This window comes from Salvelinus namaycush, chromosome 20, assembly GCF_016432855.1.
Source record: "Salvelinus namaycush isolate Seneca chromosome 20, SaNama_1.0, whole genome shotgun sequence".
Classification (NCBI taxonomy): Eukaryota; Metazoa; Chordata; class Actinopteri; order Salmoniformes; family Salmonidae; genus Salvelinus; species Salvelinus namaycush.
Window position 1 is genome coordinate 13,712,162 of NC_052326.1, and position 72,089 is coordinate 13,784,250.

The following is a 72,089-nucleotide window of genomic DNA, read 5'->3' on the forward strand; positions in this document are numbered from 1 at the left end:
GCAACATTTCCTTATTGCCGCTGGGGAATACTATATGAAGGCAGGGCTTACAATACCATCAATATGCCTAGGACGACAATTGGACGTTTCATAGATATTAATGGAAGTGCAAATTAAATCAAAGTTGGAGTGGAGCTATCGGGGTTATGATCAATGCCTTTTGTGCAGTCAGATTCAATAGAGCGTTTGTAATTTGAGTATCCAAACAAAATGTGCATCTTAAACGGGGAAGATGAAAGTAATCCCACATGGGGAGGAAATTATACATTAGCAGCATTGTAATTAGAGAACTCACAGTACAATGTTTCCCTCGCACAGTATTCATGTTGAATAAAAGCCTTATACATCTGTAATGCAGATACAGGATACGGATATTGGAATTGGTTTTTAGACACGTTTTAAGATGTCATACTGTCTAAAGCAAAAGTGTCGATGGAGTATTGAATTAGATGCATGACATAGTCTGCCCATATCATTTAGCTAATTCAATGGGAAGCTGAATCAAAACAGCTTTGGCAATGGACCCACTCATTCTACTGTTATGGTAGGGACACATATACTGTAATCATCTTAGCTACAGTCATTAAAATAATGATAGAAAACAATAAAGGCACAGTAGTTGAATTATTCAAAAGTTTGAATCATTTTATAGAGTAAATTTCAAACGGACATGACAGCAATTTGCCTGGTCAGCAAAGCATTGGTTCAGTTGATGCACCATTGGTAATGAAAATCATGAATTCATGAGTTTTACTGTAGATTAAAAAAAGAACTCAAAGACAGAAGCAATTCACGAGAGAAACGAGCAGAAAGGTGCCTCTCCAGATTTTTTTTTTATTAATAATGCATGTGTATGCATCTATTTTGCTACCTCCGTTCAAATATAATACAATATCATAACATAGGTTGACAAAATGTTCACCTTTTTATTACTTATTGAAAATCCACCTCACAGTACATATACACAGCAGCCACCTAAAATGTAATTATGGAAGTCAGCAAGTGAGCATGATACCAGCAAACAGCACAACTAGGCCCCAATGAATAACACATGAGTTGACAAACAAGGCTAGGTCTACATACCACCACCTATCTATACAGCTAGTGACCACACACACACACACACACACACACACACACACACACACACACACACACACACACACACACACACACACACACACACACACACACACACACACACACACACACACACACACACACACACACACACACTAGAGCACGAGACCTGATGCAACCCTCACCATCAGAGAAAACACAACTCTGTACTGATATAGGGGCAGCATTTCTCAATTGAAAATGTAATGAAATGTACTGGAAAGAGCTTTAAAAAATGAATTAAACCGTCTTGATGGCCATTTCCATCCCCTGGGTTTGAGCAGCTAGGGTTTATCAATAATTGCTCATTTAAACATGCATATAATTAAAACCACTTTTATTCCCAAGTTTGAATCAAGGTCCCTAAAATGTCAACCACTCTGCAGTTTGTAAAGGTTACTTGGCATCTGTGTGTCTATTATTTTCCTGCATTTGTTCCGATTGTTTTATCTCGCTGGAGTTGGTTGCTATTTGCTCAACTTTGAAGGACAAGGATTAACTAATGCCAACCCCTAACAGAGGCATGGCAGAAAAAGAGGGTTGTGTCCATTTTCTATTATCACTAGGTTCTTGTTCTCCCATTTTCTGATTTCCACCCCTTCCTAACTTTGACACATATCTGACCTCAAATAAGGTGGAGATGAGGGGTTCTTAAAAAGCAAATGAATTTCTGGTTGAAAACAGCCTTATGTGGCATCGATATTAGCCAGAAACATTTATTCCAGTGCCAAAATGTACTAAAAAGTGTAAATATGATCATTTTGGTCATAGTCAGTATATTCCAAAACTGATTTGTGGGATTTGTGTAACTGAGGTCGTCACGACTTACATGAGGGTTGGGTTTGGCCATGCCCACTTGCCCACTAACACGAGATGGTAATGCCTACCTATGCTGCGCTGATTGCGCTCTATCCAATCGTAGCAGCAGAACCTTCAGACAGTGAGACTGTCCTGCCCATTGCGCAGCGCCTCGGACTCGGACTTGTTTACATAAGACAACACGTTGCCAATGTTCTGTTGAAAGAACACTTGGCCCCTAAGCCCTTGATGGAGTGGCCACTTGTTGATGTGTTTGATAGGGATCACTCCACAGTCTGCCACTGTTTTGGGAAACTGCCACTGTCAATATTCCAAAATGCTAAACCCATTTGCGAGCATCTTGTGTTCCGCCACAACCTGCTTTGTAACATGATTCGCTATGAAACACTGCCAGTCAGATGCACACTGGTAAAAGTTGCACACGGCGTCACTCGCCATTGACTTATAAGCTGATATAGCTAACGTGGCCTGCCTGCTCAATGTGCCTGCTAGCTACTACTGTGACTAGTGATTTTGAGAACTGATAAACAGTGTGTAGCATGTGCTTATTTACAACAGTTTGACAGTTTGCTGATGAGGAAGTTGTAGACATGTTCTCAGAAGTCTGTTCTGATCGCAGCCAACAACAGCTGACTCAATAATGTCACTGTCTGCAGTGCACTGACTACAATCTTTGAAAAAAAGGTGCTATCTAGCACCTAAAAGGATTCTTCAGCTGTCCCCATAGGAGAACCCTTTGAATAATCATTTTTGGTTCCAAGTAGAACACTTTTGGGTTCAATGTAAAACCCTCTCCACAGAGTGCTCTACATGGAACCAAAGATGGTTCTACCTGGACCCAAAATGGGTTCTCCTAGGGGACAGCCCCAAAAAACTTTTGGGATCCTTTTTTCTAAGTGTAGTTTTTCCATGCACATTTTTTTACTTGAGAAATACTGCACCAAACACCTTAGCTATTGTAGATGTAAAATTGCGTGAGTAAGACCTTGGCAAAAAACATCTAAATGTTGAATTACTCTTGACTATTTTGAGGAAGTGGTAGTGGCTATGTCAAGAGGGACAAACAACAGTAACTGCCAGGGTACGATATGTGAAAATAACACACCCAAGCAAGACCCACATGAGCAGCAGAAAAACACAGAATCGGTGCGTTCGTACCCACTAACTGAAATAAAGTAGGTTTTACTGACCTGTTGGAAGTTAAAGCATTCAAAACATATTAAAAGCATGACTTTGTTAACAATAACATATTTCCTGTGTTGTATACAGTGAGATATGTGATGACAGGCAGGCCACAGGTCTACTGCATTGGGAGCCTTTACAAGGCTATACATTTCATTTTCAAATATCTCACTCACTAGACTAGGCCTAAGGAACGATAAAATACATCAATAAAAGGGTATTGATGTTGTCAAATGTTAATATGTCATCTATAAACCCTGACATACTCTGTCACCCAGATACAGGCTGCGCTCAGTCCTGTGTTGTCTCCTCCTGTTGTCGCATCGACCCAGGGCTACTCATGAATCGCTTCTGCTGTAAAACGTTGCATGCCAGGACAGGCATGGACATTAATCAAAGTTGATTTGAAGTGTGAGGGCACAAGTGCTTTTGTGCTGAAGAACTGTTTAGCACAACACCGGCATGTTCGTGGGCCCCGCTCCTGAGTGTAATTGCAGCACAAGGAGGTCATAAATAATGTATCCAAGATCACTTACACCTCATGAAGCAAGCCATAGGTTTAGAGAGAGACCCCATTTTCAGCTCAAAATACTAGATTTGGCTCTTGTGGCTGCACTTTCCAGGGAAAACAAGACCTCTAAAAAGGGCTTTGAAACAGTTTAGAGCAATACGAAACATAATAACACCAAAACAGTTTAGACGGTGCCACAGAATTATGCTGTGAATAAACACCTGACTAAAGTGTTGGAGGTAGCAGTACAGAGGATGGAGATTGTACCATGTTGCTGTGGACACTACAATAGTTATGCCTTATAACTACATGCATTCATTTATTGGCAAAAATAAACTGTATGTCTGATGTGTCCCCAGTCAACCTGCGTTTAGATACAACAAAATTGGAATGATCGACTGAGGTGAACTTCTTGAGCCTATGGGGGCGCCATTTCGACTTTGTTAAAATGAGTTCCCAAATTAAACTGCCTCGTACTCAATTCTTGCTCGTACAATATGCATATTATTATTACTATTGGATAGAAAACACTCTCTAGTTTCTAAAACCGTTTGAATTATTTCTCTGAGTGAAACAGAACTCATTCTGCAGCACATTTCCTGTCAGGGAGTGAGATTTCAGAAATCGAGGTCCCTGTTCTGAGGCCAGTTTATAAGTCCCCATGTAAGCCATCGGGCTACATGCACTGCATACGTCTTCCTCTAGATGTCAGTAAGCGGGGAGAATTTGAATGGAGTGGATTGCGCAATCTGGGGCCCTTTATAAGACCGTGGAACGGAAGTACCGTCCTTTTCAACGGTGCGCCTGAAGCATGAAGACATCACAATGGCGTCCTGCAAACGCTTTCGTTTTAGTAGTTCTATATCTCCGGTCATGTTTTTATTCGTTATAGGTGTTAAAGACATCATAAGGTAGTTAATTTAAACCGACTTAGCAGTTTATAGCAGTTTATTGCGATTTTCTGGGATTTCTTTGTCATGCGCTTTCACGAGTTGGACACCTCTCCAGTTGGCGGCTAACATTAGCGGCTATTTCGACCGGACAAGAGGACATCTTTCAACCCAAAGACGATTGTTCTGGAGAAAGGACACCTTGCCCAAGATTCTGATGGAAGCTCAGCTAATAGTAAGCAGTCTTTATGCTGTTAATTCGTACTTATGTTGACAAATGTCAGATAATAATTCCGCCATGAATTATGGTGCGGTCTCGCTTTAGCGCACGCTGTATGCTTGAAGTAATGTTAATTTTAAAAATGTAACCCAGCGATTGCATTAAGAACTAATTTGTCTTTCAATTGCTGTCCAACCTGTATTTTTTAGTCAAGTTTTGGAATAGTTACTGATTAGAATAGGTGCCTCTTCAAAGATTTCTCCTGCCATTTTCTGGGCAGCTTTGCTACTTTTCTCATTGTATAACCACGATTTGTGCCGCTAAATATGCACATTTTCGAACAAACTCTATATGCATTGTGTAATATGATGTTATAGGACTGTCATCTGAAGAATTCTGAGAAGGTTAGTGAAAAAATTAATATCTTTTGGTGGTTTATACGTAATCGCTATGTTTGGCTTGAATCAATGCGGTTGTGATGTTTGCTATTGTGGTATGCTAATATAACGCTATATTGTGTTTTCGCTGTAAAACACTTAGAAAATCTGAAATATTGTCTGGATTCACAAGATCTGTGTCTTTCAATTGCTGTACGCTGTGTATTTTTAAGAAATGTTTTATGATGAGTAATTAGGTAATACACATTGCTCTCTGTAGTTATTCTAGTCGCTTTGGTGAGAGTTGTGATGGTGGCTGCAATGGTAAACTATGATTTATACCTGAAATATGCACATTTTTCTAACAAAACATATGCTATACAATAAATATGTTATCAGACTGTCATCTGATGAAGTTGTTTCTTGGTTAGTGGCTATTTATATCTTTATTTGGTCGAATTTGTGATAGCTACTGATGGAGTAAAAAACTGGTGGAGTAAAAAAAGTGGTGTCTTTTGCTAACGTGGTTAGCTAATAGATTTACATATTGTGTCTTCCCTGTAAAACATTTTAAAAATCAGAAATGATGGCTGGATTCACAAGATGTGTATCTTTCATCTGGTGTCTTGGACTTGTGATTTAATGATATTTAGATGCTAGTATTTACTTGTGACGCTATGCTAGGCTATGCTAGTAGCTTTTCTACTGATGGGGGTGCTCCCGGATCCGGGTTTGGGAGGTGTTAGAGGTTAACTGAAGTCGTGTTTGTCTTTAGTTACGATTCTGACTGCAGATTTGTATTTATATGTATTATGGATCCTGGGGAACAGGAAAATTAAAGCAGGTATACATATTTATTTTTTTACATTACAATACATTCAAAACAGATTTCACAACACATTAAGTGTGTGCCCTCAGGCCCCTACTCTACTACAACATATCTACAGTGCATTCTGAAAGTATTCTGACCCTTTGACTTTTTCTTCATTTTGTTACGTTACAGCCTTATTCTAAAATGCATTAAATCGTTTTTCCCCCTTATCAATCTACACACAATACCCCATAATGACAAAGCAAAAACAGGTTTTTAGAATTTTTTTCACATTAAAAATAAGAAACGGAAATAACACATCTATATAAGTATTCAGACCCTTACTCAGTACTTTGTTGAAGCACCTTTGGCAGCGATTATAGCCTCAATTCTTCTAGGGTATGATGCTACAAGCTTGGTACAACTGTATTTGGGGAGTTTCTCCCATTCTTCTCTGCAGATCCTATCAAGCTCTGTCAGGTTGGATGGGGAGGGTTGCAGCACAGCTATTTTCAGGTCTCTCCAGACATGTTCGATCTGGTTTAAGTTCGGGCTCTGACTGGGCCACTCAAGGACATTCAGAGACTTGTCCCGAAGCCACTCCTGTGTTGTCTTGGCTGTGTGCTTAGCCATGTAGTCATGGCTCTATGTAGTACTGTGCGCCTCCAAGCAGTTTAGTCACCTTAAGTTGCTCAATTTCCACAATATTCATTACATAATTTAGTTGAGGTTTAAGGTTTAGTGAATGATTTGTCCCAAATACAATGCTTTTAGTTTTTAAAAATATATTTAGGACTAACTTATTCTTTGGCACCCATTTTGAAACTAACTGCAGCTCTTTGTTAAGTATTGCAGTCATTTCAGTCGCTGTAGTAGCTGACGTGTATAGTGTTGAGTACTCAAAGCCAGTGGCATGTCGTTAGTAAAAATTGAAAAAAGCAAGGGGCCTAAACAGCTACCCTGGGGAATTCCTGATTCTAACTGGATTATATTTGATATGCTTCCATTAAAGAACACCCTCTGTGTTCTGTTAGACAAGTAACTCTTTAACCACATTATAGCATTATAGCAGGGGGTGCAAAGCCATAACACATACGTTTTTCCAGCAGCAGACTATGATCTATCTTGTCAAAAGCCGCACTGAAGTCAAACAAAACAGCCCCAAAATCTTTTAATCATCAATTTCTCTCAGCTAATCATCAGTCAGTTGTGTAAGTGCTGTGCATGTTGAATGTCCTTCCCTATAAGCGTGCTGAAAGTCTGTTGTCAATTTGTTTACTCTAAAATAGCATTGTATCTGGTCAAACACCATTTTTTTCAATAGTTTACTAAGGGTTGGTAACAGGCTGATTGGTCGGCTATTTGAGCCAGTAAAGGGGACTTTACTATTCTTAAGTAGCAGAATGACTTCTGCTTCGCTCCAGGGTTGAGGGCACACACTTTCTAGTAAGCTTAAATTGAAGATATGGCAAATAGGAGTGACAATATCGTCCGCTATTATCCTCAGTAATTTTCCATCCAAGTTGTCAGACCCTGGTGGCTTGTCATTGTTGATAGACAACATTAATTCCAACAATAGATAAAAACAGTTATTCCAATACTCAATATTAACTGGTTAGGTAGCATTTCAATTGCTCTGAACCTTGACAATTACTCTCTCATCTCTTATATATATATAAGAGATGAGAGAGTAATTGTATATATATATATATATATATATATATATATATATATATATATATATAGCAGACCAGTTGTTATTGCTCTCAGATAATGGCATACAATGTCCTTTATAGCCCAACATTCAAACAGCTAGTATCCTGACTCTAGACTGCCACTTTGTGGCCATCTGATGAAATGCCTAACAAAGAACCTGCTCTAGGCACATTTACATGTTTATTAGCTCATTCGCAATACATTCTCACATTCACTGATTACAGGAATCTCATTTTTGATATTTTCCTGTGAGGAAAATAAAATAATTCAAAGTTCAGAGTTGTGTATCTACCAAGCAGGTTTGGGATGTCTTCTACATCAAATCCAACGGAAATGCAGAGATCATCAGATCTTTCCATATCTAAATGGGATCCTCTCACTCACTAGCTCAGTTAATGACCAGACCCCATTATGTAAATCTGAGTACAGCCACTAATAGTGAGAAGTTGCTCACACAAACACGAGCACTGTCTCATTGCATAGATGGTGCTAATTGGACACTCCTTTGGTATAATTGCAGTGACTGAGGCCGTGCCCTCAGCTAACCTCTCCTTTAAGTATTGTTTTGCAGCACATAAACAGTACAGGGAGCAATTAAGATGCGGCTCGTAAGCACCACTTGGGGGACCAATCAGCAAAACCATGAGAGAGAAGAGCTGAACAGGGGAGGGACAGGGGTATGCTATGGTACCCAGAGAAACACACAACCACAGCCCAGGAGCCTGTCAAACAGGTAGATATTACACATTTCTATGCAACAATGTCTAACTAGTTTAGAAACCTTACTTAAGTGTACAGTCCCCATAAGGGTTACGTTATAGTAAGAAGAAACCATTTTCTTTTGATCAAAAAGACCTTTTACAGGTTTGATCGTGTTAATTTGAGGGACAGACTGTCTTGTGTACAGTATCTTGCCATACACATCTCGGTACAGTGGAGCAACTTTATAGGATCCCCTTTCTCCATCTACTTTGCTCAATCCAGTACGTACTGTACTTGCTTGCACAGTCGAAAAGAGCATGAGTTTAGAGTATTAATATCTTGAACTACTGTATGAATCATTTTCAACTACTTGGCACTGACGAAACAAAATACCTCTGATGAGGCCAATGGTTTGAATACTTGTTTAAAAGAGTCACTCACAGAGGCAAGCAAGTAAAGGGTTTCTGTGTGAAAAAACAGATTTGCACCATGTAGAGGGGATACGATCAGCGTATTAAGGATGTGCAACAAGGTGTGCATTACTGTCAAGACAATGATCAGAGATAAAATATAAAAGCACAATTGTGTCTAAATAAATATAACCAATTCATTGGAAGAGTACAGTATGAAACTTAACAAAATAATCTCCAATCTGACATAATGGTAAACCAGTGACGTAATCACCCTGACCTAATCTCTCGATGTTATTCTATTCTCCCTGTGGAGATCATTCACAGTAGGTGCCTATTCCCAAGAGTGATCCAAGAGTGGAACAAAGAAAGTATCTCCCTCTCTGTGTGATCCAAGGGTGGAACAAAGAAAGTATCTCCCTCTCTCTACCACAGACTTTGCCCACCCTCTATGACTAAGTTATGCCCTGTCATGTAGTCGGAGGCGTCAGATGCCAAGTAGACCACTGCAGCTTGCAGGTCTGTCACTAGAGCCAGTCGTCCAGCAGGGATATCTGACAGCCAGCGCTGCACCAGAGGCCTCAGACTCTCTGAGTGGATGAGAGGGGTGTCAACAATCCCCCTGAAATGAGAGAGGGAGAGACAAGGATGGAGGGAGAAAAAAAAATCAACAAGAGGAATCAGAGACATCAGACTTCAGAGCCAGGAGTGACAGCGGCATCGTGTTTCAGAGCCACCACTTTGGTGACAAAAATAAACCCAATTATCCTCAGAGAAAGGGCACGACGCAGCATCTCTGATGGTATTTACAGTGGGACTCGTGCCGTTTAATGACTGGCACGTTGCAGGAAGCGCCACCGGGTACGATGGGACCCTGGGTGTAATTTGCCTTCAGGAGCCTGTAGATAAGCACTTTCTCTGCGTCTTGCTCACAATCTCGCTTTGATTCCTGCCTGATATGTGCTTGAGCTGGTTTGATTCTCAGGCAGAGTGCTTGAGTGGCATTTAAAGGAAACAGGTGTGTTGGTACTGTAGGCATTTCCTCGTCTGATTTCCTCCTCTGAGACATAGGTACTTTCAAGTCTAGACGATGCCTCTTCCAGTCTAATGTCAGCATTAGTGTATCATGACCAATGATGTTCTCTCCACCTAATTAAATATATAACTTGGATAAACATGTCAACACATCTGTGTCTAATGTGAGACGACTTCAGGCTTTTCACACAATCAATATGACAGTAGCTAAAAGCTTCATGGTCGACTCATCTTTAGCTAACATGTTAGGCCTACAGTATTCCAGGCTGTGCCTTGATACAAATTCCAACATTTGGATAAATTAGCGCCTCCAAGGAGCATATGACACCATAGTTAACATATTCCACCTCAATTATATTTCTCTTCAGCACCCTGTTATCTGGAACCTTTCCTGGCAATCAGAGGTGCTGTTTTCCCTCAACCAATTTTGTAGATAATGCAGCTTATCACCGGTGCGGCTAAAGTTGCCAATGAAATCAGGCTGCATTCAACCTCGCACTCGCTAATTGTGTCCCTTTTTTATGCATATTTACCGACTGTCACTTCAAAGAAATCAGCGGCCCATTGAGACAGCCAGTTAGCAGGGGGAAAGAATTGCTTCTTTGCAAATTAAAATGAGCAAACAAGCTGGCAATAAATAAAGCAAAGCGGCGACTGGCGCATGAACGGGCGCTTTGTTCTGGGGCTGTGACGGGGCCGCACGCCGAGCCGAGTCACTGGACGGATTTGCTCAGGGATGGCTGTGGCTAAGGGATGCACCACCGAACACACAGGCAGAACTCTTTCTCAGTTCTCGTCTTCCCGCCGCACGGCTTCACAGACAAACATACACAAACAACAAGCTATTGTTGTGGAGCCACTTGTAGTGATGATGCTAATTTGATTCCCTAATTGAATATAACAATTAGAGCAAGTGTTTGGTTGATTCATCCCTCAAGACATCATCCAATTAAGCTTGAGCACATTGTTTGAGGACTTAAATTGGAGCCTCATTCTCAAATGGAGCTATTCCAGTGGAGAAAAACACTCAATCACTGCTCAGCACAGTTCTGTAATGATGTGATATACTGCACTTGGCAGCTCAATAAAAAAGCAATACATGGACTTTTTGTATGTGTACATTCTTAATCCAAGTGAGGATTGAAATCTTCTCCTTTTTATCTGTGCGTATAAGTGATGTGTAAACTGTTTTGGCATGGGGATACAGTACCTGACATTGATACTATACTGTAGGTCTATTCTGTTTATAACAAACATGGGAGACAAACGCTTACGGCGAGATGCAGTTGACTCGGACCCCTCTGTCTATCCACTCTGTGCCAAGTGTCTGTGTCAGTTTGAGCACTCCTGCCTTTGAGGTGTTGTAGGCAAGCTGCTTCTGTGGATGGGGCACTGCAGAGGAGGGGGACAGGCAAAAGAACAAAGATACCACTGTCAACCAATGTGAACATGTCACCTGTTTTATCTCTGACCATGTAAGTTGCACTCAATGTCTAAAAACCAAACCTTACCCCTTTAACAACCATGAAACACATTCAATACACACTTTCTCCGAGAGTACCCCTGTGTGTAATTCATTTGGAGCGTTGCTTCATTTCAATCATAACTCAGCTCCCTGCTTTCATACTGGATGCTACATGAAAACACCTCCATTAGCTGCTGGGGACCCCGTGGATGAAGCCATGTCAAATTAATTGCTTGTAATGTCCGGTTCTGCACCGTGTTCAGCAACAAAGGCAACACACCATTTGTTTGCCTTGACCATCACAGATGCTGCACACTGCATGGGATGCTGGGACAGCGGCTCATTTTCCTCTGGTTGATTAATCATCACAAGGAAGCCTCCAAGTTACATACAACTTTAGTAGTTAACCTCGTCGCCCCGTGATCTCACTGCCAAATTGCTTTGGTCGGGACTGAGATGATAAATATGACACAGCTGCAGAGAGGCAGGGGCCGGTCCTGGGGAGACAGACTGGACTGGAGCTTCTGTTTAGAAAGTAAAATAGCTGATGTGAGAGGAGGATGCTTCCATGATGGAGTGAGGAGGCTGAGGAGGAGGTGCAGGCCCCTTGGTAGGGCCCCAGCCCAGGAGGAGAGGAAGAGCACGTGAGGAGGAGCAGAGCCCAGGGCTTACACCCAGATTGAAGGTGAAAGCCGATTTATCAGGACAGGAAACACAGCTAAAAAAGCCTAACAGTGCTAATCCTCACTGAAGACCTGATGATACGGCTCCAAAATATCATTCAAAACAGGCCTTCATCCTTCAAATACACCTGCATTGATGTTTTCCGTCTTTAAGAGCAGTAATCCTTAGAGAGGTAGAAAAAGAGGCAGAAGGAGAGCACTCTCTAAAACCCTCTAACATTCACCCTGCTACTTATTGCCCATTCTAAGTGGGGGAAAACAAGCCCTTTCATCAGGCAGGCCTACACAGACTCAAGTCCTCAGGACAGAAAGATTGGCTCTTATTAAAGAAAGGATACCTTGTTCTTATGTACGTTAACATGCTGATGGCAACTGCAGGTATATCTAGGGCTGTTGCGGTGACCGTATTACCGCCACACCGGCGGTCACGAGATCCTACCAAACTTGCTAACTGCCTGGTATTCAGCACTCTATTGTCCCTCTAATCACTCTGACAATGCAAATGTCAAATAAATGCAAATGTATTCGAAAATCTAATCAAACACTTCATGAGAGCCCATGAGCTCAGGTTGCGCAACATTTCTATAGGCTATGCAATTGTGTGAGAAAACAGGAGTCATGGCCTTTACTAAAAAGAGGAGGATCCCATCAGCTTTCTATAGGCTAAGCCTACTATATGTATTTCTCAACATTCCTTATATTAAGCACATTGCTTATATTTACAACAGGAGTATAGCCTACCTGGTTGGCATGAAAATGAACCACGGGAAAAGCGTCCTCCATTCGCTATTCCCTAAGTGCATACTGTAGATTTTTAAAAATTCTGCTGCCCCTGTTTCGATACAGGTGTATGATAATGGTCCATTCTAAATCAAAACAAATTTCACTCATATATTATTTAGTATATGTAAAGACAAGATTAAATCAAGAATAGTCTGATGGGTGACAATATTAGCCTATCACTTGTGAATGATATATTATCACTTGTGAATTCTGCTTTTTTTTCGTGACTTTTTCGAATCATAGTCGCACACATCATGTAGCCTAGCCCCTAGGACCTATATGTTTTAATAAGGTTTATATCACAACTAAAGTGGCCAAATAATTTCTTAATATTAAGCACATTAATCCATTTTACAAGGGGTGTAGAACCTAACTAGCATACATAAGCAGCGCATTTCAAGTTTGGTGAAGATAATTTGCACCATCATTTTTTTTACCTTTATAAGAAAACCATTACATGCAAAATAGCATTTGTGGTAACTTTTGATAATGGTGTTTTCCCGCTAATGGAACATGCACGCTTATAGCCTACTGCCATGTGCACATCGCTGAGCTTATAATGTGAAGAAATAGCCTAATAGTTTATCAACATTTTAAGCTAAACATTCTGATCTGTAGCGTCAGCCCCATTGCATACAAAAGGTTTTTGATACTAGTGGTTGTATTCATTTGGGATCTATCGCATCTCACAGCTGTCCCAGACTCTGTTTGGAATATGTATTTCTCGCACAGAATAGAATAGGTCGACTTCTGTACTATGGGGGATAGTATATTGACATAGGCTAGTGCTTTTGCTGTTCATTAAGCCTACTCATCTTGTTGGCTGACGAAAAGTAAATGTGGACAGTTCTTCCAATATCTTCAATGCGCATGTCGGAATTGGATAAGGACGCACGCAGTTGTGTCCCCGGTGTCTGTCTTCACTTGTAGCCTATGAGAAAGACCCGATCATGTGATGGAGAGCCATGTGTGTGAGAGCACTTAGGTCAAAACAAATCAAATCAAATGTTATTGGTCACATACACATGGTTAGCAGATGTTATTACGAGTGTAGCGAAATGTTTGTGCTTTTAGTTCCGACAGTGCAGCAATATCTAACATGTAATCTAACAATTCCACAACAACTACCTAATACACACAAATCTAAGTAAAGGAAAGGGCACAATGGACACTGGCCGCAAAAGGCATGTCTTTTTTTAGGGTGCATTACGGCCACACAAAGGAGATGCTGCCGTGAAATTCGAGACATTATCAAGTGCTTGTCAAATTGTGAATGAGTGACTGATGAAGTGTGTACAGACTGTGCAAAAAAACAAAGCAGAGCTCATGCCTTTCAAGCAACTTTTTTCTAATCATCACTAGAGTCGCATCATGCAGCCTTAAAATGTATTAAAAATCAAAACATATAGCCCAACATTTGTAGAACAACTAAAGTTACATTAATAACTCTAAATTAAGCATATAGGAATACTTATTTCTTTGTTAACCGCTCAACACAGTATGTGCGCACTCCCTCAAATCATTTGGAGAAAATATATTTGCCATTTTATTCAGCTTTGTTCAATTGTATTCTTTTTACTATAAAATAATGCCATGGAATTCTAAGCAAATCTTGTCTGCTAAAGGAACTAGTGTGGCCCACAGCCATTTGGCATAGGCAGATCAGGACATAACATAACGATTTCTTCATTGTCACGCCCTGACCTTAGAGATCCTTATTTATTCTCTATGTTTGGTTAGGTCAGGGTGTGACTCGGGTGGGAAAATCTATGTTTTCTATTTCTTTGTTGTTTTGCCGAGTGTGGTTCCCAATCAGAGGCAGCTGTCTATCGTTGTCTCTGATTGGGGATCATATTTAAGTTGTCATTTTCCGTTTGGGTTTTGTGGGGTGTTGTTTTCTGTTTAGGTTGTTTCCCTGACAGAACTGTGCGCTTTCGTTTTTCTCCTTTTGTCATTTTGTTTGAGTGTTTTTTGTGAACATTAAATCATGAACACTTTCCACGCTGCACTTTGGTCTCATTCCGACGACGAACGTTACATTCATATCATGCTTCTTTATACCTGTCTAAAATAAGTAGTGGATTTATTGTGAAGGAGAAGGCTATATTACATGGATTTATTAGACTTTTTTAAATGTAGATGTTTTAAATGTAGATGTTCCGAAGGTCTGCATCAGTGGCTTGTAGGCTAGGTGTGGAAGCCAGGAGATGCTAAATGTGTTTATGTTAATTAACGGTCAATTACCGTGAGACCGAAAGTTATTTGCTTGACAATCACTGGCTGATGAAATTACGTGACCGCCACAGCCCTAGGTATATTCATTTGAATGACAGTGCCGCTGCAATGACTCCCTCTATTCTGCTCAGTCAGGTCAAACACTGTACATCCTCTTCCCAATACAGTCAACCAGCATGAAGAATATGACCATATATATTGGAATATATATTGTTAGCATGTATAAATACACTATATATACAAAATGATGTGGACACCCCTTCAAAATTAGTGGATTTGGCTATTTCAGCCACACACGTTGCTGACAGGTGTATAAAATCGAGCACACAGCCATGCAATCTCCATAGGAAAATATAGAATGGCCTCAGTGACTTTCAACGTGGCAGCGTCATAGGATGCCACCTTTCCAACAAGTCAGTTTGTCAAATTTCTGCCCTGCTAAAACTGCCCCGGTCAACTGTAAGTGCTGTTATTGTGAAGTGGAAATGTCTAAGAGCAACAACGGCTTAGTCGCAAAGTGGTAGGCCACACCAGCTCACAGGACGGGACCGCCAAGTGCTGTTCGCGTAGCGCGTAAAAATTGTCTGTCCTCAGTTGCAACACTCATTACTGAGTTCCAAACTGCCTCTGGAAGAAACGTCAGCACAAGAACTGTTCATCGGGAGCTTCATGGCATTAGTTTCCATGGCCAAGCAGCCGCACACAAGCCCAAGATCACCATGCGCAATACCAAGCTTTGGCTGGAGTGGTGTAAAGCTCGCCACCATTGGACTCTGTTTAAGCATGACAATGCCCTCGTGCACAAAACGATGTACATACAGGAATAGTTTGTCGAGATCGGTGTGGAAGAACTTGACTGGCCTGCACAGAGCCCTGACCTCAACCTCCATTGAATACCTTTGGGATGAATTGGAACGCCGACTGCGAGCCAGGTCTAATCGCCAAACATCAGTGCCCGACCTCGACCTCACTAATGCTCTTGTGGCATAATGGAAGCAAGTCCCGACAGAAATGTTCCAACATCGAGTGGAAAGCCTTCCCAGAAGAGTGGTGGCTGTTATAGCAGCAAAGGGGGGACCAACTCCATATTAATGCTCATGATTTTGGATTTTGGAATGAGATGTTCGACGAGCAGGTGTCCACATATTTTTGGTAATGTAGTGTACATTTAATGCTCCTCCTCCTGTGTGTCCAACCATCATTCTCTTGAGATGGGAGGGGGGGAAAACACATTTTATTCAGCAGATGGACAAAAAGCTGTCATTGTGCATTTTAATTGGACATTCACGGCTGCTTTTTGGTACCCTACTTGGCTAGAACAAGTCCCATCTGATTATGCATTATGACAATATTATAACAGATGTCCAGACCAATAAAGTAAATTCCTTCAGGACTGCTGGTAATGTGAGTAATTGATCACTTTTTTTATGCCGGCCTCTATTTACCAGCATGGTCCTGTTTTACAGATTGCCCCTGTAGTTGGGACTGAGGCCCATATGGTACAGGAGTTTATTGGCGATTTGACTATACTGCTGGTGAAGTGCTGCTGTTCCTCTGGAGGAACCTGTAGGAGGATTTCAACTGGGCTGTGAATAACTCAGATTTCACAATGCACTCAGTAAAATCTGAAAGCATCTTCCGCTGCTTAAACACGGCCCTTGGCACAGGCAGGCAGGGTTGTTGCACAGGAACACCCTTTACATGTTGGACCTCAGGTTGCCTTTCTTCCACATCCTCCCCACAGCTCAGGAGACGGATGTTTATTATGATGCAAAACTGCCTTTATGAGCAGCAATCACAACTGTGCGTTTGCAGCGGGAGAATAATGGGGGGTGGATAAATCACTATAGCATTGGCCTGAATAAACAGTTATACGATGAAGATTAGCAGTAGTAGCAATTATACTGTTAGACATAGATTGCATTTGAGAAATGGGTCACCAAGTTCTCTTCCTCTAATGTCACTTTAAGCTCACTAAAAGACACTGACATGGCAATATTATAGAAGCCCAGTCAAGTCTGTTTGCAACGGTACAGAAACAAACTGTATACAATTATGTTCTGGTGCAAAACAGCGCTGTGATGTGTATTACATGTACTTCTCAGTGCAGGAGACATCAATGCAGCAACAAAGCTCATCTCATTATTCTTCACTTGACTCACCATTCTTCACTTGGCTCACCATTCTTCACTTGGCTCACAATACATGGAGATGAAAGGAAGACAAATATACAGGACAGATAGAATCATTACTCACCTATTAGACTGGCCATGGATGCTGTGTTAATAATCTTCCCATATCCTTGCTTCAGCATCACATAACCTGCAGCCTGAGGCAAGAATTCAGGGGGAATGGACGCATATTAGGAACATTCTTCACACTTTTAGTATTGACACCCTATTGCTGCATTTCCATTGAAGATTTACCCCCAGTGTTTTACCCAAAAGGCTCAGACTTTTCTCTTTACATCTTTGCAGGCCGGCACACGTGTCTCACTGGACCATGGCTCTGACGGGAACGGATCTAACTTAAAGGCAAGGCCCTTGGTACTTTTCAGCTTGCATTTACATAACAAGGGCTAACTGTGAACTTTGACACCTTCTCACAAAGCAACAGTCTTGAATGATGCAGAGGTTGTTGATTCTGCTCGCCACAAATCTTTAGTGGCCGACCATAAGTCTTTAGTCTTTAGAGCGACAGGTAGACTAGCGGTTAGAGTGTTGGGCTACCTGTCGCTACCTACCCGAGCCGACAAGGTGAAACATCTGTCGATGTGCCCTTCAGCAAGTAAATTAACCCTCATTTACTCCAGCCGAACCTGTATAACAACACATTTGACTGCACCTATCCGGTGTATGTGACAATAAAACGCAATTTTTGTAAGTCCATTTTTTTTGTTTCACAGTCCTGATAGAATCACAATATCACTAGAGCTGACATTAACATAAAACATTAGCGGCCCACTAGTGTGGAGAGCCTAGGCTATTTTTCTATCCAGTTCCAATCCCACAGGAATCTCGCATGAAAATTCCTAACTTTATTCTGTAATCCATAGGTATCATTATCAAAACACGTCTCTCGCCTATGTATGTCAAAATCCTGGTATGGCATTTCCCCCGCTTCTCTGCGCTGTCTCGTACTTGCTGCCCATATGAGAGCTTCGGTAGAGAATGTGTGATCAACAAACTGTATGAGAGTAGACACAGATATTATTAAAACAGATTTGGTCCCCGTTAAATACCTTGATATTTAAACTATTTCCACTTTTCATCTCCCCGTTATTCATGAGCTAATCTGCTATCTGTATAATCATCAACTTGATCTTGCCAAATATAGGAGATATTCTGTCATTAGTTCAAGGAGGTTATCTAGCAAGCTTATTAGCAACTTTGGTCATTTGACTTTAGTTTGACTAACGTTACAAAGTTTGTATGATTCGACAAAGCTATATTTGGGGTGCAATCTGTGTGTCCTGAGTGCGCTCTGTGTGGAGATAGTCTACTGCTGAAATGTGCTGAATTAATTGAGGAACATGATAAATAAGAATTTATGAAAGGCCTGTTTCGCAATTAACAAAAATGTCAATGGCGATGAAAGATAGTTACTTTATCACTACGAAATATACATTTTATTTGCTCTGAAATCGTTACATAGTGGTCCAGCCAAGCCAACAAGATGGCACAGCACCTCTCTTATTTTGGGAGAACCCTGCCATATTGACCATATCTTGGTTTTTAACACTTTAAATGGGCACTTATTTGTTTCCCTGGGAAAATATTAATCAAATCAAAGTTTATTTGTCACGTGCGCCGAATACAATGCTTACTTACAGGCTCTAACCAATAGTGCAAAAAAGGTATTAGGTGAACAATAGGTAAGTAAAGAAATAAAACAACAGTAAAAAGACAGGCTATATACAGTAGTGAGGCTATAAAAGTAACGAGGCTACATACAGACACCGGTTAGTCAGGCTGATTGAGGTAGTATGTACATTTAGATATGGTTAGTGACTATGCATATATGAATCCCTAGTCTAGACTGATAATATTGAAAACATTTATATAATTCTTTGTCTCCATATGTAAAATATGGTGCACATTAAAGTTTATTTGACATATAATATAGTCAGTTGGCCCTGGAATTTTACAATACTGTATACAGTATTTCCTCTACTTGTCCGTGACAGTAGAGCACCATCTGCTGGCAAATACATGGAAGTGTAATATGAAATGCCAACATTGTAACATACAATCATAGTGTTGTGTTCAATTGACAAGCCCTTACCTTTCAGTGTGAGCTCCTCAGCCACGCCCTCAGCATTCCCTTGGTCCAGGTCCACGACAGCCACCTTGGCTCCAGCCTCTCCCAGAGCATGCGCCCTGCCTATACCCTGGCCTGCCCCTGTCACATAGGCCACCCTGTCGTCCAGACGCATCCGGTCCAGGATCGACCTCCCGTTCACACCACGGTATATCGCATCGTATGTTACCTTGCTCTGAGACACAGGTTGTGAGTAGTAAACGATCAGGGAAAAAGTCTGTATGAGCTGTTAAGTACTGTAAAGGCACCATTTGACTTATGCTAGTAGTAACCACCGTTGCCAATGAACAATGGTAGTACCAATGCTAAAAGTAAACTTGGACAAAAAATTAACTAAATGTGGTTCTGTGAATGTGTCTTACATTACCCGTGTACCTGCACATGCTGGTGCCATGGGTACTCTGCAGATGATGATGATCCCATCTCTGAGAGGAAGAATGACCTTGAAAACCAAACGCTTCTTCATTAACACAAGAGAAAATACCCTGTAATAATCAGGCACTACAAGCCATGTCTCTCCATTGACCTGCTCCATCACTTGTGACAAACTGGTTAAAATCTCGAAGCGCCAGTCCGTTTTCATCAGAGGTGTCCTTTAGGTAGACCTTAGCCTTGAACAGAGAGTTATCCACACATATCACACCACTCAGCCGTAGTAGGTTGTGGTCCAGGATGAACTTGTAGTAGTTGATGTAGTTGTTCTTGTCTGCGTCGACGAAGACCATGTCAAACTGCTTGGCTGCTGCAGCCAATTCCTTTAAAAGAGACAATATTATCAGAGCACTGAACCATTCACTGTCATTGAGCTAAATGTACGGATACAGTGTATTTTCATTTACCCCTACCAGTCACTCAAATAACAGGGGTAATGGTTATGTTATATAGCATAGCCTACTTACTACACTCATCATACGTATTACACTTTTAATATAAATAGTTATGTTTCCATAAGTGACTTGGTTTGCATTGTATATCCACATAACTTCATAACCTGGTTATTAAACAAGCAGATCAACATGTGAAATCACTGCAGGCTAATACAACATGCTTTAACTAGTCACCTTCAAGGTATCCATGGCAGAACAAATCTTTACTGTTATCTTCCTGCCATGTGGAGACTTGTCAAATATGGGCTGAGCAAATTCTTTTAGATATGGCTCGAGCTCACAGGCAACCAGTGAACCATCCTCGGGCAGTCCTTCAGCCATTGACAGAGCCCCATAGCCTGTGAACATGCCTATCTCAAGGATGGTCTTGGCTTTACTCATGTGGACCAGCATTTTCAGAGTCTGGCCTGCCAATTATACATAATGAAAGACAAATATTTAGCACATTTAAATATTTATCTCTCTAACCATGCAACCACTCAACTCTACCCAATGCAGGTAATAAAGACAGCTCACCTTCCACATGCCCTGTGATGTGAAGCACTCTTTTGGAAGCCGAAAATGAGTTTAGCTGTCGTCTAAATCTTTCTCCCAGTTGTGTTCCATCGTTGTGTTCCAAGAGGTTCAGTAAGACATGTGCATGAGAAGCCATGCATGTGCACTGTGTTTGTTGGACAGACACAGGAAATACTCACTGATACAGTTCAGCAAGAGGTGCACTTTCCTGGCTGCTCATTTCTCCAGGTAGCCGTCTAGACCACACGCTATGTCCAGGGCCTTCTGTAGGTTGACCCTCAGCTCCTCTGGAATGTTGGCATTGCCATCTGCTATCTCCTTGGCTTTGGTTAAGAAATCCACCATGAATTCCATCAGGGTGTCAGAGACTGCAGAGAATACAAGACAAACAAACTGTACACAAGCCTATATGGCTTAGGCCTAATGAGTACTGTAGACCATTATACTAATACAAAATTAGAGACAGGGGGGCAAAAAAATAAGGTGATGATTAAGGTGAAGGAGTGATTCTAATGATAAAGACATGTTATAATCTGACAATTCGGACTACTCTGTGTCATAACAGAACTACACCACTAGGTGGACACAGAGCTCTATCAAAGACTGATGAGACCTGGAAGGAGGACCAATGAATTACCGCAACAGGTTGGGTTATAACTTTTGCATATTTGTAGCCTATTTAATTTAATTCAAATCAATATTATAATGTTTAATTTTTAAAAGCAAATATAACCCATTGAGTACCGTCCGACACCCACATCCATGGACGTTAAAAAGATATTGAAATTTGGTCCGTCCTCCCTGGTCTCTATTTCAACGTCCACAGATGTCGTTTTTCCCCCTTCTATAATTGATTCAGATTTGGTCCGGTTCTTGATTTCAACATCCACAGACATCTGGTCCGGACTTGACTTGATCTGAACATAGACGAACCAGTCCGGACCAAATCTGAGCCAATCATAGATTTCTATGTTTCACAAGTACAGTAATGTAGAGTATAGTTCAGTACAATACAGTAGACCATAGTACAGTATAGTAAAGTACAGTATAGTGTATTATATTGTACTGTACCCTACTGTACTTTACTGAATGGAATAATAGTGCCGGACGGGATGGCTGCCGTTTTACGGGCTCCTAACCAATTGTGCTATTTTGTGTTTTTATTTCACATTGTTTGTCAATTATTTTGTACTTCATGTTTCTGCTACTGTCTCTTATGATTGAAAAGAGCTTATGGATATCAGAACAGCAATTACTCACCTCGAACTGGACAAAGATTTTTTGTTTAATGAGTCTGATGAAGGATATACTGTTGCTCCCGGACCAGGCCCAAATCCGCGAGTGGGTATCCCGCCTCTACCATCCTTTCTATTGGCCAACGTGCAATCACTGGAGAATAAACTGGATGAGCTCCTTCAAGACTATCCTACCAACGGGACATTAAAAACTGCAATATCTTCTGTTTCACAGAGTCGTGGCTGAACGACGACATGGATAATATACAGTTGGCTGGGTTTTCCGTGCTTCGGAAAGACAGAACAGCAAACTGCGGTAAGACGAGGGGTGGTGGTGTGTGTCTATTTGTCAACAACAGCTGGTGCGCGATGTCTAATATTAAGGAAGTCTCGAGGTATTACTTGCCTGAGTTAGAGTACCTCACGATAAACTGTAGACCACACTACCTATCAAGAGAGTTTTCATCTATATTTTTCGTAGCTGTCTACTTTCAGACAGTAAGCTTCACTACACTGTGAAGCTGTGTACCAAGATGGCGTAGGAGTGTAGACGTGTTTGTTTAGTCCTCTCGTGTACGTTTGTATTTTTCGTATTTCTTGTATATATTTTACATTTTTTTTTTCTATCTCTTTTCGATTTTTAATTCGATTAAACCTTCCGGTAACCTACCTCACCCAATGTGATACGGAATCGCTATTATTTTTTAACTTTGGAACACATTCAAGAACCCCCAGTAGCTAACCAGCTAATCAGCTACAAGCTATTTAGCCATTTTTAGCCGCTGCTAGCAGCTTTTACCTTCTGCACAGACACCAGCCCTGTTATTAGCCTGGATATTACTCACCAATTTACCAGCATCGGACTGTCTCTCGACAACAACGCCGGATTCCTGCCGTAATCCCTGAGCCACTACTTCTGATCCTCACAGCTAGCTTGCAGCTAGCGCAGCTAGCGCCACTGCCACGAAGCTAGCACCAGTTAGCAAACACAATTCTACAATCACAACCTCTCTTTCGCCATCGCCATCCGGCTTGGATTCTCTGTCGACACGACCACGTCTGGTCTGCAGACGAATACCCCATCCGCTGTGCCCTCAACCGGCCTCCGTCTGAGCAGACCCCCTCCGTCTGAGCAGACCACCCCCCGGGCTACTAACTTTAAACGCCGCATGCTAGCTTAGTGGCGGCTTCCCTGCTCCATCTACGGCTGCCCCCTGGACACTATGATCACTTGGCTACATAGCTGATGCCTGCCGGACTGTCCATTAATTCACGGTACTCCATTCTGTTTATTTGTATTTTATCTGTCGGCTCTGTGTTTTAACTCAGGCTCTGTGTGTAGTTAATCCGACCCTCTCTGCCTAGTCGTCGCCATTTTTACCTGCTGTTGCTGTGTTAGCTGACTAGCTGCTGTTATCTCACCTGTTGTTTTAGCTAGCTCTCCCAATCAAGACCTGCAATCACTTTATGCCTTACTGTATGTCTCTCTCAAATATCAATATGCCTTGTATACTGTTGTTCAGGCTAGTTATCATTGTTTTGGTTTGCAATGGACCCCGTAGTTCCACTCTCCGTACCTCTGATACCTCCTTTGTCCCACCTCCCACACATGCGGTGACCTCACCCATTGAGACCAGCATGTCCAGAGATACAACCTCTCTTATCATCACCCAGTGCCTGGGCTTGCCTCCGCTGTACCCGTGCCCCACCATACCCCTGTCTGCACATTATGCCCAGAATCTATTCTACCACGCCCATAAATCTGCTCCTTTTATTCCTTGTCCCCAACGCTCTAGGCGACCAGTTTTGATAGCCTTTAGCCGCACCCTCATCCTACTACTCCTCTGTTCCTCGGGTGATGTGGAGGTAAACCCAGGCCCTGCATGTCCCCAGGCACCCTCATTTGTTGACTTCTGTGATCGAAAAAGCCTTGGCCTCATGCATGTCAACATCAGAAGCCTCCTCCCTAAGTTTGTCTTACTCACCGCTTTAGCACACTCTGCCAACCCTGATGTCCTTGCCGTGTCTGAATCCTGGCTTAGGAAGGCCACCAAAAATTCTGAGATTTCCATACCCAACTATAACACTTTCCGTCAAGATAGAACTGCCAAAGGGGGAGGAGTTGCAATCTACTGCAGAGATAGCCTGCAAAGTTCTGTCATACTTTCCAGGTCTATGCCCAAACAGTTCGAACTTCTAATTTTAAAAATTAATCTCTCCAGAAATAAGTCTCTCACTGTTGCCGCCTGCTACCGTCCCCCCTCAGCCCCCAGCTGTGCCCTGGACACCATCTGTGAATTGATCGCTCCCCATCTAGCTTCAGAGTTTGTTCTGTTAGGTGACCTAAACTGGGATATGCTTAACACCCCGGCAGTCCTACAATCTAAGCTTGATGCCCTCAATCTCACACAAATCATCAAGGAACCCACCAGGTACAACCCTAAATCCGTAAACATGGGCACCCTAATAGACATTATCCTGACCAACTTGCCCTCCAAATACACCTCTGCTGTCTTCAATCAAGATCTCAGCGATCACTGCCTCATTGCCTGTATCCGCTACGGGTCCGCGGTCAAACGACCACCCCTCATCACTGTCAAACGCTCCCTAAAACACTTCTGCGAGCAGGCCTTTCTAATCGACCTGGCCCGGGTACCCTGGAAGGATATTGACCTCATCCCGTCAGTTGAGGATGCCTGGTCATTCTTTAAAAGTTACTTCCTCACCATATTAGACAAGCATGCTCCGTTCAAAAAATGCAGAACTAAGAACAGATATAGCCCTTGGTTCACTCCAGACCTGACTGCCCTCGACCAGCACAAAAACATCCTGTGGCGAACTGCAATAGCATCGAAGAGCCCCCGCGATATGCAACTGTTCAGGGAAGTCAGGAACCAATACACGCAGTCAGTCAGGAAAGCAAAGGCCAGCTTTTTCAAGCAGAAATTTGCATCCTGTAGCTCTAACTCCAAAAGGTTCTGGGATACTGTAAAGTCCATGGAGAACAAGAGCACCTCCTCCCAGCTGCCCACTGCACTGAGGCTAGGTAACACGGTCACCACCGATAAATCCGTGATAATCGAAAACTTCAACAAGCATTTCTCAATGGCTGGCCATGCCTTCCTCCTGGCGACTCCAACCTTGGCCAACAGCCCCGCCCCCCCCCGCTGCTACTCGCCCAAGCCTCCCCAGCTTCTCCTTTACCCATATCCAGATAGCAGATGTTCTGAAAGAGCTGGAAAACCTGGACCCATACAAATCAGCTGGGCTTGACAATCTGGACCCCCTATTTCTGAAACTGTCCGCCGCCATTGTCGCACCCCCTATTACCAGCCTGTTCAACCTCTCCTTCGTATCATCTGAGATCCCCAAGGATTGGAAAGCTGCCGCGGTCATCCCCCTCTTCAAAGGGGGAGACACCCTGGACCCAAACTGTTACAGACATATATCCATCCTGCCCTGCCTATCTAAGGTCTTCGAAAGCCAAGTCAACAAACAGATCACTGACCATCTCGAATCCCACCGTACCTTCTCCGCTGTGCAATCCGGTTTCCGAGCCGGTCACGGGTGCACCTCAGCCACGCTCAAGGTACTAAACGATATCATAACCGCCATCGATAAAAGACATTACTGTGCAGCCGTCTTCATCGACCTGGCCAAGGCTTTCGACTCTGTCAATCACCATATTCTTATCGGCAGACTCAGTAGCCTCGGTTTTTCTAATGACTGCCTTGCCTGGTTCACCAACTACTTTGCAGACAGAGTTCAGTGTGTCAAATCGGAGGGCATGTTGTCCGGTCCTCTGGCAGTCTCTATGGGGGTACCACAGGGTTCAATTCTCAGGCCGACTCTTTTCTCTGTATATATCAATGATGTTGCTCTTGCTGCGGGCAATTCCCTGATCCACCTCTACGCAGACGACACCATTCTGTATACTTCTGGCCCTTCCTTGGACACTGTGCTATCTAACCTCCAAACGAGCTTCAATGCCATACAACACTCCTTCCGTGGCCTCCAACTGCTCTTAAACGCAAGTAAAACCAAATGCATGCTTTTCAACCGTTCGCTGCCTGCACCCGCACGCCCGACTAGCATCACCACCCTGGACGGTTCCGACCTAGAATATGTGGACATCTATAAGTACCTAGGTGTCTGGCTAGACTGCAAACTCTCCTTCCAGACTCATATCAAACATCTCCAATCCAAAATCAAATCTAGAGTCGGCTTTCTATTTCGCAACAAAGCCTCCTTCACTCACGCCGCCAAACTTACCCTAGTAAAACTGACTACCCTACCGATCCTCGACTTCGGCGATGTCATCTACAAAATAGCTTCCAATACTCTACTCAGCAAACTGGATGCAGTTTATCACAGTGCCATCCGTTTTGTTACTAAAGCACCTTATACGACCCACCACTGCGACCTGTATGCCCTAGTCGGCTGGCCCTCGCTACATGTTCGTCGTCAGACCCACTGGCTCCAGGTCATCTACAAGGCTATGCTAGGTAAAGTGCCGCCTTATCTCAGTTCACTGGTCACGATGGCTACACCCACCCGTAGCACACGCTCCAGCAGGTGTATCTCACTGATCATCCCTAAAGCCAAAACCTCATTTGGACGCCTTTCCTTCCAGTTCTCTGCTGCCTGCGACTGGAACGAATTGCAAAAATCTCTGAAGTTGGAGACTTTTATCTCCCTCAACAACTTTAAACATCTGCTATCCGAGCAGCTAACCGATCGCTGCAGCTGTACATAGTCCATCGGTGTATATAGCCCACCCAATTTACCTACCTCACCCCCCATACTGCTTTTATTTATTTACTTTTCTGCTCTTTTGCACACCAGTATCTCTACTTGCACATGATCATCTGATGATTTATCACTCCAGTGTTAATCTGCTAAATTGTAATTATTCGATTTATTGCCTACCTCCTCATGCCTTTTGCACACATTGTATATAGATTCTCTTTTTTTCTACCATGTTATTGACTTGTTTATTGTTTACTCCATGTGTAACTGTGTGTGTCTGTTCACACTGCTATGCTTTATCTTGGCCAGGTCGCAGTTGCAAATAAGAACTTGTTCTCAACTAGCCTACCTGGTTAAATAAAGGTGAAATAAAAAAAATTAAAAAAAATGTAACACCACAAACTGATGCTGGCTCTAAGACCACACTCAACCAGAAGCGGCGCTCCTAGTAGCCGGGGACTTTAATGCAGGCAAACTTAAATCCGTTTTACCTAATTTCTGCCAGCAAGTCACATGTGCAACCAGAGAAAAAATAACTTTAGACCACCTTTACTCCACACACAGAGACGCATACAAAGCTCCCCCTCGCCCTCTATTTGGCAAATCTGACCAGTGACTCGCTCAATACGGAAATGGTCATATGACACGGATGCTACGCTACAGGACTGTTTTGCTAGCACAGACTCAAATATGTTCCCGGGATTCACCCAATGGCATTGAGGATTATAACACCTCAGTTACCGGTTTCATCAATAAATGCATCGACGACGTCGTCCCCACTGTGACCGTATGTACATATCCCAACCAGAAGCCATGGATTACAGGCAACATCCGCACCGAGCTAAAGGTTAGAGCTGCCGCTTTCAAGGAGCGGGACACTAATCCGGTTGCTTATAAGAAATCCTGCTATGCTCTCAGACGAACCATCAAACAGGCAAAGCGTCAATACAGGACTAAGATTGAATCCTACTACATCGGCTCTGACGCTCGTTGGATATGGCAGGGCTTGCAAACTATTACAGACTACAAAGGTAAACCCAGCCGCGAGCTGCCCAGTGACAAAGCCTACCATACGGGCTAAATGCCTTTTATGCTTGCATCGAGGCAAGCAACACTGAAGCATGCATGAGAGCACCAGCTGATCCGGACGACTGTGTGATCGCGCTCTCCGTAGCCGATGGAAGCAAGACCATTAAACAGGTCAACATTCACAAGGCTGCGGGGCCATATGGATTACTAGGACGTGTACTCAGAGCGCCGAACAACTGGCAAGATCTGGGGACCCATGCCAAATCTTTTCAATCTCCTGAGGGGGAATAGGCGTTGTTGTACCTTCTTCACAAATGTCTTTGTGTGTTTGGACCATGATAGTTTGTTGGTAATGTGGACACCAAGGAACTTGAAGTTCTTGACCTTCTTCACTACAGCCCTGTCGATGAGAATTGGGGCGTGCTCGACCCTCCTTTTCCTGTAGTCCACGATCATCTCCTTTTTCTTGATCACGTTGAAGGAGAGGTTGTTATCCTGGCACCACACTGACAGGTCTCTGACCTCCTCCCTATAGGCTGTCTCATCGTTGTCGGTGATCACTGTTGTGTCGTCTGCAAACTTAATGATGGTGTTGCAGTCATGCTTGGCCATGCAGTCATGGGTGAACAGGGTGTACAGGAGGGGACTGAGCACGCACCCCTGAGGGGCCACCGTGTTGAGGATCAGCGTGGCAGATGTGTTGTTACCTACCCTTTCCACATGGGGGCGGCCCAGGGTCCTAACCTTAGTGATGAGCTTTGAGGGAATTATGTTGTTGAACGCTCAACTGTAGTCAATGAATACCATTCTCACGTAGCTGTTCCTTTTGTCTAGGTGGGAAAATGCAGTGTAGAGTGCAATAGAGATTGCACTTGATTTGATCTCTACTGTACTGTACCGTGCTGTCAAACTTGTGAGACTGACTAAATCTTTTTACATTTACATTTGAGGCTTTTAGCAAACGCTCTTATCTAGAGCAACTTACGGTCAGTGCATTCAACTAAGGTAGAACCAAATATCACAGTCATAACAAGAAACACATTTCTGTAACTGTTACTGAGAATGTTATTGTAGTTGAAGGGTTCTGTTGTTTTTTTCTGTTGGTCTGAAAACTTTGAACATGATCATTGCCATTTCTAAAGCTTTTGAAAAAGTTAACATAAGTGCATGTGACAAATGGGAGTAATAATACATATTCCATAATGCAATCTTCAGTTTGCTCCATTTTCCTATTTTAAATTTAAAAAATGCAATGTGATATAATGCTTTCTTCATTTACATGTATATATACGGTTGAAATTTGCCCATAGAAACAATGACCAAAAAATAAGTATTTTCAAGGTCAGTCAAATATGTATTTTCAATGTCCAAAAAAAAGTATTTTTAACATCCGGAAAAGATGTATGTTCAACTTTCATCCAGAGACGAAAATGAACATAATTTCACCGTCTGGAAAATACGCATTTTCAACGTAATTTTGCTAACTGGGAATCGTTTTTGTGTAGACTATGTTCAAGTTTCCTGCCATCTTTCCAGCTGATATTTGCCCTCCTGCGTCCTACAGACAGCAAATATGTAGCCTAGCCTATCAACATCAGCTCATTCATTCCAGCCTGGTCTCATAGGCTAGACAGAACATAGTAAATATAAATCCAGGACACTTAAATTAGCATTATATGTTACGTTTGCTATGGTTACAAAGACAGATGGTTACTTAAGGCAAAAACGAAAGAATGGTGTTTGGTCGGGTGGATGGGTGGACGTATACCCAAAGGTTGCGAGTTCGAATTTCATCTTGGACAACTATAGCGTTGTAGCTAATTAGCAACTATTTACTACTTTTTACCTACTTTGCATGTTAGCTAACCCTAAACTTAACCTTAAGAAACCCTTTAACCTAACTCCTAAACTTAACCCTAACCCATAGCCTAGCTTACATTAGCCAGCTAGTTAATTTGAGCAACCTAGCCAGAATTCGTAACATATCATACATTTGACATATTTGTAACATAGTGTACGTTTTTCTAATTTCTAAATATTGTACATTTAGTAAATTCGTAACATGTATGTTTAGTAAATTCGTAACATATAATACGAATTGTAATTCGTCACATGTTGTACGAAATGAGTGACGGACATCCACAAGTTAATAATTACCATACGAAACGTAACATATAATAAATACTAAGATAATATAAGTATTGCCGAATAACGTACAAAATAATACAAAATGCTCTGAAACCAGGTTGTTCATTCGAGTTTCTACAATCACTGTGTGGGAAAGACCGACAGACAAAAAAAAGACCGACAGAGGCATTTCAAGGGTGCCCGCTCAGCTACGCAACGCTGGGATAATAATAAATTAAAACGTCAACATAATGACATTGTATCTCGACCATATCTTTGGCAGAGTGCATGGCGAATGCCCACGACGTTCGTAAGACAAAATGCTCAATAAGTAGTCAACTCAGTTAGGTCCCACAAAAGGGGCTTGCGAAGCAGCAGGGACTATCTCTAACGTTACCTAAAAACCCGTTTCTGTTTTGTAAATTGATATTGATTGATGGCTTACGAAACACTCCGGGAAAACTATGCATTTTTCCTAGAAAACCGTTCCGCCCACGTGCCCGTTGACCAAGATTCTATCAGTAGTAAACTTTTAGTGTAAACCAACAAAATGTATTCTCCATAGTGAGGGTCTTTTTACTGACATCAAGTGGGCATAAACCATTCTTCTGTTGTAGACTATGTCAACGGAGCTGAATGACTGCATAATTGCATGCCAAGTCATGCGCTACTGTATATGTCCTGGGACATTTGAACCTTACGAACTCAGTCTATCAGGCATCCACAAGTGTGAAAATCCAAGTGTGTAAACTGAATTTGCTTGTAATACAGTGGCTGGTAAGGTTGACCTGTGAACATTAATCTAGTGCCACAAACACACACTTTGTCTTGAAACTGTTGCTATAATTTAACATACATCAACTAAACTAAAATGTTATTACCTTAAAGTAAATTTGGCACACAAAAAAAAATGGTAGACTAACGCTGATAGAAAGATGTCAAATTATCCCCAAAATCTTTCTCTCATGTTCATCAGTTACCCTACTGATATCAGATTTTCTGGATATAGGAAACAAGTCTGACTAGGGTCAGAAGAAGGCTAAATACATGATCCTCATAGGCTGCCTAGCAGTTATTTCAATTTTCTTTAACTTTTACTGTGTAATACATGTTCATTTATTACAAATGTTTGTACTTTGCATTTTGTATAGTTTGAGGGAATTTAAAGACTTGACTTAGATATAGATGTGTGATCACATGCAATTACACATTAAATATGTATTAAAGTATTGATGTGGAGTCAGAAGCTGCTTGCAATTAATTGCAGTGATTATTTTATTAAGCAGCCTAAATATTTTCTATATAAAAAAAATGTAATTCCCTCTTTACATAAATCTCTACCTTCTTTACGTCACTGAACCAAATTGTATAAGAACCGATCACGTGGGGCCACGTGTAAGGTCCGTGTAGGCTACATTTTAACCGTTTCAGGGTTTTGGTAACACTTTCGTAAGCACACTGATCATTATAGCTCCTCCCTTGGTGATCTTCTGTCGAGTGGCGAGTATATATACAGACAGTAATAAGAGATGGACATGATGCTCTATTTCTTGACTCCACATCTGTCACGCATTGTTTTCCAATTCATAAGATGTCGTATGTTGCAATCACCGGGAATACACATGTGGAAGAGCCACTGCAATGCCACAATATTGCAGTGGTAAAGAATAACGAGTTTCATTTAGTTCAAGTCAATGGTACATGGAATCGCAAAACGGTAAAGAATTTTAATAAAAACTTGAAAGGTCGCGTATCAGCTGCCAAAATGTGAGTAGACACTTTTATTAAAATATAATTAAGGTCTGCAATTGATTAAAATTAATTAATACGTTATAAGGTATAAAAGGTATAACAAATCTGGTTTATGGTTTATACATCTAAATTCGTTCTTTCTTAGATCCACTAGACAGTGATATACAGTGAATATTTCTTTCACCATGTGAAGAGTTGACACGATGTTTACCCATCAGACAACACTATCATAGTCATTTGCAAACACATTTCTTCCACATTATTTAGCTACCACCACAGAAAAGTGAAATGGTGTGAAGTTACATTTACCCCCAGGCTTTGTGCTCCAAACATATACTGTACAATACTGTACAATCTGGCAACTCAAACAAATACATCATGTTCCAGTTATGAGAGCACCACGGAGCAAGGCACCTCCTGGACAGTGATCAGTCCCATCGTCTTCACCTACAAGGTGATTGAGTCCCTGGGCCTGCTGGACCCCAGCAACGACACCTTGCTCCTGGGCCACATCAGGGACCCCCTGCAACAGGAGGCCCTGAGGAGCAGCATCAGCACCAAGCCCCTGAGGCGCTTCGTGGTCATGGACCAGACCGTCTACAACCTCTATGGCTGCCAGCTCACAGACTACTTTGAGGCTCGTAATGTTCTCTACAGGATCCTGCCCTTGACCACCACAGAGGAAAACAAGTCCATGGAGCTGGTGATGAAGATCCTGGAGGAGGTCCATAAGTTCTCCCTGGACAGACGCACAGAGCCCATCATTGCTATTGGCGGAGGGGTCTGCCTGGACATCGTGGGCCTGGCGGCTTCCCTGTACAGGAGACGCACCCCCTATATCCGTGTCCCTACCACCCTCCTCTCCTATGTCGATGCCAGCGTGGGGGCAAAGACTGGGGTGAACTTTGCCAACTGTAAAAATAAGCTGGGTGGCTACATCCCCCCCAGTGGCTGCTTTCCTAGACCTGTCCTTCATTCAAACTGTTTCCCGAAGACACATCTCCAATGGGCTGGCCGAAATGTTAAAGGTAGAGTAGCAATGCCTGACAGCAACACATATGGATTGGATATATGACTGTACATGAACTTAAAAATAGAATCCTTAATTTAAACAAAAACAAAGCGGTCACCCCGCCTGTGTTTTGGTAAAAAGCTGAGGGATGTAACCACTCGTAAATTCATAGACCCGGCTATGGATGCAAGGACTGACCATCCATGATATCAAACTTATAGTTTTAACCATTTTTTGAGGCTATACAGTGTTTGTTGATATTTACATTGTTTACAAACATTGGAGCTTGCATTTTGGGCTCTGATGGGTTACGACAGTTTAACTAAGCTCATGAAGCATTTATAAGTTATATTCTTTAAAAAAATCTATGGGTATATATACTTATACAAGTCCAAAAATGTATGTAACAACTACAGATTCTAGCTTTAATATACAATAATGTACTATCTGACTTTATACTGGAGAGAACAATATACTTACATCAGTCTTAGAGAATATGGTAATGCTCATTTGGCTCTGTAGATCTGATTTATGTACTATTTCATGTAAATGTAATGTAAACGTATGCCCTACAGATGGCCTTGATGAAACACAGAGGTCTCTTTGAGCTGTTGGAGACCCACGGTCCGTTCCTGTTGGACTCCAAGTTCCAGTCTGACAGCCGTCTTCAGGGTGACAACAAAGACGCTGCCTCCGTGTCCACACGCGTGGCCATAGAAGCCATGCTAGAGGAGCTGGCCCCCAACCTGTGGGAGGACGATTTGGACAGACTGGTAGACTTTGGTCACATTATCAGCCCAGAGCTGGAAATGGTACAGTAGAATCAATTATGTTCTTCTGCAGCTTAAATAACCACAAAGCCAAATATTTACATGATCTACCGCATGTAACTGGGTTTGAACCATTATGTCACCCTGTCACGTTTGTCACCTCTTGTTCCATTTTGAGTGTAACTATGCCAAATGAGCATGGTGTCAAGTTTACTCACAAGTCCAAAAGGTGACTTGTGACTAGAGAGTGGTTTATGGATATAGTACTAAACGCTGAACACTGACCCTCTTGATTGCAGAAGGTGCTCCCATCCTTGCTGCACGGAGAGGCGGTCAACATCGATATGTCCTACATGGTGTATGTGGCCCGTGAGAGAGGCCTCATGACAGAGGAAGAAAAGCTGCGGATTATAGGCTGCATGGTGGGGCTGGAGCTGCCTGTGTGGCATCAGGACGTTACTTTGACACTGGTGCAGCACTCACTTTGTGAGAGGCTGAAGCACTCTGGTGGACTGGTCAGGATGCCTCTACCCATTGGCCTAGGGCACGCAGGTAAGGAGATAAAAATGAATTTGTCAACCAGAGTTCAGCACACTAACAAAGATAAAAAATGCATATATTTTCAAAGATGGTGTTAACGATCCCGTTCCTCTCTCCATCTGCAGAGATCTTCAATGACACGGGTGATGAAATTCTGTACAGAGCGTTTGAGAAGTGGTGTGATGAGCAGCGACTACAGTGACCTGAACTGGTCCAAAGACTTTGTATTGCTGTAGATGATTTATGTTGAATGATTGAAATGATTGAAACAGGGAGGTGTCATTTCTGCATGATATCTGGAATGCTCAACAACTTTTCATAGTTGTAGATGATATTTGATGGTGCTGTTGATTTTTCAGATTGACTTGATTTGATTGGAAATAGCATGTCCTGTCTTGTCATATTGAACAAAACCAACCTCTCACAGTTTTACTACTACATTACAAAAAGGGATTTTCATCAAAACTGTATGTTTTTTATGACTTTGTATTGCTATTGATGTTTTTAATGTCACTTTTTCTTCTCCATTAAATCATTTTGCAGAACTTAATCACTTTTGTCTTACATACATAATTACAAACACATTTTTAAAGCACAATGCACTTTAATATTGTACAAAATATGTATATTGAGGCTCAGTAAATGCATTCTAAACTACCCCTAACTTTTCTGAAATGAAAGGCACTTGTTCCAGAGCTCCACTGATACTACACTGTATAATGTTTTCAGCTTGCCTGCCACCTAAGATAACACAATGATAGACAGTACAAAAAATCACTTCATACCTCTGACCCTCGTACACGGGTCCAGCAACCACATGATTAGAGCAAGTAGAGAACTGAGTGGCACAACACAATAAATAATAACATTAATATTCAGGTTAGGTCAGATAAGGGACTCAGAAGACATGAAATAGGGAATGTGTTGGTTACATCAACTACATTATTTTATAAATGGGATAGCTCCTACAGTCAACCATATAGTGGTATTATAGAAAGTTATATTAGGAAATAATATTAGTAATTATAAAGTAATATTAGGGATAGTATTTCAGCACTCTGACATACAAGAACAATGCTGGCAGGTGCTCCTTCTGAGCTAAATATCTGTTTGAACTGTTCAAAATATTATCTTCATGTCCATTACAACTTTGTATGGGATAAGAGCACAGATGCAAATTATATGGTAATAGCCAGGGGAATCAAAATAAAATGGATTCACTTAATTTAATACTTAAGTAAAGACCTATTCATTACAAAAATTAAAAATAATCACAACATTTTTATATTTACAGTGTCGTTTTGTACAAATATCTTCACTTTAGCTATCACCATGTAGGAAACAAAAAAAAATGGCATTAAAAGGGCATTCATTGTTCCTGCAAGTTGTTCCTTATTCGCAAAAATAAAATTGTGGCTTTCAAACCATTGCTTCTGAATTTAATTTAAGGGTAACAAGTCTTAGCTCATCTTGAATGCTTAGTACAATGTTATTATCAGTTAATTAACAAAGTATTCAACTAAATATATATTTCTGTATGATATCATATACTGTAATAAACAAATGTTTTAAACTCTAATTTAACAAATAGTCATGATATGAAAAAAATATCAAATCTTGTCATGTTATTGTGCACTTCCTCTCAAATAATTCACCCATGAAAAGTTAATCTTATTTTACAGTAAATCTCAGCAGCCAGTTTAGGAGTAGAGTAGCCTAATCTGAACCGTCAGATTTGGTTCCAGACAGAAACACAATGACATTGTAAAACAAACCAAAGCAAAAGACAGAATGTCTGTAGACAAGGTAAGGAAAGCTGGAGGACATCTTAGGATGCCAGCAGAGAAGTGTCTCATGGAATAGATCATAGCAATAATGATAATAACAATAACAATAACAGTAATAACAATGTGCTAAAATGTGAGTGTGACTTGAGCTCGTGGGCAGTGCTAACAACCATGATTATTCTCCTCCATGCTTGAGCTGCTGCTACGCCTGCTGCTGCTGTTGGAGGCGTCTGGAGACACTGAGGACAGAAGGGATGATATGGGTGACAGGGTGTTGTCTATTATGTCCTTCAGTTTAGTGGAGGCCTTGTTGGAGCCATAGGCCCCTGGTTCCCCTGCATCCAATGGGCTGTCATTGAAGTGGATGGTGCCGTTGTTGAGGTCTAGTGTGGTGGTAGGGGACATGTCGGGGCCTGACTTCTGGTACAGGTCTGACGGACAGTCTCCTAGGATGGGCTCCTGCTTGATGGCTCGGGCCATCAGCTCAGAGGAGCAGAGGGAAGAGGACGGCACAACCGCAAGACCATGAGCCCGCGCCTGCATCTCCAACTCCTACACAGACACACAGAAAACACAAGAACACATAGATACTTATACTGGCTATACATTTCCAGAGGATTTAAGTAGAACTTTTTTTCTTCTCAAGGTGCCCTTGTGCTATGCTCACTGGCTTCCTCTGGTGGTGCGTACCTGTATGCGCAGCATCAGATGGCGGTTGGCATGCTCCAGCCTCCTCTGTCTAAGCTCCAGCTCCTTGGCTCTCTGCTGCTCCCTCTGCAGCTTCCTGATGTAGTCCACTGAGGCCTTCAGAATGGTGCCCTTATTCCAGCGCATGTCCCTAGGGGACCGCAGGGGACAATAGTCTACAGTCAGCGTGTAGCAACTAAGCAGCTGACCCTTAAACTGCATGAACACGTATGTCCTCTGGAGGACGCCAACATTTTTGGTCGATAAACTGGGCTACTTACGGATCATTTGACTTAGGAATCAAGGTTCCAAGCTCTTTGATTCGATCGTTGATGTTGAACCTCCTTCTTCGTTCAACTACAGGGTGAAGAAAAGCAGAAAATAAGGAGTGAGTTATAATATAATTTGAGGACACATGAAAATCAACACTTGAGAAAATACCAATGTATCCCAAATAACTGATTACTCCTCTTTGCCGAAAAAACTCACTTAAGTTGTGATTGTCCTTTTTTTGTCTCTCCTTGGCCATCGCTCGGACCTCAGCTTCTGGACGGAAGGGAAACACTTTTGAGTGACAAGTGAAGGTGTCTTATTTCATACATACTCAAGATGGTTACAACCCTTTTCTAGCTAAACACCATTAATGTAACCCATTGGGTATCTTAACTACATTTCTACTGATACATAGATCTAATTTGTCAATATACACAAACTACTTTACAGAGGCAATTGTAAATAACTGCCTTTAATGCTGCATTTAATATCACAAAAATATCCAATCTGAATCCCCACTGACATTTTAGTTCAGGTACGTTAGTGAGCCACCATGAAAATAGTTTAATAATGTATTTCAAAAAAGGAAATAAACAATGGTTTGAAAATGTGAAAATCTAGTGACAACGTACCAACAGGGAAGCCCTCAGGCCTTTGGTAGTTGTCAAACTGGCCACAGGATGCAGTCTTGTCAAGTATGCTCATCATGCCAGGAGCTTGAGTATTGGTAGATTATTTGTAGTTTTTTATTTATTTATAGCTAACAGTATGTTATGCATTTTACAAATTGCACACAATATTGACGCATTTATGCTTCTTTAACTGTTAGTATTAGTATATTATTAGTATACTATTGGTATATCACTACGATGGTTTCATAAACAAAGTTAAAAAAAGATATATTTGTGATTTGACATCGTTGACAATATTTAATATGGAGATGCTTTGCTGATGGTGTCGTGTAAATAATTGGTTATACTCGGCAGACCAAAAACGTACCTGAGAATTCCCTTTTTATGTTGGATAAACTACCAGGGCAGGAGTTACTGCTGGTAAGTCCGTGGTTTCCATACATGTCCAGAAGGTTACCAGATACAGGGAGCTGAGGAAAGGAACAGAACATTCAATGATTGCAATGCCAGAAAGATATTGATATTCTAAAGCATGCAAAGCTGTAGTTCCTTTTCAGTAAATGTGTTGTACTGATTAGATTAGAGTGATTGCTATTGCACTTAACATTTGAAAAAGTTGTTTGTATTGGGAAGGATGTAAATTTACTGTATTTGTAATCTGGAGTCCGGGGTCCATAAAGCCAAGAATATCATCATTATAACTTGTTTCCAAGCTAATAATGTCATCAATGACATCGTCCATCTGTAATAATAAAACAAAAACATTATAAACCAACCTAAAGTACCAGATTTGTATTGAAATAATGAAAGATGTACCAGAAATCTATATGTATTTTGTACCCAGTTCGCCATATTCCTGAAATAGTTATAAATCCATTGTGAGATCAAAATGAAAAACCAGTGGGAATGGTATATGCATGGATCTCTGTGTCCTCTCTTTTATGCCTACCTCCTTCTCGCAGTTTGAGGTGAGGGTCAGCAGGGCCATGGGGCTGTTGGGGGCACTGCTGCCTGGGCCGGGGAGCATCCCGTGCTCCGGGGGCTGGCTGTGGCACTGCAGGCTGCTGGCCTGGCTGCCAGGCTTACCCCCGAGGGTGGTGGACAGGTACTGCCTCACCTGCTGCCTTTGGGCCTGCTGAATGTGGTACTTGGTGGGGTTCTCCAGATGGGTCTGCACCTTGGTGGGGGGAAATGAGAGACGTTGGAAGACGGCGGAAAATTCTTCCAAAGTTAGTTTTGTTCAGTGTCGGTAATGAGGTTCCTGGGGGTAGACCATCTTATCCTATGGAAACGTATAGTTATCCAGTGAAATGTGGCTTTGCTCTTTGTAAAATGTCTCACAATAAAGGTCTGTGAGATTCTGTGGATTGATCTTCAGACTTGAATGCATGTCTGAAGATCAACACATGGATTGTACAATCATAAACCATAAACCAAACCTTTTCAATCACAACCTCTAGTTAAATGCCCCTTACTCTCTTTTACTCAGTGACAGTGAATTATACAGTGCACTGTCATGAATACAATGCATTTATTTATGTTTGTACAAATATAATACCTACATAAATATGACAATATACTAATACAAGTGACACTAACACTGATAGTAATACTGCATACTGATAGAAAACCAAACCCCCAAAAAACAGTTGGTAATGGTAAAACTCACCTGGTAATGGCTGTATTCAAGCATCTCCAACATATTGTAATTTGTATGATAGTATGTATCAGATATCCCTTTTGTCTGGACAGTCAACTGTGTGGATACAAGGCTACCATGTGCAAACAAGAGGACAGGCTTGGTCAGTTTAACTTATTCAAGGCAAACCCCTCATTAGTTATACAAGTTTGGAGACGGGGAGGATACCAGGGTTCATCCTCTCTATGTTGTGTTGTTCTAGCTAAACTATGAATTTATGTCTTCACAGCGTTCATTTGACGTCAACATCTCCGTCTCACAAAGGACTCTTTCTGCTAGTGGGTTACTAGTTTCCAAATTGAAACTCGCTCACGGCTAACTAACGTTTCATCTTTAGTTCCGCTCATCTAGTATAAAACATTATTTTTTTCTGAGAACCCGGAATACAATTGACACCACTGTTCCATTACAAACATTGCATAACAAAAAGATAAATCCAAAAATGTAGCAGGATTTTTAGAACAGACCATACCACTACCAACTTTCGGATTGGTGTTACGTGTTAAACCTAGTCTCAGTGGTTCCCAAATGGTGTGCCAGGATCCACTAGTCTACTAAGTCATAGCCAGTTCCTAGTTAGTCTGCAGCTTAAGAGGTGACTAGGGTTAAAATGACTAGGGGATCACAAATTCAGTTTAAAATGGATCACAGGCATGGCACAAAAGTAGAATCACTGCTGGTTTGACACCTTTGGAATATGACATTATCAGAAACAAATATTACTGTTTAATTAGGAAGATGAATATATGTCAATACAGTTTAATAGTTGATCTAGACCATTAGACCTGTATGCCAATAAAGTTCAACCCTGCTATGAAAAGTTTGTTACAGTTTATCTGGCTTTCAGAAGACACGTGCCCATTCATGTTTCCAAAACCATGTAAAATATGAAAAAATAAAAGACACTGTAAGTAGTTGTATCTAACACAAGGGCTAACTGTACTGTATATAAATCAATTGAGATCCCTATCAACCGAGAATATTATCTCATCCTCACACCCTTGTATAGGAAGATCATTTGTTTTGACATATTTTGGTCTGTCTCTATGAGCAGAGTGCCAACTGGGATTTCCACAAAGCAAAAAAAACAAAAAAGTTATTAGATCATTTATAGAGCTATTCATTTATACATTTTTAGTATTAAGTGTGTTACCAAAATTGTTACAAAAATCTTTACATTCTCAAATCGTACCAAAAATCCTCCCTAAAATCCACTACCAGAAATGTTAAGCTCACAACTGACCATTCTATTCTAACAAAGCTGGCCCATTATTCTGGGGCAGTCATTTAGTTAAAACTGCAGGGGTCATACCTGGAGCCAACACCTGTGATGCAGAGCAATCTGGTCTCTGAGCAAAACACATTTTATTTTACTAAAATCCATGCCATTCCATAGAGTACCACAGTATGTGTCATAATACCCATAAAACCTAGGAGTCAAACAAGGAAATGGTTCCAATCGTTTTTCCACCATACATTTTTCTCATAGGGGATTTTAGAAACACTTACAATAACGGCTGTGTTTCGAGTAGGCTTACTCTGGCGTGACATTTTGATAACCGTGTAAATCTCTCTAGGACAAGGTGACTTTTATCAATATATTTGCCTGTATCCACAAGGCAAACATAACTTATTTTAAGTGTTTCTAAAATTCCCTATGGGAAAAATGAATGGTGGAAAAACAATTGGTACCATTTCCTGTTTGACCGCTAGGTTTTATGGGTATAATGACACCTCCACTATGGGGCTCTACTTAGTATGAAATGTTACTTTATCTTAGGTTACATTACATTAGCTTACTAATGTAATAGTGGTCGTACAATATAATACGAATTGCAGGATGTATAGTATCCTACGTCTTGATTGTTTAATATGATATATTATGTTTTACTGCTTTAGTGTGATATATTACGCTCTACTGCTTTAGTGTGATATGCTAGGGGGTAAGGTTAGGGTTAAGGTTAGGTTTAGGAGTAAGGTTAAAGGATTAAGGTTAGGTTAGGGGGAGGGTTAGTTAACATAATAAGTAGTTGCAAAGTAGCTAAAAAGTAGAAAGTAGTTGCAAAGTTGCTAAAATGCTGATATTGTCCATGATGAGATTCAAAAACGCAACCTTTGTGTTGCTAGACAATAGCGTTATATACCAACCCATCCACCCTGACCAACCACCCTCCTTTTGTTTTTGCCTTACGTAACCTATGTTCATACCAAACGCAATATATCATACTAATTTGAGTGTCCCGGATTTACGTAGGCCAATGTAATGTTATCTAACGTAAAGTAACATATCATACTAAATGGAGTTGCATGAATTTTTGTAAAATATAATACGTTTTGCAGAGAACTGTGCAGAGCGCTGTAGCTAAGCCTATCCTAGTCTAATGTTGCAGACAACTCCTCCCTCTCGCACTTAATATTTGTAATTAGACTCTCTTCTCTATCTACCTGTCAAAAACTCCCTGCACCCTTAAGCGCATACAGGGGGCTGCAAGACATTGCTTTCACATAATATGGTATTACATTTACATTTAAGTCATTTAGCAGACGCTCTTATCCAGAGCGACTTACAAAGTTCATACATATTCATCCTGGTCCCCCCGTGGGGAATGAACCCACAACCCTGGCGTTGCAAGCGCCATGCTCTACCAACTGAGCCACACGGGACCACAAGTATTACTTGCCCTTTGAGCCATAAACACCATATGCTACACTAGTTGAGATGTAGTTCTTAGAAATAACCTTTAAAAAAGAGACCTGAACCTTGAAAATAAAAATGGAGATCCATAACATTAACATTGAATGTCCTTTTCTAATCTAGGAACTTCTGTTTAGCAACCTGTTCAACGCTGTACACCATTACATCAAAAGGACCAACATTGTTCTGAATGGGTCTAAGTGTAAACTGAGAATGTACATTTATACTCTTGGGAGAAGATAATTACATTATTTGCCAATCACCAATAAATGTGTATTTCTCTGACAGAAAAATCCAAAGAGATGAGGATACAAGACACTAAACTTCTTGTCGGGACATGCATATTTCTGAATTACATACTACCAATTACATACTTATGTAACTGACTAGAGGAGCATTCAAAAGGATGATGCTAAAAGTGCCAGTTCTCAGAACAATTCCACAGATGTGGTCTATGAATGAGGTGACGAAGTTGGCGAACGAATTGCTTAGCCATGAGTCCAAATTGATGAGGATCCTCACATGAGATAAAGCGATATCAATAGCCCTCTCACAAACATGATGGATTAACATACCCTCTTAAACCCTAAACATAGAGAGCCCATCTAACAGATCTAGGGAGAGCGATGTTACCCGTAATGTTATCCGTAATGTTCCCCTAATGTTTGAGTGTCCAGTTTTCCGTTAGTTAGGGTAACATAAAACATTCTGAGAACCTTTTTAGCATGTTTTAGTGTTAAAGGTAGGAGAACATTCCCTTAATGCCAAACAGAACTTATCTAGAACGTGGTTACAACAGTAATGCTCTAGGCAACTTTTATGGGACATTCATGTGTCCAGTATTCTGAGGGTTAGGAGAATATTCCCTAGCCACTCTCCCAATAATGTATATCTCTAGGACGTGTTTATTGGGCTAGTGATAGTTATGCCCTGTCCAGAAGAAACCCTAATATGCCTGTTTTAATGACATTAAACAAAATTAAACAACTACACAGAAAGCCCATAAATAGCAGAAATAAGTACTGTGAACTAAGAGGCTATAAGTTCAAATCCCAGAATAGGTTGAATAATAATTACTAATTGAACATGCATCATGTATGTCAAACATGTAAGTTGAAAACACTGTATCTTATAAGCACTGTGCGTATGAGTATCCCTAACCTGGAAAACAGACAAAGAGCTGTGAATCGATCAGTGGTTCGCCAATCAGGGCCTTGATTGGCTCGGCAACAGTAATAAGACGTGATGTGTATTGATTTATTTTTGGACACAAATGTTCTTGCAATGTTCACGTGTCTAGAACATGAATATCTTATGTTCTGTGTATGTTTGGTGGGACATTGATAGAATATTTTCCTAACCCTTGTACCCTTGTACACATGAATGTTCTTGCAACTTTCCCATGAAACATGTCTAGATCATTAATGACTTAAGTTCTGAGAACATGGTAACCACGTTTTGGGTAAGTTCTATTTGACATTAAGGTAATGATCTCTTCGAAACATTTCAGGCACACCACATTAGTGACCAAATGAGACTCTTAATGGAACGTTCTCTAAAGTTCTCACAGTATGACATCTTTGTTGGGATTACTGGAAACCATGACTTGGAGTGGAGGAGAGGCCTTCCAGATAGCGATAGAGAGGTGAAGTACACACAGGGGAAGTGCCCTACGGCCAGGCAGAAATATGAAGCGATTTCAGTGCCTACAGAAATTGTTTTTGAAAAAAAAATATTCAACTTCTTAGATGCATTCAGATTCAGTTTTCAGATTCAGTTCTCTAAAGGTAGTTTCCAAACCAGAGACAACATCCTGGTACTTTGCCAGCCAGGAAAGGTAGAGGAGAACAGATAGAATCAAACACTCACTGTGGTCATCAGAAGCTTCTGGCGGTTTCTGAAGCCAATGTGGCATGTTTAATTTATTTTCCTGCTATGAATTTGGCTCTAGCATTTGAACCGTTTTGGCTATGAAGCTAAGACTCTCTGGAACATGGACGTGCCTTCTATTTCTGTCTATGGTGATCACAGGTGGTTAGAAGGGAGTGTCACAACAACAAAAATGGCCCACATAAGAATATAGTTGAAAAGCCCTGTCATGGCCCTTCTAAGGATAGCCGTTCCACTCCTTATTAAATCTTGCTCTTGACACTAACTGGGTTCGAACCAGGTCTCCTGCATGTCAAGAACTGTGTTAGTAGAGCTGGGATGATAGACCAAAAATGATCAACACCACCATACCGATCACTTAATATGAATATATGTCGCCTTAGAAAGGTTCATGAAATCAATAATAAGGTTCATGAAATCAATAACTTGCTAACATCAGACAACATTCATAAATTAGCCATTTCTGAAACTCATTTAGATAATTCATTTGATAATACAGCAGCAGCAATACAATAATATCCCATATCCCAGAGACAGGATTGCTTATGGGGGAGGTGTTGCCATATCCCTGTCATATATTCAGAGCCATATCCCATATCCCAGTCCAATCCCTGTACCTTTTTCAGAATATCAGTCTGTCCCTGATGTTTTTCCTGGAGAGAAGTGGCTTCTTTGCTGCCCTTCTTGACAGCCTTCTTAACAACAATTGAACCGCTCTCCTTGAAGTTCTTGATGATCCGATAAATGGTTGATTTAGGTGCAATCTTACTGGCAGCAATATCCTTGCCTGTGAAACCCTTTTTGTGCAAAGCAATGATGACGGCACATGTTACCTTGCAGGTAACCATGGTTGATAGAGGATGAACAATGATTCCAAGCACCACCCTCTTTTTGAAGCTTCCAGTCTGTTATTCGAACTCAATCATCATGACAGAGTGATCTCCAGCCTTGTCCTCGTCAACACTCACACCTGTGTTAACGAGAGAATCACTGACATGATGTCAATTGGTCCTTTTGTGGCAGGGCTTAAATGCAGTGGAAATGTTTTTTGGGATTCAGTTAATTTGCATGGCAAAGAGGGACTTTTAATTGCAATTAATCTGATCACTCTTCATAACATTCTGGAGTATATGCAAATTGACATCATACAAACTGAGGCAGACTTTGTGAAAATTTTAATTTGTTTCATTCTCAAAACTTTTGGCCATGACTGTAGAGTATATACAGCATTCTAGTCAAGTCCATCCGATTCAACTATTGCTGTACATATACTATTCTATGTACAGTTGAAGTCTGAAGTTTACATACACCTTAGCCAAATACATTTAAGCTCAGTTGTTCATATTTCCTGACATTTAATCCTAGTAAAGATTCCCTGTCTTAGGTCGGTTAGGATCACCACTTTATTTTAAGAATGTGAAATGTCAGAATAATAGTTCAGAGAATGATTTATTTCAGATTTTTCTTCTTTCATCACATTCCCAGTGGGTCAGAAGTTTACATACACACAATTAGTATTTGGTAGCATTGCCTTTAAATTGTATAACTTGGGTCAAACGTTTTGGGAAGCCTTCCGCAAGCTTCCCACAATAAATTGGGTGAATTTTGGCCCATTCCTCCTGACAGAGCTTGTGTAACTGAGTCAGGTTTGTAGGCCTCCTTGCTCGCACACGCTTTTTCAGTTCTGCCCACAAATTAACTATAGGATTGAGGTCAGAGCTTTGTGATGGCCACTCCAATACCTTGACTTTATTGTCCTTAAGCCATTTTGCCACAACTTTGGAAGTATGCTTGGGGTCATTGTCCATTTGGAAGACCCATTTGCCACCAAGCTTTAACTTCCTGACTGATGTCTTGGGATGTTGCTTCAATATATCCACATAATTTTCCTTTCCTCATGATGCCATCTATTTTGTGAAGTGCACCAGTCCCTCCTGCAGCAAAGCACTCCCACAACATGATGCTGCCACCCCTGTGCTTCACGGTTGGGATGGTGTTCTTCGGCTTGCAAGCCTCCCCTTTTTCCTCCAAACATAACGATGGTCATTATGGCCAAACAGTTGTATTTTTGTTTCATCAGACCAGAGGACATTTCTCCAAAAAGTACAATCTTTGTGGGCACCTGCTCGTGGAACATCTCATTCCAAAATCATGGGCATTAATACGGAGTTGGTCCCCCGTTTGCTGCCTCCACTGTTCTGTGAAGGCTTTCCACAAGATGTTGGAACATTGCTGCGGGGACTTGCTTCCATTCAGCCACAAGGGCGTTAGTGAGGTCAGGCACTGATGTTGGGCGATTAAGCCTGGCTCACAGTCGGCGTTCCAATTCATCCCAAAGGTGTTTGACGGGGTTGAGGTCAGGGCTCTGTGCAGGCCAGTCAAGTTCTTCCACACCTATCTCGACAAACCATTTCTGTTTGTGCATGGGGGCATTGTCATAAAGTTGGAAGCATAAAATTGTCTGGAATGTCATTGCATGCTGCAGAGTTAAGATTTCCCTTCACTGGAACTAAGGGGCTTAGCCCGGACCATGAAAAACTGCCCCAGACCATTATTCCTCCTCCACCAAACTTTACAGTTGGCACTATGCATTCGGACAGGTAGCGTTCTCCTGGCATCCGCCAAACCCAGATTTGTACATCGGACTTCCAGATGGTGAAGCGTAATTCATCACTCCAGAGAACGTGTTTCCACTGCTCCACCGCTTCAGCACTCGGCGGTCCTGTTCTGTGAGCTTGTGTGGCCTACCACTTCACGGCGGAGCCGTTGTTTTTGTTTCCACTTTACAATAACAGCACTTACAGTTGACTGGGGCAGCTCTAGTAGGACAGAAATTTGATAAACTGACTTGTTGGAAAGGTTGGGCATCCTGTGATGGTGCCATGTTGAAAGTCACTGAGCTCTTTAGTATGGGCCATTCTACTGCCAATGTTTGTCTATGGAGATTGCATGGCTTTGTACTTGATTTTATACACCTGTCAGCAATGGGTTTGGCTGAAATAGCCGAATCCACTAATTTGAAGGGGTGTCACATACTTTTGTCCATGTAGTGTATCTATCTAATAGAACTCAGAGAGTTTTCTTTAATGGAAGCTTATCTAATGTCAAACATGTAAAGTGTGGTGTACCACAGGGCAGCTCTGTAGGCCCTCTACTCTTTTCTGTTTTTACCAATGACCTGCCACTGGCATTAAACAAAGCATGTGTGTCCATGTATGCAGATGATTCAACCATAAACACATGAGCAACCACAGCTAATGAAGTCACTGAAACCCTTAACAAAGAGTTGCAGTCTGTTTTGGAATGTAATAAACTGGTGCTGAACATCTCTAAAACTAAGAGCATTGTGTTTGGTAGAAATCAATCCCTAAGTTCTAGACCTCAGCTGAATCTGGTAATGAATGGTGTGGCTGTTGAACAAGTTGAGTAGACTAAATTACTTGTGTTACTTTAGATTGTAAACTGCCATGGTCAAAACATATAAATTCAATAGTTGCAAAGATAGGGAGAGATATGCCCGTATTAAAGAGATGCTATGCTTTTTTGATACCACACTCCACAAAGCAAGTCCAGCACACTCTAGTTTTATCTTATCTTTATTATTGTCCAGTCATATGGTCAAGTTCTGCAAAAAAATACCTAGTTATGCTGCAGCTGGCCCAGAACAGAGCCGCACGTCTTGCTCTTCATTGTAATCAGAGGGCTAATATTAATACTATGCATGCCAGTCTCTCTTGGCTAAGAGTTGAGGAAATACTGACTGCGTCACTTCTTGTTTTTATAAGAAATATTAATGTGTTGGAAATTCCAAATTGTTTGTATAGTCAACTTGCACACAGCACTGACACACACACTTACCCCACCAGATATGCCACTAGTGGTCTTTTCACAGTCCCCAGGTCCAGAACAAATTCAAGGAAACATACAGTATTATACAGAGCCATGAGTGCATGGAACTCCCTTCCATCTTATATAGTGCAAGTGAACAGCAAACCTGGTTTCAAAAAACAAATAAAGCAACACCTCACAGCACAACTCCTCTCCCCCATGTGACCTACTTGTTGTGTGTATGTACTGACATTTCTGTGCAACTGATAGATGCCTAAAATGACATACCCAAATCTCAATGCCTGTAGCTCAGGACCTGAAGCAAGGATATACATATTCTTGATACCATTTGAAAGGAAACACTTTGAAGTTTGTGGAAATGTGAAATTCATGGAGCTCCACAAACTTCAAAATATAACACATTAGATCTGAGAAAAGATAATACCAAACATGTATTTTTTTCTCATCCTCTTTGAAATGCAAGAGAAAGGCCACAATGTATTATTCCAGTTTAGGCGCAATTTAGATTTTGGCCACTAGATCGCAGCAATGCACGTGCAACATTTTAGACTGATCCAATGAACCACTGCATTTATGTTCAAAATGTTGTATAAAGTCTGCCCAAATGTACCTAATTGGTTAATTGATACATTTTCAAGTTCATAACTGTGCACTCTCCTCAAACAATAGCATGGTATTCTTTCACTGTAATAGCTACTGTAAACTGGACAGTGCAGTTAGATTAACAAGAATGTAAGCTTTCTGCCCATATCAGATATGTCTATGTCCTGGGAAATGTTCTTGTTACTTACAACTTCATGCTAATCACATTAGCGCACGTTAGCTCAACCGTCCCGTGGGGGTTAAACGTATGTAAATTATAAAGTATTTTGTCTGTAATGTCTTTTTATTTATGTGTCAGACCCCAGAAAGATTAGCTGTCGCCATTGGCGTCGGCTAATTGGGGATCCTAATAAATCAAATCAAACTTATCGCAGGCATTTTGCTGATAACGTTCATTGCAATAAGTAGCCTGTACTAGAGAAATGTCAAGTTTGAAATTGAATAAGTTTGCTAATATGTCTGATTGTTAATGGGACGGGACAATTGATGGCTTCAACCATCAAACTAGTAGTAGTAGTTTAAAGGATAGCTAAAAAAAAATGTGGTGCACATTAATGTTCTAAACATATTGTCTTATTTATTGTTATCGCATCAATTCAGGCAATTTATCGCAATATGGATTTTTGTCCATATCATCCTGCCAGCCCACTTAGCTAAAGCCTATAGGGATACGTTTTTATTTATTGTATTTTTTATTTAACCTTTATTTAACTAGGCAAGTCAGTTAAGAACAACTTATTTTTTACAATGACGGTCTACCAAAAAGCAAAAGGCCTGCAGGGATGGGGTCCTGGGATTAAAAATAAAAAATATATAAATATAGGACTAAACACACATTACGACAAGAGAGACAACACAACACTACGTAAAGAGAGACCTAAGACAACAACATAGCAAGGCAGCAACACTTGACAACACTGCGTGGTAGCAACACAACATGACAACAACATGGTAGCAACACAACATGGTAGCAGCACAAAACATGGTACAAACATTGTTGGGCACAGGCAACAGCACAAAGGGCAAGCAGGTAGAGACAACAATACATCACGCAAAGCAGCCACAACTGTCAGTAAGAGTGTCCGTGATTGAGTTTTTGAATGAAGAGATTGAGATAAAACTGTCCAGTTTGAGTGTTTGTTGCAGCTCGTTCCAGTCGCTAGCTGCAGCAAACTGAAAAGAGGAGCAACTCAGGGATGTGTATCCTTTGGGGACCTTTAACAGAATGTGACTGACAGAACAGGTGTTGTATTTGGAGGATGAGGGCTGCAGTAGATATCTCAGATAGGGATGAGTGAGGCCTAAGAGGGTTTTATAAATAAGCATCAACTAGTGGGTCTTGCGACAGTATACAAAGATGACCAGCTTACAGAGGAGTATAGAGTGCAGTGATATGTCCTATAAGGAGCATTGGTGGCAAATCTGATGGCCGAATGGTGAAGAACGTAAGTTCATGAAGTTAATGTAAAGGACGACACGTTGCTTGCTTAACGAGTACCGTTTACCAATGATTCAGTTCATACCAAGACTCAAACTCAGGACCTCTGCCTCGCAAACACACGTGACCGCCCTCCTGAAGTGTTCCAACCCAACTTGCTATTGAAAAAGGCCTTCTTCAATTGCTCAAGGAGTGACACTTCAGGCTGATGAGTGAATTTCACAGATCTCCATCTGCTACACTAATACAATTCTTCAAGATCCAGCAAGGTTACTCATCAAAAGAGCGTAGTTTGTGATGAGAACCTTGTCTGAGGCCTGAAGACGTATTCGTTTGACGTGTTACTTTGTGTTAGCTTCAAGTCTCCGGCAAGGATAGTGATTATAATGCTAAAATGTGTAAGACTGTGTTAGCCTGTTGAGCTAAAGCCAAGGCATTGGTCCTGTGACTTGGAAGGGGTTCTTCAAGGAGGAGGTCAAAGGGGGCTGAAGTGTAACACAGGTGGTTTCGTGACCATGCTTGTGCGATGAGTAACTTGTCTTTGACCTGAAAAGTTGCATGTTCTGGCACACAGGAGACCTGGGTTAGTGTTTAGCAGAAGGAACTGTGCACCCCATTTAATGAGAGTGCAACGGAGGTGGTTTGGTGATCCATGCATGTGATGAGTAACCTTGCCTGAGACCTGAAGACGTGTTAGTCTTTTTTGTGACACTCCCTTCTAACACGGCCTGTGATCATCATAGCGGGGAACAGAAGGCGAATCCATATTCCAGAGTGTCTTAGCTTTCAGGGTCATAATAGTTTATAGACAAAACAGTTAAAATGCTATAGCCAAATTCATATCTATGTTAAAGGTATGGTCTGTCACTTGTGATCAGAAGAATGGTCATGTTATACTGTTGTTGGAAAAAACAGACAATCAAAGTACACTATATTGACAAATTATTGGATTCGGCTATTTCAGCCACACATGTTGCAATCGGCATAGCCAAACATTGGCAGTAGAATGGCCTTACTGAAGAGCTCAGTAACCTTCAACGTGGTACCGTCATAAGATGCCAGTTTTTCAACAAGTCAGTTAGTCAAATTTCTGTCCTGCTAGAGCTGCCCTGATCAGCTGTAAGTGCTGTTATTGTGAAGTGGAACCGAATTGGAGCAACAACGGCTCAGCCGTGAAGTAGTAGGCCACACAAGCTCACAGAACAGGACCGCCGATTGCTGAAGCGCGTAGCACGTAGAAATTGTCTGTCCTCAGTTGCAACACTCACTACCGAGTTCCAAACTGCCTCTGGAAGCACTGTCAGTAAAATAACTGTTAGTCAGAAGCTTCATGAAATGGGTTCCCATGACCGAGCAGCCGCACACAAGCCTAAGATCACCATGCACAATGCTAAGCATTGTCTGGAGTGGTGTAAAGCTTATCACCATTGGACTCTGGAGCAGTGGAAACGCGTTCTCTGGAGTAATGGATCACACTTTACCATCTGGTAGTCCGACGGACAAATCTGAGTTTGGCAGACACCAGGAGAATGCTACCTGCTCGAATGCATAGTGCCAACTGTAAAGTTTGGTGGAGGAGGAATAATTGACCTTGACTGGTCTGCACAGAGCCCTGACCTCAACCCCATCGAACACCTTTGGGATGAATTGAAACTCCGACTGCGAGCCAGGCCTAATCGCCCAACGTCAGTGCATGACCTCACTACTGCTCTTGTCTTGTTGCTAAATGTAACCAAGTCCCTGCAACAATGTTCCAACATCTAGTGGAAAGCCTTCTCAGAATAGTGGAGGCTGTTATAGCAGAGAAGGGGGACCAACTCCATATTAACGTCCATGATTTTGGAATGAGATGTTCGACAACCAGGTACTAAGCTCATAAGGCACGCACGTATAAGTTACATAATTCAAAAATCAATGCGTATATATCTTCAACAGAAAAAAATCTTAGATATTGTGCCTTTAGAACATTTCACAGATGGGACGTATACTCTTATTGACCCCTTCTTCCCCTTTGACTGTGATATCTTAAATGCAGGGTTAAGATAACCCAGCAAGCACATTTGGTTCCTTGGAAGTTGTGTGAACATATGTTTTTGGTTTATCATTGGTTGCGAGAAAGAAGCCATAGTACTGACAGGTAAAACTGAACGTTTTTTAAAATGCTCTGAAAATAGAAAGGAACATTTTGCCTGTTCTGGGAACGCTATTTTTAGGTTGCAGGAAGGTCTGAGAATGTTTTACTCTTGTTCCTTGAATGTTTTCCTTGGTTTTATCAAAGCTCTGAGAACAGAATGATGGTTATTTGGAGGTTTTTGATTAACTTCCTTAAAACTTTCACTGAATGTTTCAATAAGACTTGAATAACACCGCTACAGTGTAGCTTATTCTGGAAATAGTCTGGGTAGCCATTTCATTAGGTGTTCAGGAGTCTTATGGCCTGGGGGTAGAAGCTGTTTAGAAGCCTCTTGGACCTAGACTTGGCGCTCCGGTACTGCTGGCCGTGTGGTAGCATAGAGAACAGTCTATGACTAGGGTGGCTGGAGTCTTTGACAATTTTTAGGGCCTTCCTCTGACACTACCTGGTATAGAGGTCCTGGATGGCAGGAAGCTTGGCCACAGTGATGTACTGGGCCATTCGCACTACCCTCTGTAGTGCCTTGCGGTCGGAGGCCAAGCAGTTGCCATACTAGGCAGTGATGCAACCAGTCAGGATGCTCTCGATGGTGCAGCTGTAGAAACATTTGAGGATCTGAGGACCCATTCCAAAACCCATGCCAAGTCTTCTGAGGGTGAATAGGTTTTGTCGTGCCCTCTTCACGACAGTCTTGGTGTGCTTGGACCATGTTAGTTTGTTGGTGATGTGGATACCAAGGAAGTTGAAGCTCTCAACCTACTCCACTGCAGGCACGTCGATGGGAATGGGGGCATGCTCGGTCCTCTTTTTCCTGTTGTCCACAATCATCTCCCTTGTCTTGATCACATTGAGGGAGAGGTTGTTGTCCTGGCACCACACGGTCAGGTCTCTGACCTCCTCCCTATAGGCTGTCTCGTTGTTGTCAATGATCAGGCCTGCCACTGTTGTGTCATCGAGAACTTAATGATGATGTTGGAGTCGTGCCTGGCCATGCAGTCATGAGTGAACAGGGAGTACAGGAGGGGACTGAGCATGCACCCCTGAGGGGACCTTGTGTTGAGGATCAGCGTGGTGGATGTGTTGTTACCTACACTTACCACCAGGGGGCGGCCCGTCAGGAAGTCCAGGATCCAGTTGCAGAGGTAGGTGTTTAGTCCCAGGGTCCTTAGCTTATGGATTAGCTTTGAGGGCACTATGGTGTTGAACGCTGAGCTGTAGTCAATGAATAGCATTCTCACATAGGTATTACTTTTGTCCAGGTGGGAAAGGGCAGTGTGGAGTGCCATAGAGATTGCATCATCTGTGGATCTGTTGGGGCGGTATGCAAATTGGAGTGGGTCTAGGGTTTCTGGAATGATGGTGTTTATGTGAGCCATGACCAGCCTGTCGAAGCACTTCATGGCTACAGACGTGAGTGCTACAGGTCGTTAGTCGTTTAGGCAGATTACCTTAGTGTTCTTGGGCACAGGTTATATGGTGGTCAGCTTAAAACATGCTGGTATTACAGACTCAGACAGGGAGAGGTTGAAAATGTCAGTGAAGACACTTGCCAGTTGGTCAGCGCATGCTCACAGTTCATGTCCTAGTAATCTGTCTGGCCCTGCGGCCTTTTGAATGTTGACCTGTTTAAAGGTCTTACTCACATCGGATGCGGAGAGCGTGATCACACAGTCTTCCAGAACAGCTGGTGCTCTCATGCATGTTTCAGTGTTATTTGCCTCAAAGCGAGCAAAGAAGTATTTTACCTCATCTGGTAGGCTCGTGTCATTGGGCAGCTCTCAGCTGTGCTTCCCTTTGTAGTCTGTAATGGTTTGCAAGCCCTGTCACATCTGACGAGCGTCAGAGCTGGTGTAGTACGATTCGATCTTTGTCCTGTATTGACGCTTTGCCTGTTTGGTGGTTCGTCAGAGGGCATAGCGGGATTTCTTCTAAGCTTCTGGGTTAGAGTCCCACTCCTTGAAAGCGGCAGCTCTAGCTTTTAGCTCAGTGCGGATGTTGCCTGTAATCCATGGCTTCTGGTTGGGATATGGACGTACGGTCACTGTGGGGACGACGTCATCGATGCACTTACTGATGAAGCCAATAACTGATGTGGTGTACTCCTCAATGCCATCGGAGGAATCCCGGAACATATTCCAGTCTGTGCTAGCAAAACAGTCCTGTAGCTTAGCATCTGCGTAATTTTACCACTTTTCTATTGATCTAGTCACTGGTGCTTCCTGCTTTCATTTTTGCTTGTAAGCAAGAATAAGGAGGATAGAATTATGGTCAGATTTGCCAAATGGAGGGCGAGGGAGAGCTTTGTATGCGTCTCTGTGTGTGGAGTAAAGGTGGTCCAGAGTTTTTTCCCTTTGGTTGCACATTTAACATGCTGATATACATTTGTTAAAACGGATTTAAGTTTTCAAACAGACTATTTCAAAGGAAAAAAGCTCACATTAAGATCAGGTGTGACCAATTAGTGGGCGCGTCCAACACACCTGAATACACTTAACAAGATAGAGGATAGAGAGAGTTTTGTTGTTTCAGAGAATGGAATGTATATGTTTTTAAATAACATTCTTAAAACATATTCTGAACATTACTAAAGTATTCTTGTGGTTTTTATGGAGATTTCTTCACGTTTAGGAACAATTTGAGAACATGATTTTAAATAGAACCATGAGGAAACCTGTAACGTTATGCTGAAGTACTGAAATTCCCACAGAAGAACATTGTTTCTTAAAACCTTTTGTCAATAGGGGGGCGCTATTTTCACTTTGTAAAAAATCGTGCCCAAATTAAACTGCCTCGTACTCTATTCTAGCTCGTACAATATGCACATTATTATTACTATTGGATAGAAAACACTCTCAAGTTTCTAAAACCGTTTGAATTATATCTGTGAGTAAAACAGAACTCATTTTGCAGCAAACTTCCTGACAGGAAGTGAAAAATCTGAAATCGAGGCTCTGTTCCAGGGCCTTCCTGTAACGGCAGTCTAGCTTTTCCTCCTCCTCGGACGAGGAGAGGCGAGAAGGATCGGAGGACCAATGTGCAGCGTGGTAAGTTTCCATGATTTAATATGCACGAAAACTATACACAATACAAAATAACAAAAATAACTAACCGTAACAGTCCCGTGTGGCACAAACACTGACACAGAAAACAACCACCCACAAATCCCCAACACAAAACAAGCCACCTATATATGATTCTCAATCAGGGACAACGATTGACAGCTGCCTCTGATTGAGAACCATATTAGGCTGAACACAGAAACAGACAAACTAGACACACAACATAGAATGTCCACCCAGCTCACGTCCTTACCAACACTAAAACAAGCACAACACATAAGAACTCTGGTCAGGACGTTACAGTACCCCCCTCCTGAGGTGCGGACTCCGAACGCACCCCTAAAACTCAAGAGGAGGGTCTGGGTGGGCATCTGTCCGCGGTGGCGGCTCCGGCGCAGGACGAGGACACCACTCCACCATTGTCTTTGTCCCCCTCCTTAGCGTCCTTTGAGTGGCGACCCTCGCCCCCGACCCTGGTCTAGGAACCTTCGCAAAGGTCCCCCCTAGATAGAGGAGACAGCTCAGGACAGAGAGGTATCTCAGGACAGAGAGGTATCTCAGGACAGAGGTAGCTCAGGACAGAGAGGTAGCTCAGGACAGAGAGGTAGCTCAGGACAGAGAGGTAGCTCAGGACAGAGAGGTAGCTCAGGACTGAAGGGCAGCTCCGGACTGAAGGGCAGCTCCGGACTAATGGCAGCTCCGGACTGAGTGGCGGACTGAGTGGCAGCTCCGGACTGAGTGGCAGCTCCGGACTGAGTGGCAGCTCCGGACTGAGTGGCAGCTCCGGACTGAGTGGCAGCTCATGACTGAAGGGCAGCTCATGACTGAAGGGCAGCTCATGACTGAAGGGCAGCTCATGACTGGAAGGCGGCTCCTGACTGGCTGGCGGCTCTGGTAGCTCCTGACTGGCTGGCGGCTCTGGCAGCTCCTGACTGGCTGGCGGCTCTGGCAGCTCCTGACTGGCTGGCGGCTCTGGCAGCTCCTGACTGACGGACGGCTCTAGCGGCTCCTGACTGACGGGCGGCTCTAATGGCTCGGGACAGACGGGCGGCTCTGACGGCTCGGGACAGACGGATGGCTCAGATGGCACTGGGCAGACGGATGGCTCAGATGGCGCTGGGCAGGCAGGCAGCTCAGACGGCGCTGGGCAGGCAGGCAGCTCAGACGGCGCTGGGCAGGTGAGCAGTGCAGGCGGCGTTGGGCAGACAGGCAGCTCAGACGGCGCTGGGCAGGCGAGCAGTGCAGGCGGCGTTGGGCAAACGGCCGACTCTGACCTGCTGAGGCGCACAGTAGGCCTGGTGCGTGGTGCCGGAACTGGTGGTACCGGACTGGAGACACGCACCTCAAGGCTAGTGCGGGGAGCAGGAACAGGGCACACTGGACTCTCGAAGCGCACTATAAGCCTGGTGCGTGGTGCCGGAACTGGTGGTACCGGACTGGAGACACGCACCTCAAGGCTAGTGCGGGGAGCAGGAACAGGGCACACTGGACTCTCGAAGCGCACTATAGGCCTGGTGCGTGGTACCGGCACTGGTGGTACCGGGCTGAGGGCACGCACCTCAGGGCGAGTGCGGGGAGAAGGAACAGTGCGTACAGGGCTCCGGAGACGCACAGGAGGCTTGGTGCGTGGTGCCGGAACTGGAGGTACTGGGCTGGGGCGGGAAGGTGGCGCCGGATATACCGGACCGTGCAGGCGTACTGGCTCCCTTGAGCACCGAGCCTGCCCAACCTTACCTGGTTGAATGCTCCCCGTAGCCCGACCAGTGCGGGGAGGTGGAATAACCCGCACTGAGCTGTGTTGGCGAACCGGGGACACCATGCGTAAGGCTGGTGCCATGTACACCGGCCCGAGGAGACGTACTGGAGGCCAGATATGTTGAGCCAGCTTCATGGCACTTGGCTCAATGCTCAATCTAGCCCGGCCAGTGCGGGGAGGTGGAATAACCCGTGGGTTATTGGGCTATGCACACGTACAGGAGACACCGTGCGCTCTTCCGCATAACACGGTGTCTGCCCGTACTCCCGCTCTCCACGGTAAGCATGGGAAGTGGGCGCAGGTTTCCTACTTGCCTTCGCCACACTACCCTTTAGCCCCCCCCCCCCCCCAAGAAATTTTTGGGATTTCTTCTCGGGTTTCCGTGCTAGCCGCATACCTTCATAACGCCGGTTCCTCTCTCCGGTTGCCTCGGCTTTCCTAGCTGCCTCCAGCTGTTCCCATGGGAGGCGATCCTTTCCAGCCAGGATCTCATCCCATGTGTAGCAACCCTTGCTGTCCAAAACGTCTTCCCATGTCCATTCCTCCTTTCTCTGCTCCTGCTGTCGCTGCTGTCGCTGCCCGTAGCCACGCTGCTTGGTCCGTGTTTGGTGGGTGGTTCTGTAACGGCAGTCTAGCTCTTCCTCCTCCTCGGACGAGGAGAGGCGAGAAGGATCGGAGGACCAATGTGCAGCGTGGTAAGTTTCCATGATTTAATATGAACGAAAACTATACACAATACAAAATAACAAAAAGAACTAACCGTAACAGTCCCGTGTGGCACAAACACTGACACAGAAAACAACCACCCACAATTCCCCAACACAAAACAAGCCACCTATATATGATTCTCAATCAGGGACAACGATTGACAGCTGCCTCTGATTGAGAACCATATTAGGCTGAACACAGAAACAGACAAACTAGACACACAACATAGAATGCCCACCCAGCTCACGTCCTGACCAACACTAAAACAAGCACAACACATAAGAACTCTGGTCAGGACGTTACACTTCCTATTAATTTGCCTGAAATCTATGGATATACATGCACTTCATACGCCTTCCACTAGATGTCAACAGGCAGTGAGAGGTGGAACGGGGTGTCTAGCTTAATCTGAGGCCGAACAAGAGCTTTTGGAATGACGATGGAAATTTCATTGTCTTCGAAGGCGCGAGAAGGAACCCCAGATTGCCTTCTGAAAAGCTTTCGGTATACACGTTAGATATCTCCGGCTCTGATTTAATTTGATATATGTGATAAAAACATCATAAAGTAGTTTTTTTCAACCGAGTTGTATCAGTTTATTGAACGTTTATTGCGAGTTTTGGAATTTTCTTTTCTTTGCGTCAGGTGAAGTTGGGCACGTTTGCGCCACATGGCTAGCTATGGTTGCTAATTCGACAGGAGAAGAGGACATTCTAAAACCAAACAACAATTATTCTGGACAAAGGACTCCTTGTAAAAGATTCTGATGGAAGCTCAGCAAAAGTAGGAACCATTTACGATGTTATTTCGTATTTCTGTGGAAAATGTTTAGTCCTATTTTCCGCCCTTATTGTGGGCGCTGTCTCGCTATAACGTAAGCTGTATGTCGTACTAAAGTTATTTTTCAAAATCTAACACAGCGGTTGCATTAAGAACTAGTGTATCTTTCATTTGCTGTACAACATGTACATTTTTTAGTAAAGTTTATGATGAGTTATTTGATTAGATTAGGTGACTGTCCAAAATATCTCCGGAGAATTTTGTGCATTTTGACTACGTATTCACATTGTAAAACCACGATTTGTACCGCTAAAAATGCACATTTTCGAACAAAACATATATGTATTGTGTAACATGATGTTATAGGACTGTCATCTGATGAAGTTTGTCAAGGTTAGTGAATAATTTTATATCTTTTGCTGTTTTTTTGCGATCACTACCTTTGCGGTGAATGAATGCGGTTGTGTGTTTGGCTATTGTGGTAAGCTAATATAATGCTATATTGTGTTTTCGCTGTAAAACACTTAAATCTGAAATATTGGCTGGATTCACAAGATGTTTATCTTTCATTTGCTGTACACCATGTATTTTTCATAAATGTTTTATGATGAGTATTTAGGTATTTCGCGTTGCTCTCTGTAATTATTCCGGCTGCTTTGGTGATATTTTTTATGGTAGCTGCAATGTAAAACTATGATTTATACCTCAAATATGCACATTTGCGAACAAAACATAGATTTATTGTATAACATGTTATAAGACTGTCATCTGATGAAGTTGTTTCTTGGTTAGTGACTAATTATATCTCTATTTGGTCGGTTTTGTGATAGCTACCTATGCGGTAAAAAAATTGTGAAAATATGCGGTTGAGTCTTTTGCTATTGTGGTTAGCTAATAGAAATACATATTGTGTTTTCGCTGTAAAACATTTTAAAAATCGGAAATGATGGCTGGATTCACAAGATGTGTATCTTTCATTTGGTGTCTTGGACTTGTGATTTCATGATATTTATATGCTAGTATTTACTTGTGGCGCTATGCTAGGCTATGCTAGTCAGCTTTTTTACTGATGAGGATGCTCCCGGATCCGGGATGGTGATGAAGTAGAGGTTTCTTAACGTTCTTTGAACTATTTGACAACATTCCCATGTGTCAAACCAGTTGGAGAACGTTCCTAGAACATTACCAAAATTGAAATGAAATGTAACCAAGTTTGAACTTTTAGAAAACGTTCTGTTAAAGTAATGAAATACCAAGAAAATAATGTTTTTGTCAAGTTCTTAAATGTGCAAGGAATATTCCAAAGCCAACCCACTGGGCACACACTGGTTGAATCAACGTTGCTTCTACGTCATTTCAAAGAAATTACGTGGAACCAATGTGGAATGCATGTTGAATTGACGTCTGTGCCCGTTGGGAAGCAACTATTCTGCACCATTCCCAGAATGTTGTGGGAAAGTTGTATGCAAAATAACCATAGGACAATCCCGCGCTCACCAAGCTCTAAAGAACATATGCTTCTCAGAATATGCCAGCTGGTAAGTGTCATGAAGGTATGATGTGTTCAACAGAGTGGGAGAGAGAGTGGAAGCTGTTGAGAATAAACTAACACTGAATGCATATCAGTGAAACACAGCTCTTCCTTGAAAACAAGAGAGACTTTGTGTGTTTAAGTGAGCGATATGCTCTGGATTCCATCGTAGCCCCAAGGCAGTGGGTTTTGCTTTCTAGCCTCCCAGCCCATAGATACAAGCCTCTGACATTTCAGGCATAGGAGCCGCTGTGATGCCATAGGCTGCTCGGCTAAGAAGAGGGGCCACAGACAAAGAGGCATCTTCTACTTGTGCTGTGTGGTACTGGGCCTATGGCAAGAGACGTTAACAAGAATGTAACCCTTCTCTACCCAGAATGTGAAACATTGTCCAATATAAGAAATTAAGAAAATGCACTTGCCTAAATGATGAACAATGGAGTTTATGTGTACAGCTGCATAAACCAACAGAGCTGGTTTGTCATAGCCTGGCATGAGACTATGAGATCTCTCAGCTAAACTTGTTACGACAGTGGAAGTCCATTAAACAAGAGAGGTCTGATACTGTACATCCTGCTGTGCGGTCAAGAGATGCAGAATGCATCAATGTGTCATATCATAAGTCCAGCAATGTATAGCACAACACCAAAAATATAAACCACAACAAATGAATGCAATAGGCAATTCATTGATTACTATTTGTTGTAGTTTTTATTTTTGGTTTTGTCCTATTCATTGCTGGACTTGATATGACACATTGATGCATTCTGCACCTCTTGACCCCACAGCAGCATGTACAGTATCAGACCTCCCTTGTTTAACGGACTTCCACTGTCATAACAAGTTAAGCTGAGAGATCTCATAGTCCCATTCCAGGCTATAATAAACCAGCTCTGTGGGTTTATGCAGCTCATTGCCAAAATCCTGAAGTATCCCTTTAACTTAGCTTTCATATTATTAGTTATTATTAGTTTATTATCAGTTCACATTGCATTGGGATCCTTAGCTGTATACCCTTGTGTGTAAAGCCCCTAGAATCGAGGTAGGAAGAGAGTCCTCAGAAATCCAGAGTGATGTTGGTATACTTACTGAACTGTGTTGAAACAAAGACCTTTTTCAAATTGCTGGGTTTTGACAAAGCATTAAACCTCAGCATTAAACCTCCTCTCCAAAATAAGGAGCACAATGATGGAGCATTATGCAGCTCTGCACTAGGCCCCAAGCTGAGCATTTCCAGAGGTCAACCCTACTACCAACTATCAGAGAGAGGGAAAGGACAACAAGTCTACTCTCCATGTGGAGATAAATCTGATGGTATGTTTAAGTCAACTGTCTCAGCTTATTGCAGAATGGCCAACTTTATTTGATATCAAATATTTGATATCAATTTATGAATTTGGATGATTTATGAGGCTATTTATTTATGAGACTGAGTCCCCTCCCAGTTCAGCCCTCTCCTACTCCTACTGTGCCCACCCAGGTGAAGCTTTGCTGAGCTCCATGGGTACAAAAAACCTTATTGATGTCAAGCTGTGATAATCATCTAAGAAACCCTTATCCTAATTCTGCACTACCCACCACTTACCACCACAGCACTACCATAGCTTCTACTGGTCACAGCCGCACAGAAAATAGGACTCTCAAGTGATAAGCCCTAATAAAACCTTTGTTGTTCTCATGCTATAAAAAGGTTTAGATACTAATCAAAAGTGTACATTTTTGACGCACAGGAACAATGTGATCTTTCCGCAGTCTGGATAACTGCAGCACAGCTTTGATTTAACCCAAGCAATCCAAAATCTTACATTATGAAGAAGGTCCCTTGCAACACAGATAATGTCTATAAGAACAATCCTTCTTGTCTATTTCATTTGCTTGCTGTTTCGTCTGTTTATTTTAGGCTGTTCGGGTTTCATGCAATTTTCCTAATTTAACTATTGACTTGCAGTACTGACACATGCCTTTGTCTATGCCAGAAATTAAAATGTTCCCTTTTGCCCACTAACTGCAACCCAACCTCCAAAGCAAAATGAGTAGACGTTATTTCTGAATGGGTTTTCATTATTTGAAGAGCTGGGTGGACTCCATGTGTTTTTAAAACTAAGTTAAAACCAAACGACAACTGAAGTATTTTCTTGAGTACCCAACACCAGACAAGTTTGAACTCAAAATCACATTAACCACTGAGACTCAACAAGCTAATAGACTGTACAGGCCTACAGTACCGAGGTTAAGCTAGACTTTACTGTATGTCTGTACACAAATGGCTATACATACAGTGACTTCGGAAAGTATTCAGACCCCTTGACTTTTTCCACATTTTGTTACATTACAGCCTCATTCTAAAATTGATAAAAAAAATAAATAAAAGCTCAGCAATCTACACACATTACCCCATAATGACTAAACGAAAACAGGTTTTTATACATTTTTTTGCAAATGTATAAACGATTTAAAACAGAAATACCTTATTTACATAAGCATTCAGACCATTTGCTATGAGACTCAAAATTGAGCTCAGGTGCATCATGTTTCCATTTATCATCCTTGAGATGTTTCTACAACTTGGAGTCCATCTGTGGTAAATTAAATTGATTGGAAATGATTTTGAAAGGAACACACCTGTCTATATAACATCCCACAGTTGACAGTGCATGCCAGAGCAAAAACCAAGCCATGAGGTTGAAGACATTGTCTGTAGAGTTTCGAAACAGGATTGTGTGGAGGCACATATCTGGGGAAAGGGGACCAAAACATTTCTGCAGCATTGAAGTCTCCAAGAACACAGTGGCCTCCATCATTCTTAAATGGAAGAAGTTTGGAACCACCAAGACTCTTCCTAGAGATGGCAGCCCAGACAAACTGAGCAATCGGGGGAGAAGGGCCTTGGTCAGGGAGGTGACCAAGAACCTGATGGTCACTCTGACCGAGCTCTAGAGTTCCTCTGTGGAGATGGGAGAACCTTCCAGAAGGACAACCATCTCTGCAGCACTCCACCAATTAGGCCTTTGTGGTAGAGTGGCCAGACGAAAGCCACTCCTCAGTAAGAGGCACAAGACAGCCAGCTTGGAGTTTGCCAAAAGGCACCTAAAGACTCTCAGACCATGAGAAACATTATTCTCTGGTCTGATGAAACTTAGATTGAACTCTTTGGCCTGAATTCCAAGCGTCACGTCTGGAGGAAACCTGGCACCATTCCTACGGTGAAGCATGGTGGTGGCAGAATCATGCTGTGGGTATGTTTTTCAGCGACAGCGACAGGGACTGGGAGATGAGTCAGGATCAAGGCAAAGATGAACGGAGCAAAGTGCAGAGAGATCCTTGATGAAAACCTGCTCCAGAGCTCTCAGGACCTCAGACTGAGGGCGACGGTTCACCTTCCAACAGGACAATGACCCTAACCACAAAGCCAAGACAACGCAGGCGTGGTTTTGGGACAAGTCTCTGAATGTCCATGAGTGGCCCAGCCAGAGCCCAGACTTAAACATGATCGAATATCTCTGTAGAGACCTGAAAATAGCTGTGCAGCAACGCTCCCCATCCAACATGACAGAGCTTGAGAGGATCTGCAGAGAATGGGAGAAATTCTCCAAATACAGGTGTGCTAAGCTTGTAGCGTCATACCCAAGAATACTTAAGATTGTAATCGCTGCCAAAGGTGCTTCAACAAAGTACTGAGTAACGGGTCTGAATACTTATGTAAATGTAATATTTCAGTTTTTTATTTGTAATAAACTAGCAAACATTTCTAAAAACCTGTTTTTGCTTTGTCATTATTGGGGATTGTGTGTAGATTGATGAGGGGGAATAAAACAATTTAATCCATTTTAGAATGAGGCTGTAACCTAACAAAATGTCAAAAAGGGCAAGGGGTCTGAATACTTTCAGAAGGCACTGTATATGGAAGGTTGTATTTATAGTGGCTACATATGAAAGGCTGTTTTTAAGACTTTTAAGACTTTAGAGGGGTAATCTGCAGTTCAAACAACAACAAAGCAGCCACCTGACATTGGTTTAGGTTAACAGCTGAGTGATGAGGCTTGAGAAATGTAATCACTCTCAAATTCATAGACACAGCTATGGATACAAGTACTGACCATAACTGAGATCAAAAGTATAGTTTTAACCATGTTTAGAAGCTATACACTGTTTGTTTACAATTGTATTGTTCACAGACAATTTTGTATTTATTTTTATTTCACCTTTATTTAACCAGGTAGGCCAGTTGAGAACAAGTTCTCATTTACAACTGCGACCTGGCCAAGATAAAGCAAAGCAGTGCGACAAAAACAACAACACAGAGTTACACATGGGATAGACAAACATACAGTCAATAATACAATAGAAAGATCTATATACAGTTGATATCGGAAGTTTACATACACCTTAGCCAAGTACATTTCAACTCAGTTTTTCACATTTCCTGACATTTAATCCGAGTAAAAATGCCCGGTCTTAGGTCAGTTAGGATCACCACTTTATTTTAAGAAAGATAAATGTCAGAATAATAATAGAGAGAATTATTTCTTTCAGCTTTTATTTCTTTCATTGCATTCCAAGTGGGTCAGAAGTTTACATACACTCAATTAGTATTTGGTAGCATTGCCTTTAAATTGTTTAACTTGGGTCAAATGTTTTGGGTAGCCTTCCACAAGCTTCCTACATTAAGTTAGGTGAATTTTGGCCCATTCCTCCTGACAGAGCTGGTGTAACTGAGTCAGGTTTGTCGGCCTCCTTGCTCGCAAACAGTTTTTCAGTTCTGCCCACACATTTCTATAGGATTGAGGTCAGGGCTTTGTGATGGCCACTCCAATACCTTGACTTTGTTGTCCTTAAGCCATTTTGCCACAACTTTGGAAATATGCTTGGGGTCATTGTCCATTTGGAAGACCCATTTGTGACCAAGCTTTAACTTCCTGACTGATGTCTTGAGATGTTGCTTCAATATATCCACATACTTTTCCTCCCTCATGATACCATCTATTTTGTGAAGTGCACCAGTCCCTCCTGCAGCAAAGCACCCCCTCAAAATGATGCTGCCACCCCCGTGTTTCACGGTTGGGATGGTGTTCTCCGGCTAGCAAGCCTCCCCCTTTTTCCTCCAAACATAACAATGATTATTATGGCCAAACAGTTGTATTTTTGTTTGTGGACATAGATACTTTTGTACCCGTTTCCTCCAGCATTTTCACAAGGTCCTTTGCTGTTGTTCTGGGATTGGTTTTCACTTTTCGCACCAAAGTACGTTAATCTCTAGTAGGCAGAACGCGTCTCCTTCATGAGCGGTATGACGGCTGCGTGGTCCCATGGTGTTATACTTGCGTACTATTATTTGTATAGATGAACGTGGTACCTTCATGCTTTTGGAAATTGCTCCCAAGGATGAACCAGTCTTGTGGAGGTCTACAATTTGCTCTTATTCTCCATGGACTTTACAGTGTCCAAAGACTTTTTGGAATTAGTTCTACAGGATGCAAATTTCTGTTTGAAAAAGCTAGCCTTTGCTTTCCTAACTGACTGTGTATATTGGTTCCTGACTTCCCTGAAAAGTTGCATATCGCGGGGGCTATTCGATGCTAATGCAATACTCCACAGGATGTTTTTGTGCTGGTCAAGGGCAGTCAAGTCAGGAGTGAACCAGGGGCTAAATCTGTTCTTAGTTCAATATTTTTTTAATGGGGCATGCTTATTTAAGATGGTGAGGAAAGCACTTTTAAAGAACAACCAGGCATCCTCTACTGACGGGATGAGGTCAATAACCTTCCAGGATACCCGGGCCAGGTCGATTAGAAAGGCCTGCTCGCTGAAGTATTTTAGGGAGCGTTTGACAGTGATGAGGGGTGGTCATTTTACCGCGGACCCATTACGGACGCAGGCAATGAGGCAGTGATCACTGAGATCCTGGTTGAAGACAGCAGCGGTGTATTTGGAGGGCAAGTTGGTCAGGATGATATCTATGAGGGTGCCCATGTTTACGGATTTAGGGTTGTACCTGGTAGGTTCCTGGAGTAAAACAATGGAGTGAAACAAGCTTATATGTTGTGTTCTGATGGGGTATGACAGTTGAACAAAGCTCATGAGGGATTCATAAGTTATATTCTTCAAGAATCAATGGCTATATATTTCAAAAGTCCAAACATTTATGTAGGATATGGAGATTGTCCCTTTAATATTCACATGTAATCCAATAAGAAGGACTGTGGTCTTCTTAGGGAGGGATGAGGGAGGGGATTTATGAATTTCACCAGGTTTTCATGACATAAAAAAATGTTTAAGGGTCACTCATGTAGTAATTATGAAATGGCATGTTTGGTATGTACTATCCCAAATGTCAAGCATCAACTGCGATATAGTTTCTTTGTGATGATTTTGAGCTCATTGGATATGATCCTGTGATCATTATTTCAATGCAGTATTTATTTTCTTAAACAAGCTCAAGAATGAAAGTATTGGGCCTAATTAAGAGCATTCTTTGCTGACTTAGTGTTCTGTGTGTGGTAAAACGCTGTGCATGCCATTGTCTTGATCCCTGAACTGGTTCCTTACTAGTTTCTCGCAGGGTCAGAGGTAACTTGACTAATTAAGGGTCCCCTCAGTCTTTAGATAAACTCATCTGTGTTGAATGTTTTCACTTTCATGGCCCAGCGGCTCTGCCTGGTACCTTTAAGCTAATTTTGCCTGCATGCATAATTTTGGAGGGACCCTGTTAATCTAGGCACAGACAGGTCACATTCAAACTGACACAATGTGTTTACTAGGGACGTTAGATTTTGGTGGGTCATTTTTACAATGAAAGAAAACCCTACACATCTAAGAACCTCTTTAATGTCAAGCATTTCTCTAAAGCTTTCCTGGAAACAGCTTGATGCTTCTACAAAGCATTGGATTCACAGCTGTTTAAACATTATTGAATGTAAAATGCATAATATTCTCAAAAATATTATAACCATCTTAAAAACCAAAGAAACTTGAAAAAAATATATTTATCAAAACAAAACATGAACTAATGAGTTGTGCAAGGCTATAGGAGACCACAACCACCATGTGACTAAAATAGAAACAAGAAGTCCGATAAGTCTGCAGAAAGGAGATACAAGGCTATCAAATATGAACAAACTCTGGTCACAACAGACTACTCTGGCTATCACAAAGTAAGTAGAACTCAAAAACTTGAAATGTAAAACTTGTAATGTATCTGATGTTTCAAAAGGCTTCTGAAGTTTGTAATTTCCACTTTAAAATGTCAAACTTGATTTTCCCTTGTAAAAAATGTATCAACCCCTACAAAAATGTCCATTCATTATAATCCACACAATAATTCCCATTTCCTGTTGCTGCAGAATTAATTTCCAGCTCTAGCAAACAGGCTCAAATTAAGATCCTGCACCTGTAGGAGCAGATAATGTGATCGCATAGATCTCTGATTGATATATAATAACATCTCTATCAGAACAGGTATAATATTGCTAGATTCTTTACTTAAATATCTTATCAGCCTCAACAGCGGCACATGCATTTTTATGATTATTAATCTCTGGTGGAGCATTTAGTAGTAGGGGAAACCCTGCCAAACAATCAGTCAGTGTAAACAGTAATAAACATATATAACTAATTAAGCATAACCAGTACATAAGGGAAACCCGAGTGCATCAGCTGATATTGCACCAATTGGATTCACACTCTAATTACATGCGGTCTATTTCAAATGACCCGTTCTCCACAAGCTTCCTCGATGCCAGATGTCACGTGCTCACATGCGCTGGCAGGTATGGGTATATTGGGCTACAACCCAACATGGCGATCGGAGTATGGACGAGTGGGTTTGTCGAAAGGAGTGAGTGAGTGAATGGAAAGCGAATCAGCTAATTGGGCAGGTTTGTTGACACTCAAGAAGGCTATGTAGCCCTTCTCTGCGCTGGTGTCTCTTGCTGCCGTGCTGCTGCAACTAGCTGTTGCTCGCAATGCTTGCTGTTCTGATATCTCACCACCACCTATATGGGTTCTGTGTTCCTTCCTTCGGGCGATTTCAAATAGTTTATATTCTCACTGTCTGTAGTTATATTATCTTAATATGTCTCTTCGCTCTGGCAGTGAGCTACCCTGAAGGAGCAGAGCTCTAACGCCAAGACATGCATTGTTATCTTTTCTAATAAATGGTTAAACGTACACTTGGTGTTTTCTTTCTGAACTGAGATTAATGGCAGACAATTGCATGCTAAATCCCTAATAGCCAACGTTTTAGGATTCGACACATTTAAAACACAGAGAGTTGCTGCTTGGCCCCTTTCTTTTAACAAGCACAACTAACATTCTCCATGCAGTAGGTTCCTTTGAACAAGATATTTGATATAATAACCATCCTATCGAAGTCAAGTTTGGAGTCACGCGATGAAATGTTTAATGGTTCTCCCACTACGACTCCGGAAAGCGTGCAGTTTATTATTTCGCATTTACATGCTAGTCGGAAATTGGAAACTATTACATTTCCGATTTTCTAATTCATTGAACACGGCACGTGTATAACTACAACCAGTTGTTAGTCGGACATGTCAGTTTCCTAGTTCTGACTAGTACTTGAACGCGGCAATATGCTACAGATATATTGTGATGAACTTCAAAGGGTGGTGAATGTGCAAGGTGATGAGCTTGATACTCCATTCCAATAAATATCGAGGGTCTTATTCTGGTGACATTATGATCGATGCTTGGTTGCCATTTGACAAATGCAAATAATATCGCTCTTATCCATAATAATCAAATAACGTAGGTAGCCTGACTACACTGTATCGGCGAGCTGTTGGCAAGAACGCACTTGTCAAGACCAGTGTGGGCACATTTGCTATATAACGCAACAGTTTTTGTGTCAAAGCCATCAATAGAGTTGAAAATGCCATGGAAACCCATTTAACTTGTATTTTTCATTTAGTATGTATGTGCACTAAGTCATCACGCACAGTCTTTTATCCGCAAAAAGTCAGTTTGATGGGAAAACATCTCTTGTGGGGGAAATGCACTTATTGTTTTATGCAGATTTTAGAATATTCCCATAAAAAAATCGCTAATTGGTGGAAACCGAGCTAGAGAGAGTAAAATAAAACAACGAATACGTGCAATTTAGAAAATATAAAATCTTACCTGTTCTTGATTCCTAAAAGTTGCCTTGGGAAAACATTGTAACATCCTTTGTCTCATTGCAGAAACATACTAATACTACCATCAGTTTTTAGAGTCCACTAGGACATACCAGAAATCAAAGCAATGAAAATAGTCAATGTAGTGGAGCAAATAGGATTAAACGTGTTGAATGCCAAATGTCTGGAAACAAAGGAAATTTGTCAGGAGATAATCCAGATATGGATTTAACACAATTCAGTCTTAAAAAGCTGTAGTTTTCAGTTTTAAGGTGACAGTCACCGTTATTTAACCATTTATGTAATGAAACTCCATAATCATGTTAAATTAACAATCTTAACAAAATGCTATAAACTGTCATCTGTTTGTAATCACGTTTAATCAAGAATCTAAATGAAATTCTGAACAAACGGGGCACTGAAAGACAATTCCACTGCAGCACTAACAATAGTAACCCATGTACCTAGGAACCAGTGAAAGACAAAAGTTACAGATCTCATGCCCCTACCTCTTGGCAGCTCCTCTAGTACCGCCACCCAGAGCGGTGAAAAGAGTGTCCAACCATACCTGCCTGGGATTGTGGTAGTCTTAGCTTGAGGACTTCCATGGACACATGGGTCACAGCAGACAGGTTGGGGGACGGCGTGACATTGATGGTGGGGGTCTGGGGGGTGCTGAAGTGTAGAAAGTGGTGTGAGGGGTGCCTGGTGCTCCTCTCTCCCTGTTCCCCCTGTTCCTGCTCCTGGAGCTGTTCCCACATCCGCTGCTGGCGGAGAAGGATGTGTGACATCACCACGGGGGGCACACTGAGGCTCCAGGGTGGCTTGGGGAACCCATGTAGGGCCAGGGGATCTCTGCAGACCACGGCCCACCCAGAGCAAGGCAGAGCTGGGGAGAGAGACACAGTCAGGACACACACACACACACACACACACACACACACACACACACACACACACACACGCAGTGAGAGGCTGATTGCATTATTCTGAGCCATCCAGGTTTAACAAGCAGGATGAGGCATCATATTAGAATACAATTCAACGAGAGAGAGGGAGGTAAACTGAGGCATTATGAGTATGTGGGGAAAGGAGATATTTTGTTCGGAGCATGAGGAGAACAATATGTGAAAAAGGCACATACATTATTATGTAGGTAGCAAGGAACTAGCAAATAAGGGGAAGCTGCAGGTATAGGTGTATTGTCGCAGCAAAATAATCCTGTAGCAACGGGATTTGAACAATTAGTCCATAATGGTTAGGCTATCAGCTGTCCAAAATCAGGCTGCATGAAAAATGGAATACTGTTAATATAACTATGTGTTAGAAAATTATTGACAACAAAATAGTGATCAAATTAAGATCCTACACCTGTAGTTGGTGGGGGAGTGTGAGAGATGTTGGAAGATTCTTACATTGAATCTAAACTTGGACTATTCTCCCCTGATGCCTGATCAGAGTGGAATTCTGGGAAAGCTGTGACCAAGACTGGGCCACTCAGCTCTTAGAAGTGGCCTGTGGCCCTATAACCTCAGAGACGTGGCAACAGCAGACTGGCTACAATATTGACCTGCCTTCTTGGAACAAGACTCCACATCTAGTGTAATCATGCTTTGCAGTCTTAATCATGTGCAATAATACAAATGAGCAATAAGTCATTCCTCTCCATCTATCACATTTATTCCATCCACTTTCTTCTCCCTTTATGAAATGTACAATGTGTTTCTCAAGACGGACTCTGCCGATCCCAGACCTAAATGGATGTGGCAGTGCATGTACTGTCAGGACGAGGTATTCCCTGGGTAAGTGATCCTTTTGATAAAACCACCGCAAAGTATCTCAGCCTGTGCAGCTGTGTGATAATCACACTAATTAGCCAGTCATGTCAAATTCAGCCACGGTCTGCAACTATCACTTAGCATCACCATGCCCATACGACAGCACAGTGGAGGCTTCATAATCTTATAACCCCAACCTAAAATGTCTAGACAATCCCACTATTCATGCAGACTGAAACCGCCCAAAACAACGAGCAAGAGTCCTCTGGCTCTCGTCCACGTACACACAGTTACAGGAACTACACAAATGTTAAGCTGCAGGCATTTATAAACATGAGGTTTGTGGAGTTTGTGGACATTGGGATAGCCCCCTTTTTTTAATTCAATTTTTGCCTAAAATGACATACCAAATCTAACTGCCTGTAGCTCAGTCCCTGAAGCAAGGATATGCATATTCTTGCTACCATTTAAAAGGAAACACTTTGAAGTTTGTGGAAATGTGAATTGAATGTAGGAGAATATAACACAATAGATCTGGTAGAAGAAAATACAAAGACCAACCGTTTTTTTTCTACCACCATCTTCGACATGCAACAGAAAGGTCCCAGTTCTAGTCATCACTCTGGCTGTAATTCCGATGGTGTCCACAAGATGGCAGCAGTGTATGTGCAAAGTTTCAGACGGATAACTTGAAGTATGCGCGAACTACATGACATTTAGTATGAAGTCACCCAGGTACATTTGGACAAATCGTCGAGACATTTGCATTCATATTAAATTTTCTTGCAAAAATATCATCAAATCTGTATACTTGGAAACAACCAGTTTTCATAACTTCATAACTGACTGTTCTTATAATTTTTGTCTTAAAGGAAAGGGCATGCTGTCGCACAAGGTTAATAGCTACATTTTACGACAGATACAGGGTTTCCGGATACTCCCGTAAAGCCCAGCTCATTGGCAATCTAGCTAGCTTTGTTTGACCCCGATTGGTGCTTATTTGACAAAGTTAGTCATTCAAGTGAAGACCGCCCGCGTCATCGGCGTGCCATGAAGGCGTCACTCTCTGACCAAATATAGGGTCATATTGTCACGATCGTTCGTTGAAGAAATGGACCAAGGCGCAGCGTTGTCAGCGTACATACTTCTTTATTAACGATATCGCCAACAAAACAATAAACCTCCAAACGAAACGTGAAGCCAACGTAGTGCTCACAGGCAACTAAACATGGACAACTACCCACAAAACCAAAATGGAAAATGGCAACCTAAATAGGATCCCCAATCAGAGACAACGATAAACAGCTGTCTCTGATTGGGAACCAATTCAGCCCACCATAAACCTACATTCCCCTAGACCAGGGGTGTCAAACTCATTCCACGGAGGGCCTAGTGTCTGCAGGTTTTTGGTTTTTCCTTTCAATAAAGCCCTAGACAACCAGGTGTGGGGAGTTCCTAACTAATTAGTGATGTTAATTCATCAATCAAGTACAAGGGAGGAGCGAAAACCCGCAGACACTCGGCCCCCCGTGGAATGAGTTTGACACCTGTGCCCTAGACAATACAAAATCCCCATAGATAAACAAAAAACCCTAGACAATACAAAAACTAAACAAACCAACCTTGTCACACCCTGACCTAACCAAATAATAAAGAAAACAAATATAACTAAAGTCAGGGCGTGACACCTATAGGATATACTATACCCCTAGTGATATAGTGAAGTCTGGTTACATTCTAGGATCTCTGAGGAATACATACGAA

General features: G+C 42.1%; 1 protein-coding gene and 2 pseudogenes across 6 annotated transcripts; 1 reads left to right on the forward strand and 2 right to left on the reverse strand.

The window, feature by feature from the left end:
• Window positions 1-9,178: 9,178 nt before the first annotated feature.
• On the reverse strand, window positions 9,179-21,441 carry LOC120065593 (annotated as a pseudogene).
• Window positions 21,442-31,314: 9,873 nt separating this feature from the next.
• LOC120065680 lies at window positions 31,315-34,440 on the forward strand (annotated as a pseudogene).
• Window positions 34,441-35,844: 1,404 nt separating this feature from the next.
• LOC120065681 (microphthalmia-associated transcription factor-like) lies at window positions 35,845-38,976 on the reverse strand. 6 transcript variants are annotated; one of them, XM_039016748.1, is made up of 9 exons: window positions 38,944-38,976; window positions 38,224-38,451; window positions 37,921-38,016; window positions 37,642-37,744; window positions 37,275-37,358; window positions 36,859-36,915; window positions 36,651-36,726; window positions 36,373-36,520; window positions 35,845-36,234 (listed from the first exon to the last, which is right to left on the reverse strand). In XM_039016748.1, the coding sequence occupies exons 1-9, from the start codon at window positions 38,974-38,976 to the stop codon at window positions 35,845-35,847; spliced, it is 1,215 nt and encodes a 404-aa protein (XP_038872676.1). The 6 variants fall into 6 exon arrangements, with proteins under 6 accessions (XP_038872676.1, XP_038872680.1, XP_038872679.1 ...); XM_039016752.1 differs by lacking the exon at window positions 37,275-37,358 and having other exon boundaries at window positions 37,921-38,031; window positions 38,317-38,451; XM_039016751.1 differs by lacking the exon at window positions 37,275-37,358.
• Window positions 38,977-72,089: the final 33,113 nt, after the last annotated feature.

What these genes read in the sequence shown, in the direction of transcription:
- LOC120065681 (XM_039016747.1), bottom strand. Translation starts at nt 38,976, where the DNA reads ATGTTGGAGATGCTTGAATACAGCCATTACCAG. An exon ending in CATAAAAAGGGAATTCTCAG is followed by an intron (nt 36,934 to 37,641) that starts GTACGTTTTTGG and finishes GTCACTCAAAAG; the next exon opens with TGTTTCCCTTCCGTCCAGAA. An exon ending in ATCTGATGCTGCGCATACAG is followed by an intron (nt 36,235 to 36,372) that starts GTACGCACCACC and finishes GTGTCTGTGTAG; the next exon opens with GAGTTGGAGATGCAGGCGCG.